We start from the raw sequence: 72089 nt of genomic DNA on the forward strand, positions 1-72089 counted from the left end.
TTTAACTGTCGTAGCTCAATAAACATCATGGCGTTTTAATGTTGAGTCATGTAAAGCTGTAGCTGTTCTGTAAGGTACACCCTAAGTGGGGTGTTGTACCCATGGATGTGTGTATAAGTCCGGTGTTCAGAGGTACAATGAGTGCCTATGTACCAGCTACACACCCAGTACAAACAAGTGTGGACACGTAGAAGGATATCTACGCCACAGTGGCAATGTGGTAATCACAGGAGTGTGTGAGACATACATGTGTAGTACAAACTTGTACAATGTGACATGTATGTAGGGGACTAACACCTATGTGGTAACCAGTCAGTGGATGGTGTACTGCAAAGGTGATGTTCATACCAAGTGTCATGCAGGTTGAGGCCATGATGCTCATATCAGGTATCCGTCACAGTGATGGATGGGGTCTGTATCAGCTGGTGGATCAACAATGGCGCTTTGTTGCAGTGGTCTGTAAAGCTAGGCAGGGAAGTCCCCTCAGTGGTAGCCTGTACCTCAGGGAAGCATATACCGAACATGAGGGCCCCATGACTGAGGACTGTGGTATGCCAAGTGTAACTGGAATGCAGTATGTGATATGGTATGCTACCCTCAGTGTGTGTGTCCTGTCCATTAGCCACTTTGCATAACATCCTGAGACATATGTTTTGATGTGCAGGTGGATATGTATGTTGTCAATACCAGAATGGAGAACGGTGCTGTAAGGCAGCGAGAGGACAATGTAGGCTGTGTGGACCCCCGTGTCGTCATCAACTACTCTGGTGACTGTATGAAAGGTGTTCAACAGGTGTAGGAGGCATGCTGTGGCCCCAACAGGACCAACCCAGCTGGCATCAAAGGACCGGAGCACAACAAAGACTCAGCGAATGTTGTCCATGATGATGTGCCCTATAGCCATGCAGAACAGTCCAGTGAGGTGTGTTGGACAATAGTCCCAGTCGTGCATTGTGGCGCCACCTGTGTGGAGTGTAACTGTCACTGTGTGCCAGTCAGGGGCCACAATGTCTGGTACAAGGCTATTACTGAATATAGTGTCCCAGTGGGGAGACATGTCATTCAGAGGTCTGTGGACATCACAGCCTGGGATTTTGTAGGGTGACAAGGGGGCAGTGTCCTAGGACATATAGAGTGCAGGTCAGTACTGTGTAGGTGTGACCGCAGGTACACCGCAATGTTCCTGCAAGGAATGTGGCCCCATAGGGAGTGAGAGGGTGTAATGTTAGCATTGAAGCCATCAGACAGCATGTTACCAACATCACCTGTTACTGTCATGTTCCAGAGTGACAGTTGTATGTGTGAGCAGATGTGGGTATTGCATACGACTACTGACATACCAACATAATGCCTTGTGGTACATCTCGGAATGTGTCGCAGTAATGTGTATGTAGCTAGTTATGGAGTATGTGATGAGGGATCCCGTGGCCCTACCAAGGCTGACCAGTGAGTTACCCCACCCATGGGAATGTACACCACTGTGCAACAGCTTCCACCTGTTGTAAAGTATGTCCATGGAACTGCACCCCCAGAGTGGCGTCTGTTATCTGGTGTGTACCATCTTGGCTCAGTGTGTAATAGCATGATCCATATTGTCGTGCACATGCTAATGAAGTGCACTGGGGTATGTCTCAGCATTTGTATGTGCATTGTCCACCTGCACGTGTGTCATGACGTCCAGTACCGCTGTCATACGACATCTGTAGTAGGTGTCGTAGTACTCATCTACTGTGTATACAGTGCAGTGTGTGATTCCGGTATGTGGCTAACAAGGGTGAGTAGCATATGTTCAGACCCCACCAATGAGGGGATAACCCAAGGTGTGGAACAGCAGTCACATGTTGGTAGTGTCCATGTCAAGGATGCTGTTGGTCTTGGAGGTGGTGTGTATGGGTCGAACCAGCCGAGCGGAGGTTATGACACACGGACAGCGTATGCCTAATGTGTTGGTACATGTCCGGCTATCACAGTTAAGTGTGGGTTACTGTCAGTCTCACATCAGTAGCATCAGTATGAGCCCAACTGTCCAGTACACCATGAAATGAGGTCTGGTAACCATGGGGTATGTTGAATCCGCAGCTGGTAATACTGTGAATAGAAGTTCTGGACACAGTTAGTTGCACATGGAGCACCTGTGATGCATTGTGCTAAGTAACTAGCTGGGATGTGTGTACAACATAGTGGAATATGGGAATACCTCAGACATGGGTGAGCCAGTCCAGGTATGTGCCTGAGAGGTACGGTCTGTCTATAACCAGTCATTGCAGGTGTGCTCTGCAGAGCCAAGAGGCAGGTCCCAGTCACTGCAGAGATATTGAAGTGTTGCAGTATCAGGTGTGCCTTGCCTGCATGTGTCACAGAGGATGATGTCAAGCATTGTGTTACATGACCACATGTTTCGCTAGCCAGTTCCCGTTCTGGTGGTGACTGTTATTGGACACTGTGCAAGACAGGTAGTATAAAAGCAGCAAGAGCCCAACATGTGATCTGTACTCCCAGGGCTGACAGGTGCAGGTCAACTGTGCCACAGCATCATGTTGTTTGACCAGGTCTGTCAAAGTGGACATATACCAGACACCGGTGGAATGACAGCAGAAGCATGGACAACTGTTGGGAGTGACACAGTCACTCGTTGTACAGTGGTAACAGGTCCAGATGACCGCAAAATGCTCCCCAGGGCTCGGATCACACCATCAGGACTACAACACTAGTGGGGTATTGCATGTCCCTGCACACGTAGTCTGTGCCCTGAGATACAACTTCAGTCACACAAACATGGAAAATGACAGTCAAATCGTACCTGCTGAGTTGTGGCATGTGTGCATAGGTTATGTTGCAGAACCAGTTACCTGACAGCAGGATGTAAGTGACTATCACCTTGTGTAGCCTGCTGAGTGGAACAGCAGTGTAACCGCCGACAGTCACCTATGGCAGGTGTGATGTGTATGCTATGACACCCTATTGGCTGTATGTGATGGGCACACGTGTCTGTGGGCTATAGGTTGGTGGGGTTGTGTTTGGCGATGTGGGCTGCCGTTGTTGCCCACACAGAGTATGGAGGGGTACTGTACAAGGTGTCTCCGTATATGTGGCCTGTGGTGGGGATCATGTGGGACTATGTGATGAGTGGGGTGTGTTGCGAATGTTGCATATCCCCACATGACTGTCAGGTGCAGTCAGGGTTGATGACAGTATAACTCCCAGCAGGGCTGCATATGTGCATCCCCCACAGGCTGTACTGTTGTATGTTGGGAGGTGTGCATTGACTGTGTACATGAGAATAGCTCTATTCCACAGGTACAACATAGTCATCATAGTGACAGGCAATAGCACTGGTATGTGCCAGTTGGACATGCCTGTATATAAGTGGTAAGTGCCAGGTGGACACGCCGTATAAACCACCATGTCTCATGAGATATGTGAGTGATGTGTGTACGACAGCTGCTGTACTGTAAGCAAGCTGGAAATGTATGGACAGACAGTGTACCTGTGAGGACTGGTGTGAAATGGGTGCTAAGCAGTAGTTCATAACGTGCCAAGAAGCTCTGAACAAGTGCCGAGCATGCCCATACAATACAGATAGGGTGTTGGATAATATCAACCCACACGTGTTGACGACAGTCATGATTGGTGGTACCGCATCAGAACACTGCCGGGTATGGTCTGCAAGTCCATGACCCATTATCAATGTAGATGTTAGCAGTACAGATGTACAAGACAGTATGGATGTTTGACTACAAATGCCTTTGTATGTCACAGGAGTGTTCTACTAGTGGCCTGTTGACAGATTCACAACTACTAAAGGTGCTACAGGAACATGTGCATATCACACGGTGTCAGTGACAGTAAACCAGGGTTAATGTGTTGTACCCCACCCGCATTGTAGCCCATACCACACAGACAAATGTCAGCCATCTGTGTATGTGAGGATGTGAATGGCCATGACCTATGGGCAATAGTTGTCACAGTGTTGTGAACAACATACAGAATGGGCTGTGTGTGTGAGGTGTGTGACACGTGCACATTCTGGTGGATGATATCAGCAATGACACCACTAGGGGAATACCCCAGTACCCATTAAGTAACACCTAGGCTGTGGTCAACATTATGGACACTGTGTTAGGGATGGTGTTGTGCAGTACTCCTCCATGAGCTGGAGACATCTCCCTGGCCCTTTAGGTAGTCATCTGAGGTACTCATGACATGACAGGGTGGTATCCATGAGCACGGAGATCATTGGACAGGCATACACAGCACCCGTGTGACCAATATTGGAACATATATCACCCTCGAGGGGTAGGGCCCATGCGTGGGTGGCCGATACCAGCCTCCACAATACTCACCTCTAGTATGCAGCATGCTATCCACCTTGCATACAGACATATGCCACACTATGCTGTTGGACATGCTACATGTCCATAGCCTGATCTGAAAGACATATGTCCACGACTAGGATGACCACATGCTGGGCAAATCCCTGTGCCATACCTGTGACATACTCCCACCATACCATGCAGCCCTGTCCACATAGCTGCACATATCATCCCTGTCATACATGGTGTGATGGCCGTATGGTAGATGTAGTATCAACTATCTGGATCAGTAATGTGTCACTGATGCCCCTTGCGGTGGCATAATGGGTGTCGGATACAGCTAGTAAACCCAGCCTGTACATGCTATAGCTGACAACCTTACCTGCGAATGACGTCCGACTAGCCATTGTCCCATGTCTACCACATGTGCAACACAGGCGATCCGTGGCAGGATGTTGAACAGCTGTACAGTGCAGTGTAGATGTCTATGGCAAAATGGATGCATGTACAGGTTTCCATGCATACTTGGTGCATTGTCACTGCCCAAGTCCATTAAGGCTGTGTCTGTGCTGATATTTGACATATACACAGCATCAAGGTCAACAGCATTACCGTGGATACATCCAGGCATGTGCAGATAGGTAGGAACCCCAGTGCAGGCAAACAGACATGCCCACATGAAGACAGACGTCACATGCAGTAGGAACACTAATGAGGTGACACACATATATGGGGATGATATCCAATGCATAATGGGTGTTACATGTGTGTGACACATACATGCCAGTTGTGTTAGTGTCATGTTGATTTGCAAAGATAACTGTGCAGATGTACTAGAAATGTATGTGCAGCAGTATCACTGTACATGTCTGTAAATTTGAGCTCTCACCTTCATCATGTCTTACGGACAATGCCTCATACACGCCTACCAGCATACAGCCGACAGGAGGATGATGTCCTAATCCCGTACCTCCATGAGAACTATGAGGTGTTATTTAGCCATGTGCCACAGCACGCACAGCAGCGGGATGACCTGTGGTAGGATCTACGCAGGAGGGTCAATGAAGTGGGTGGCCACAACCACACCTACCAGCAGGTGTGCAGACACTGCATGGACTTGATATGTCATGCAAAACAGCGTGCCACTGCAATCACCAGGGTGGGCTACCAACCCAGCCTCCACTCACACACACAGAGGAGCTACTGGCCAGTCTGGGGACACCCTCAGAACAGCTCCCACAAACACTAGCTGCCATCGTGGAGGTGGGTGTCTCTCAACCAATGAGCCTGGAGTTGCCTGGCAAGTCAGTACTGAACATATGGCCAGTATATCCCACGTACGTGCATGTGTCAGTGTACATCATGTAATGTAACAACACATGCAAGGTATGTGGACACACATGCTGCTTGCTACATTATGCTACCCTGTGTATGCACCATACCTCTGAACTGTACAGGTATTTGCAGGATGTCCAGATGTCTGCCTCATATTGTCGGTGTGTTTCCCTTAATATCTGTCCCTTTCTGGCAAATAGCTGAGGAATGGAGACATTAAATGATGACATACATTTGTGTTTACAACTGCACATTCCGTGTAAAAACCATATGCATGCAAACCTATTAGTCTAGCAAATTTCTAAGTTTGTAAGAGCAATATGTCACAGTTGTCCCTATTTGTCCCCCATCATAGTAGGCTTTGTCCACATTTATTGTTCTAAGAGGTTGAGAGGTATGGTATGCACACATGTGCTTACTATATGCTATTGTACAGGCGAATGTGTTAACTTGCACTGTGCACCTTGTGGCTGTCATGCAGTCATGGATAATGTTCATACTGCTGTGTCACCCTATACAGGTACCTCTGGCGTGCTGCACAGACAAGAGTCCGTTGCAGGTGAGACTGTCATCGGTATCAGGCATGTCAAAGCATAGATCTATTCACCATGTGGCCAGTTAATACATGGATATACAGGTCGCATCACCCATCATCCACACAGGCCACCCATGTGCAATATATACAGATGAAATGACACACAGACATGACACCACAGTATTTGTCATTGCTACATGTGTGTCCAGCTGTGCATACAATGGTGGAGGTGTTCTACAATGGAGGCATATGTACTATACAGTGGAACAAAACGTGTGGTACACAAAACAGTACCGCACAGTGAGCAGTGATATGGGCAGACCACAGATATCACCATTGTGTTATATGCCCCAGCAATGGGTTCACACATTGTGATGTTCCATCTGACATGTCTCAGACACGTAGCGTTTTGGTTGCAATATTGTCACACTTTCCCATAACCCATACCCCACATACCACACATACACCTATTGTCTGCATAGCCCTGTGGATGGTGACATATCCAACATCTATGGGTGTATGTCATATGGGACAACACAGACATGTGTGATAGACGGCCATCACATACATGACCAACACATGTGCACACATGGCCATGGGGGATGGCCAGAGACATGTAGCCACATAGTAGATGGGATGTGGATACACCCTGTCCCACTTTGTCCACACATGGTCCAATTACAGCTGTACTAGACTGATTGTACTGGTGATGTGGTACGCTGCACATCTTAAATGCCTGTGCACAGCTAGTGGAGGTGTCAGTGACGTCTACCTCATAAGATGTGTTGAACATGACATCTGTGTCATAGCATGACAGTAGTCACCTTTACAGATTCCACTGACAGTGACACCATGCCACCGATACTGTAATTTTCCCTTGCTGCCGTAGGACATCACTGTTAACTGTGCACCTTGTGTGCATGGTACTTCAATGTCATGTGCGAAATGGTGATGTGACAGGTCCGCTATGTGTGGACATGGTTGCCAGGCAGCTAACACTCTGTAGTCATCATGCAGGGGTGTCATCTGTATGTTCTCCAGTGACTTGTCACATGATACAGCATGGTTTGGTGTGGTGTGTATACACCTCAGCATCGTGGGTCACAATCCACAGGTATGTCATGGGTATGCATGCAGTTCTGGATATGTAATGCGTACATATCATGCACTGTTTAGCAATATAGAAGCCTCATGATGCCATGCAATGGCACAGTGTCTGTACTTCACACTGTCTCTCTGGCAATTTAGTGGCATATCATTAAAGACTGACGTTGGACAATAATGACAAGCATTTCAGGTTACGACTTCATACCCTTCAGAGAATCCATGCTAGTGACACACCTGTTATTCTATCCACTTTCTATGTTTGTTAGGGCAATATCTGGGGATTGTCCCTATTTGTACCAGTTTTTTTCATGGCTTTGTCTGGTTTCATACTTTACGGGGTTAACAGGTATGAGCCATGTATATATAACGTGGAGAAAACAGCATTCATTGGTTATGCTGTGAGCAGATTACACACACGCAGGCGCACTTGCATATCCTTATTGTGGGTTACATATGTTTAATAAATATTTGTGCTTACGTGGCCTTTCATAATTCTGACCGTAACAGTTACATATCTGTATTCCCGTTTACGGACTGATGCGAAACACACGTTCACCTTTACATATTTAAATGTGTGTACAGCACGAACGCATTCATTACACTTTAAAGTTATATGTGAAGTGGTCGTAGGTCAACCGGGACTGCATTCACATTGGCCTGATGCCGGAACCACTATTCTATTGGTGTTCTGCCTCATTGATATGCATACCCATAGTACTTAGCTACATCAACATACGCCTCACCGCTTCACTTACAACACAGGCATCCATTCTCCTGCTGGGAAAAACGCGGTACTACATATTACACATTCCCTATTGCCTACTGCTGTGGACCCCAGCTGCATTGATAATCACTCCAAGGATATGCAGAACACCAAGGCATATAGTCCTGGCACATACCGGTCTTTGATTGTCAGGGTGTTCATGTAGTGATCTGGGTTTAGGCTTGTCCGCCTGGTGAACAGAACTTCCCTGGCCGAGTTCAAATGTCAGACGAAGCATATGGATGGGGAGTTTCTCCCTATTATGAATTTTTACCTGTGTTTATAGATACAGGTGTTTGGGCACCTGTCAGCAGCTTATTCTGTTGGCAATTCATATTATGGGTGGTGTTGTTACAGTCCATACTCCACGGTGAGGGGTGTTCCCATTCACATTTGACTATTACCTGTATTCAGTCATACGGGGATTATTGGTTTGAACATGAAGTGACTACAGGTATGCAGTTGTACATTACACAAATGTGAAGGGTTGTTACTGTACATATGTACGGACTATACCTCTCAACCTCTTAGAGCAACAAATCTGCGCAAAACCTACCTGATGGGGGGACAAATAGGGACCACATTTTAACTATTGCTCTTACAAGCATAGAACATTGTTAGAATACTAGGTTTTGCATTAGCATGACTTTTTTGAAGGATGTGTAGTCTTAAACTCAAAATATTTCTCATTATTTAGTGACGTCAATCCACAGCTATTTACCAGACAGTTGCAGATTGTCGGAGGCACATAACAACAATATGAGGCAAAACTCTGGCCATTCTGCGAATATCTGGACAGTTGAGTGGTATGGTAATACTCTGTTGTGTTCTGGCACAGCACTAGCTCATCATTAAAGACTGAAGTCTGAACATGCTGACAGACAGTTGGGTTTCAGACTTCATACTCCGGACATTAATGCCAATGTTCAAACTGTTATTCTATCATATGTCTATGTTTCTAAGAGCTATCTTTACAAATTGTCGCTGCTTTTGGACCTTTGTCTCACTTGTATTCACGGCTCTGTCCAGATATCTTGCTCACACAGGTTGACAGGTTTGGTCGGTCACGCCTGCACACAGTAAGTGTCCCTCACACTTGATCAGGGTTATCCTGTTTACGTCAGTGTCTTCCTCACTTTTATGCCGTTTGCCACTATGCGAATGTGTGCAATATATTCTCCCGCCTATTCGTGTCGGGACACGTGCATCATGGGAAGGTGTTTTATCCTGGGTAGTAGGTTATGCATGACCACTTAGGGCTGGACAGTGTCATGGACCTCTACTGCATGTTCTGACTTTTGTCCAGATATCTACAGGATTGGACATCATGTCGTCATACCCATTCTACTATTTACACAGGTTAGTTATCCCATGAGGGATATCCCAAAAATTGGTCATGACCAAAACAAGGCAGATACCGAAGATTTTTGTGGCTTTACGAAAATGTGCAGGGGGTTTTACATGCAGGTGATACATGGTTTGCAATCCTGACACTGCCTAGGGTGACAATACCTACTACATATGCGTAGGGGTCACAATGTGTAGCTGTGTCTGCAACGAACCAGTACACTAAGTACGGCTGGATTTGGTGGATGTTCTAGTATGGGGGCAGGTTGTTTGATGTGGAGGGTATGCTGGGTAGGCCATTATGCATCCAGGTGTGTTGCATTTGTTATGGCCAGTTCCATCAGGACCAATCTGTGGGTATGTGACGGTGACATATCTATACATTTGTATCGCACTTTTCCATATTCATATGTTTGTGGGATTGTGTTCTACACTATGGCCTGTCTGCTTGTCTTGCAGCTGTTTCTACATGTGTTTCTTTCCACTTCACCCGCTGCCCCCTCGTACACCTCCGGTTCACCTTTTCTGCATACGACACAGTATCGCCTTTGAGGATTTCACCATTACCCATCCACCCCTCGCACGCGAATTCCTCACACCCCATAGATCACTACTTTGGTTGTTGGCCCATGACACGGCCAGAGTAACACATTGACTACCCTACATGTGTCAGGTACCTTTATGGTTGTGTGGACTACCCTGCCATGTTTGCTTTCCACATGCTATACCTCACGCACATAGGTACATGCCCATACTTCACTTTCATTACTTGGTTGGTATACCCGGGTACTACCCATTCGACTGTGTCACATACAGGTTCGGCTTATACCGCTGACTACCGGATTTTGCCAGCCTTTTGTACTCATTGGTAGGATGGCACCTTTTCCTATGTCCAAGCTATTCCTTACACATATCCGACTGTTGTGGACAATGCCTCCCCACAGTCGACGGTAGTGTTTCCACCTTTTCAATTGGCCACAATGTGACATTTGCGGTAAACACAGCACATTTTACAGCCCGACACATACCCACGGTCAGTTCGGCAGACAGAATGTACAATTCTTGCCTATATCTAAGCTTATTCTTGTAGCATTTCGGTGGCTTATTCTGTTTCTTATGACATTTATGTAATATACGTACAGAGAATAACTGTTTAATGCAACTGTTACATGATGTCTAAGGTATAATTATGTCCTATAATCTCTGGACATTTGCCATTTTTACAAGTTTGTGTCAGGACACATCTGCACACAGAGGGACTGTCGCTCACAAAATGGGAAAGGTGGTAATCTTAGTCGACGGTACGGATCATACTGTTCCTTTCAACCTACATGTGTCCTTATTGTTGTAGCTGTTTATATACTCCTTCTGTTTCGTTTACATGCGTATTCTATTTCCTATCACATTTGGTATGTGAAATACGGACATACCTTTTGTATGTGACTATTACATGCCTTGTGGGCTATGATTTTGGACATATGATCACTACATATATCTACATTTCTTCTTGTGTATTTGGTTATGGACACATCTGCCCAGCTATGTACCCTCCCTCACATTATGGGTCAGCTGGTGACCCTCTCCATTGGGCTGGACGTACCTACTGGTGGCGCGCTAACATATGATACGTTTCACTTCCACATGGTATAGCTATCAACACTACGTTGGACTATGGGCACATGGTTTTCATGTCATTTGTTGAAGGGTAGGGACCCGTTATTCCCTACCGTGCATTTCTGTTTGCTTCTTCATTTTCTGTTCGCAGGGACTATCTTGCATGCTTTGCATACGTTTCAGTATCCACGGACACTGATAGGTGCGATTACTATTGCAGGCTGAATATAATATTCAGCAGTTTAGGTTGCTCATCGACAGCCGACATTGACACGCCTCCGTGCGCAACTTCGATACGTACCATGCACTCGTGCACGTTTCCTATGCACGTGGCTGTGGCGGCTGAGTGCCTTCATTAATACGCATATGGCGCGACTACTCCCTGTATACGCCGCACGGCCGGCGCAAGCCTTACGCCGGCCTTGCGCCGAGCTTCATGAATCCCGGGGTATATTTTTAACATAGCGATAATTGGTGTTCTCATACTTAATAATGGTCTCTGATACAGAAATCACATATTCAAAAGATTTATGAATAACTGGGAATTCAAGCAGTTAATGCCTGGTCCACACAGTGCACAAACTAATGAAAAAGTAGAGAGAGTACTATCCATCTACTAATAAACCTAATGGGAATGTACTGCAGCAAAATCAGTGAGGACTCCCACCTCACAGTTCTGGACTATAGGAATACTCCATTGCAGGTTTTCAAGCACTGATTAGATCACCTCTTGATGGACAGAAAGCTGGAAAGGATATTGTCTACTTCAAACACATTACCAATTCCTGAGATTCAATATAAACTGAAAGAGGTGCTGGAAACAAATCAGCAGAGAAGGAAATAGTATGACTGAACCTGTAAAAGACTAACAGACTTACAGGATGGAGACAACATCAAAATCCAAAAGCCATGGAAAAGCCAAATTAGTTTGTAAAGCAGATGAATAAGATCCTTTACAGATCATGGGAAAGTCAGTTAGCTGTACAAATAACTCAAAGTTAAAATTACAGAAAGATGGGTAGCCAGAGGCATCATAACCAGTCCTGTTGCAAAAGAATGCAGACTTTAGGACTGTGACGGTCAAGAGTTGCAGAGAAATAGACATCTAATTTTGTGTGTGAATAAATGAAGCTGCTGCATACCAATAATTATCACCCGGAAAGTAATAACAGTATAAGTATTCATGCTAAGAAGTCTTCCTGCCCTCTTTAGTAATGGGTGTTAACCTAACCCTAATGCTGTCCCTTCCCTCAACCCTAACCTTACAGCTTACCTTCATAAAAACCTTCCCCTAACATTGCCACTATTCAGATGAATTTCAGGCTAGTTCAGACTAGTTCAGGCTAGTGTTATGAGGGTTATGGGAGGTTTATAAACACTGGGCCAGATTCAATAAAGCCTAGCCTAAGTGTACACGATATGTATTCAATAAAATTTGTATCACATTTTTTGTGCTTTTTAGTCACTCAGAAAGATTACATTAAGTGTACATGTAGTCTACACTTTGTGGTAACCTTTATGAATCCCTGTCAGTATTTAAAGCTGCAAGAATATCAGTATGAAAACTAAAATTAATAGGAAGAAGGTGTGTGTTATGTCTGTGTTGTCTGTTCACTCAGAACAGTGTATACTTAGTGCACACTTAGTGTAGGCTTTATTGAATCTGGCCCACTTTGTTTTTAAAACATAACTAAGAAAACTCTCTTTATGTGTCCTTGAATGTGGTTTCCTCACATCTGAAATGGTGTTACAGAAGAAAATAAAATAAAAAAAATCGAAAAAGAGAAAGGATTATTAATAATGTGACTTGATTCTCAAATTCAGCATGCAGTAGTACTTGTGTACCTAAACATTACAACTTAAGTACAATATATAACTGAATATCTAGATCTGTCTTCCAGACATTTGCTAGAAAATGTCAGGTCTTTTCAGAGCTATGGTCTATGCAAAAAAAGTTCTACCACTAGGTGTTATATGGCTATTAGAATAGGTCAAGCTGCCAAGTTTCATTAGATTTAATTTTCATCTGCTAAGGGTGGTAAAAGAAAGCCCACACCCAGAGTCTGCCTTCATTGTGAAGTCATTAGATCAGAAGTAACATTCATTTATATTTCCCAAAAGAAAAACTTCTGTTACTCTGACCTGCACTGAAACTCCTAAGGGTGGAATAACAGTGCTAGGTGCACTTTGTACCCAAGTATCTATCCTTGCTTAGTTTTGTAACACATTTTAAGCTCTAAACGTGGGACCCAATATGTAGCCTTTTATACATAGGTGTCAATATAGGGATTCACAGGGATTTCATTTTTCACATCTGACATTTTGCTTTATACTCAATTTTTATTATGGTTTATAGGATTTAGGTATGTTGCTCTGATCTAGAATATATGTATAGAATTATAATTGTATCAGTAATATACCTTGGTTCCAACAACATGGTCTCACACAAGCAAAGTTGTAAGGTAAAAATTAATACCAAGTTGTATTTAAGTTCTTGAGGGTATAACTGCATTCTTAAATACATTTTATATGACTTTTAAAGGGTATTTCCTTTCCTTGAAAATTTCCATACCTTAAAACACAAGGGAGAATAAGGTATAATCAGCTAGTCATTACAGAAATAAGTAAAGGTTATGATGCCCATGAATTAAATTTGAAACATATTTGTGTAAGAGCATTCACAAGCCTCCTTTGTTGCCTCTCAGCAAGAGGTTCTCCCGTTTGATTCTCGGCTGGAATTGTCACCTCACAGCAAGAGGTTCTCCGGTTCGATCCTCGGCTGGGGTGCCTTCTGTGTGGAGTTTGCATGTCCTCCCTGTGGTCGTGTGGGTTTCCTCCGGGTGCTCTGGTTTCCTCCCACATCCCAAAGACATGCTGCAGGTGGATTGGACACTCTAAATTGGCCCTAGGTGTGTGTGTGTGTGTGTGTGTGTGTGTGTGTGTGTGTGTGTGTGTGTGTGTGTGTGTGTGTGTGTGCGTGTGTGCCTTCTGTGGAAGGTTGGGCACTGGGCTGGCAACTCGACACTGTAAAACTCCACTGCCAATCATGAGCGGACAGGTGATCCACTGTGGATACCCCTAACCGGGAAAAGCCGAAAGAAGAAGAAGTGCAGGGAGTGCCTTCTGTGTGGAGTCTGCATGTCATCCCCACGGTTAGGTGGGCATTCAAAAGACATGCATAAATGGGCATGCCTTCGTTGAAGGTTGGACGTCAAGCTGGCACCTCAGCGTTCGTGAAAATCTACTGCCAATCATTAGCGGACCGGAGTTCCGCTGTGGCGACCCCTAACCGGGAAAAGCCGAAAGACAAACAACAACAAATGTACTAGCATGCTGAACCATATAAGTATGGGGGAACTGTTACATTCATTAAAGTGTACATGTTATTGGCTGTTGGTCATCGTCGTCTTTCTTTTGGCTTTTCCCGGTTAGGGGTCGCCATAGCGGAACTCCGGTCCGCTAATGATTGGCAGTAGAGTTTTACGTGCTGACTTGCCGGGCCTAACGCACAACCTTCAACGAAGGAACGCCCATTCACGCATGTTGCCACACAGAAGACGCTCTAACTGAGAATCGAACGGGCAACGTCTAACTGTGAGGCGACAACGCTACCGCAGCACCACCACCGCAGTTGGCTGTTGGTAATATAAAATAAAAAAAATGTAAGTGCCAGAATGAATTTTTGTGGTGTAAATATCGCTTCTGAGCAAACTAGGCCAGAAAATGTTTGTGTTATTTGAAATGTGGTGCTGCAGCTGTGTGTTGCAGGTTGGATATAGTGAGACAGCTTTGCTTTGTATGTTATGGTATATTGCTTAACTAGAAGAAAAAAGCTGAACTCTGTATGTAAAAAATTGCAGTATGAGCAAAAGACACTGTCAGAAAAGTGTAATAAGACAGTGCCATTGTCCTTGTAACCATGGATATACCAAGTACTGCATAATGGAAAGTTACTGCATATTAGATCATGAGAAACTTGCTCAGAGTTTGAGAACATTCCAAAATGTAGCAGTCTGAGCAGTCACTAAATGATAACTGCATAATGTTGCACTCAGCTTCTCAATTCATATGAGCTTTCAAGAATATGAAGATTTCTTTTTAGTGGTGGGCAGTGGCCTTAATTTAGGAGTTTGTAAATTATCACTCTTAAGGAGAAAGGTGGCTCTATGTGCTACTGCTAGCCATTTTGCATTATTAAGCACAGTGCAATGATGGAGTAACAGATCTGCCAGATGTATAAATTTGTGTCTCTGCTGTCTGTAGGTTCTTGGTATTGTATGCTGAATGTAGGGCTAGGAATGGGAATCCATATTTAAGTCTGAGTATTAGTACATTCTTAGCAATGACTAATCAAGCTTTTGGGAAGAGAAGGTGTTTGATTTTATAATAAAGTTTAACATAAGTTAACATATTGGGCAGAAAGTTTATGTGAGGAGTTAATGTTATTGCAGGGTGGAGGATAAGGCTTAGATATTTTGTTCAGTAGTATTAGGAATAGTGTTAGTGTTATTGTCAGTTATATACTCGGGGGAATATAAGGTAATTTCTTTGCTGAAGATAAGATCATTAAATGAGTTTTCTTATGGCTGATTTGTATTCTGTTGAAATCAGTCCAGTTGCAGAATTTAGTGAAGTCTTTTTGCAACTTATTTTGTAGGTCTTTATGGTTATTACTGGATTGTATAAGAAGTATGTCATCTGCATACATGATCAGTCTGAGATTCGAAATCTCATTTGGGAGGTCATTGATAAAGAGGGAGACTAGTACTGTTCCTAGAACAGAGACTTGTGGAACTCTTGTGTTAAGAAAGCCAGTGGAGAAAAGTGAGTTATTGTAGCATACTTGGAATGACCTATTCTGTAAATAACTCTGAAACAACTGCATAGTATGAATCATGAATTGGAAGAATATTCCGGAAGGTGCCACCTAAGCTGGCCAGTGTTTTGTTTCTTGTATATAAGTTAGTCTTTGTAGTCTCCCATGATTATACTTGTATTCTCTGCAGTCTTAGCAGTTGTCTTTCTAATTAGGAAAATAAAGCTTATTGCCACTATATGATGTTATGTCTCAGTGAACTTCTTGTGAGATATGTAGTTATTGATACATTTCACTTTGGGAAAATTGGGAAAATTTCTGTAGAGCAGCATTTTCCAACATATAGAATCATGATCCTCATTTATGTGTCACAGAGAGTAACAGAGTGTGCATTAGAATACAAATAATGCAATCGTGTTCTTTTCCATAATGAAAACAATGTTATATATCCATCAGTAGTGTGCTGTTTAATAAAAAAATATTGAAATTAGTCAGCAAAATCCAGCAGAGAAAGTTTCAGTGCTGAGACTGCCTGAAGTTCAAAATTTAGCATAAACTTGTGAATAATTCAAAATACAGTAAAGCATTTTCCAGTTCAGTGTCCAAATAGATGATGCTAGTGTTACAGATTATAGATGCTTGGCTTCACAAAACCTTGTTTATACAGCATAATGCATTCTAAGGGCACATCTGATAAGATTATTTCATCCTAGTTTCTTCTGTCTAATCAAAACTCCATTCATATAGAATGGAAGCAGTGAGAAATAATGTTAAGTCTAAGAATCCTTAGTAAAACCATCAGTGATTTGTTTGCAGTGATTCTTACATAACTGCTTCCTACATATATCCTATATATGATTAAAGACTCTTGGGCATTTCTGGGGAAATGTAAACAAAAATGCTATAGTTCTAACATTATTCTTGTGACAAATGATGTAATAGACTTGTTTTCAGTTATACCTCATTACGAAGGCTTGTTATAGTTTGAAGAAGTACTACGTCAATGTGAGTTTCCTAGTAATCAGGAAGTTTTCATAGTGACCACCCTGACAGAAATGGTCTTTAAAAGCAATTTAATCTTTTATGAAGGTGAATATTATTAGCAGATCACTGGTGTCGCCATGGGGTTGCCTGTACCCCCTTATTTACTAATCTTTTAATGTGGTACTTGGGAAAGAATAGATATTTAGCTCTCATTTTGCATCCAAGTTTGGGTAATACCAGAGTTACCTGGGTGATATTTTTATTACTAGGCAAGGCACCCTAGATAAACTGCGTTTGTATTCAGATTACACTCGAAATACTGTGCCATTTCTTTAAGTTTACCTATACTATTTCAACTACTAGCATTAATTACCATTGTTCATAGGTAAGTACTATGCCAGCTTTCCTTGTGGACCATTTTAAGTATAGCCAGTTTTCCTTGGTGAGAATCAAACCCTGTACCTTGTGTCTGTGAGGTAAACACCTCAACCATTATAACAACCCTAATACGTTGATGTGTTCCTGGAGAAATATTATGTGGGAAGGAAATGTAAGTTCAATATTTTTTGTAAGCATACCTTCTCCAATTCATATTTATAGCATAATAGTAATCTCTGCCCCATCAGAAGAAAAACGTAATTAATTACGTTTCAGTTTGTATGCTTTAGAAGATAAGTGTGAAAAGATGACACCTTGAATCATGAAATGGAAAAGGTTGTTTATGTTTACTGATTGAGGGTAACCCATATACTTAGTTAATGAGATCAAGATCAAGGAACAAGTTCTTAAAGACAGAGATACTAGGCATAGGCCCCTGTTGAGGAATGTGTTATCAAGAAATGGACCTTTAGAAGACTGTTCACATAACAGTAATTTAACAAGGCAAGGGTTTTACAATATAGTCCAGGGATTTTTAATGTTAGCTAATAGAACAGAATTGGAAAATATTTCCTGTTATGATATGATACCCCCGAGGATAGTGATAAACATACTTTTATTTGTAAAAGGGGCAGAAATGTAAAAGAGAAATTGGAGGTAGTGCAAAAATCTACCAGTACTATTAATTCTGGAACTATAAATGTGTTATGTGTTCACAATGCCCATTTTTACATGTTGAACAAGAATTAAAACTCAGGGGTTTAGAATATGATTTTAACCTGACACAGAAATTTAATTGTGACTCTGTAGGCATTGTATATTTCAGTGTTTTTATGTGGGCAAGATGGAGTATACTTTGTGAAAACATATATATGAGCATTGTTATGACGTAAAAAGCTATTGAGAACCATGTATTGTATAAACACACCACAGAGTGTAAGGAACACAAAAGGATCCTGTTTGTAGTGCTATGACTACTGTTGAACTCAGACGGGGCACATAGAAGCTTAAGTTAGAATACAATGAGCTTATTTTGCAAATTAGGATTAATGCTGGCAACTATCCAGGAATAAATGATCATATTGCCATCAGCAGCACATTCAAATTGCATGCTGCACAGTTATAGCTGTGTTTTTTTATACATTAATACATATTTTAATAATATATTTATTTAGCATATTTGTAGTTAGGTGTGAAAGAACTTTTAATGTATTGTTAAATTTTATTGGCTGTAACTTGGTCATGTGATGTAATGTTGGATGCCTATATTTGTGTCAGTGGAGTTATATGGTAGTTATGATGATGAAAGAGCTTAGCTACCTATTAAAGAGTTGTGTACTATTTCAGTTGTGTTACTGACTGATTTACTGGGGAAAGTTTTCAGCTTGCTGTGTGCAGCTCCTGGGGACAGCATATTCTCTGTGTAGTTCTTCTGGTTATAAATTTCTACAGTCACATCTACTGGGCTGGTGCTTATGTGCCTAAATCTGCTTGTCATTATACCCTTTGCTAACTTTTTCTTAGTTTGAACACATCCACTCTTCTTGAAAAATTTTTTTCGGGGGGGGGGGGTTGTCCAGACTATTCTTGTCATCTGATTTACCTGAACTAGGGCTGAACTACTGGCCATTGCTGTGTATAGGTACTTACTGAGCTATTGATCTGGGAGGATCTTAAGAAGCCTAGCCTTACATTCCCATGGTTGTTTTTAACCATTACATTTTGGATACAAATAACCCAGAGGCAGGTAGAAGAGTGATTAATTGCTGCCCCTATTCACGAGGGACGTGGGTAGTATACTGTGGGTGAATTTGTAGTTTCCTATCCATTCATCCAAATTACATTTGAAAAGACTAAAAGAAGCACTTCGCTTTGTGTGGAGTGGAAAATTATTCCATAGAAGTGGTATTCTCTGTGATACGTACCTATCCATCCAACAAGTTCGATTTATGTTGCAAAAGAGATTGAGATCCCCTGGTAAGGTGTTCATGCTACCATTGGATTTGCACATTTGTAATAGGTGTGATGGAATAGAGTCTGCTGAAGCTGTATAGAGGCTGTATATGTGAGGCTGAGGTAATCTGTTGGTAGCATGTATAATACGAAGAAGAGGAAGACTTGTATCTGGGAAATAGGATCTGTGTTATGGGTCTTTTCTTTCGATTTCACTTATCTTTAATTCTGTTCCATTATTTGCCTTTGCACTCACTGTCTGATTACCAAGGCAGGTTTGTTAGCCTTTCAGTTATATTCTGTCTCTTGGAAGGATTGCAGCAGATGCCTTAGAACTCATTTTGCTGCTTTCCCAGCAAAGCAAATAGCAAAGTGAAATCTTGCAACTAAATTAATGGCTCTGCTGTAACCATAATCGGTCAGTCTCTGCACTTTTACACCTACAATAAGGCAGGAGGTGGGTGACTAATCTTATTTAATACATGACATAAATAGGTCTTTAATTTTTAAATGGAGAACTAAAAATATAGCTCACCATGCAGATGTTCATGACTTTTTGAATTTTCAACATCTTTTACAGACCATTGCAAGTATGCAGATGGGAAGGGTTGAGACTAGCTGAGAATGTACTTAGGATGGAGTGCCAGTGACATCTGGGGATGCTGTTTTCTGTCTTAGAGTACCTTGGTTTTTATCTGTTAGGCACGTTCCGAAAACATTTCAGGCTCACCTTTTTCTTTTCTTTTCCTGCCTCCTTATGCAGACCCCCACAATGATGTGTACTTGAATGGGTGGCACTTTGCCTTATGTGCTCTACCCCAGTTATGTACTATCAGTGACACTCCACTTTGGCAGGGTGGGGGTGGGGTGTTTACCTTGCACTCAATTCCAGAAGAACCTTGTATGCCTTTTTTCTTTATTTAATATTCTAAGCTGAACCATCAAAATATTTTACTTGTTCTGCTTTCTTTTTTATGTCTTTATGTATCCCTTACAAATGTATGCAATGAGATGGAACCCTGCTTTACAAGCATGACAGAGTGGCCTCTGTTCTTCTGCTTGCTTTCCCCTGGCCTGCCTGATTTCCTCCATGAAGGAAGGAAAATGTCTCATATAAATACAACTGGGGCTTTTCAAAAACAAGAGAGATTTTTTTTGAGACTGTTTGCTGCAATTTGTTAGCTTTCTTCTTCTTTGTCATATTCAAGATTCATGAAGTAGATCAGACCAATACAAAACAGAAATGTAGCCAACAGCACATTTATTTCCTTTTCTAGGCTGCTATCTGGTATAGAAGTAGATATGCTTTCAATATGTTTACTGGAACTTCAACAAATAAGAAAACTGCACTTTGAAGATAAAATTTCCCAAGACCAGCCTTGTAGGAAGCAGGACCCCTAAACCCCCTACTTAATATAAAAATTCCAAAGTCACTGCACATGAATATAAGGGAAACTTTCTATTGAATCAATGTCTTTCAGTGAAAGTTCATTGCTCTAATACTCTCTGACCTTGGCCCTTGCCCTTTACTTTGCTCCCTATCATTGTCTGAATGCCTGCTTTCTGTAATGCTTATAGAAACATGCACTCAGCCATACCTCCATCTGCAGTTTGCTCTACTATTTCCTTATTTCTTTCCCTCCTTCTTACTTAACAGTATTAGTCAAACACAGCACTCCCCTATGCACAAAACAACACTCAAATATGCAGTATTTAAAAATAAAATAAAATATATGTAATTTGTTTCTTCAGGTATGATGCCCTATTCTTTTTTATAACTGTTCATTATCTTGCTCTGTTAATATATTTGCTCTCCCAGCAGACTTTCTCTGTTAGCAGGACAGCAAACAAAATGCTAATCAAATTCATTCTGTCAGGTGGTGGATTGAATCTGAACTTCCCCTTCTTTCAGGACAAATTGGTAACTCCATTACTTCGCTAATGGGAGTGCACAGTTTGAATATCCTTTTATATATCCTAATCAAAATTATTGTCTGTGTGAAGCACTGGAAGGCAATGAAGACTGACATTTTATCACTTGCATGCAGCATTTGTTCCAACTCTATTCTTGGACCCATCCATCCTGCCACGCCCTTCTTTTCCAGTTATGTGACATGGAATGCATGAAGTTACTGGGGCATGAGTTGTAGTACTCCAGCTGTACTTAATACAGCTGCTAAAGGTGCAAGTCTACACAGAATATTGTACCAGTAATGACATTAAGAGGTCATAAATTTAGTGAATATCCTCAGTTATGCCATTCAGTTTGTTTGTATTAGGGTTAATTTCTAAAGATCAAACCTTGCTTTAAAGTACTGGTTACTGGCAGTGTATGTATGGAACCTAGTTCTGTAACAGTAAGGCAGCAATTTTATTTGTAAATGATTTTTTGCATTTTTTTCCTCCTTTTTTTGAGAGAAAAAGCCAATTGTATAATTTGCAAGAGTACTGCTATTAAGCATGAAATCCACTGGGATGTCACTGTAAGTCTTTACTCCCAAAAATACATTTGTCATCTTTAGATACATTTAGCAGTAGTTCAGGAAACAACTACTCTGATTTTTAAGCTGGCTATAGAGGTATTTGCTTTCAATCAGAGCCCCACTGCCCTTGTTTTTTATATTTGTACGGAACTGTAATTCACATTAAACTGACTTTTATTTGTGCAGAAAACAGTTTCCCATGAAACTGACATTTATAAGGATCATGCATTACCTCTGAAAATGATAAATCTTTTGAGATTTGCTCATGAAATTATCTGTTACACTTTGTATTATATAGAACTTCAAAAATTAAACTTTTTACTAGCTCTGCTGCTTTGCATAAACAGTACATTTTATCATAACTTTTGCACCTGCATTTTCAAAGTGTTGGGAGATGAATAGCAATGAATGCATATGATTGTCTTATAGGGAATGACGCACTGAATTCTGAGTACATTTACCAAAACTGATGGCAAATCTAGCTGCTGAAAAAATGCCATGGCAAAGTGAGAGCTCTGTAGTACTTAAACTAAATTAATCAAACTATCACGTATCTCAAACTTTAAAAAAAGTAAGGTTAAGTTTAGTTGCTATGAGAACTATAAGTCTGACAGATGTCTGGCCTATCAAACAAATAAGTGACACAATATAAAAACTTGCTAGAGAACATCTAATAAATGGTAATAAAAGGCAGAGAATGCATTTAATTGTGCTTCGCTCAGTGTATTTGTCAGTTAGGAAACCATAGTATTTACATTAACTAGCCCCTCTGTCATACATCACTATGAAGGCCTGCAAGAATGAAATTAAAGAGAAAGCTATCACTCAGTGATTAACTTTGGCTAACCCTTTGCTTTCTGTTATGCTTACTGATAAACCTGATAAAGGAGACTGAAAGAGCATATGGTTAGAAAATATACAATTGAAATTAAAACATAGGACTGTTCTCACTGTGAAGGCAGCTAGCACTCACACGATTCTGGGAAATGTATCGGTCAAAGCTCTTCCCAAGGACCTAGCACTGATAGTAGGCCTCAAACTAAGACTGAATCGTTAAACCCTTCAAAGTGTGTCAATAATTTACTAATAAAAAAAAAAAAAAAAAAACAAAAGGAAATCTAGGTCTGGAATTATCATGTTTAATGTAGGAAAACAATAACAACAGTAAAGGCACAGGAAATACAGTTACAACCAGTCAAATGGAGATGACAGTCCGGGTGCTATAGTGGAGATTACAACGCTACAGTTACAACCAGTACAAAATGTTCTATATTTGCATATTGTACAGGTGAAACCAAAGCTTCTGGATTCCTCTTTCAATACAGGTAAGCCGAGTACAAGATATTAGCAAAAAATAAACAGTCAAATATACTAATTCAACTGCTATTTAAAGGTGATAACCTGGAAGATAGGTCAAGGAGGAACAATCTGCTGTCTATTCTGATAACTAGGATGTCAAAAAAAGAAATACAGGCATTTGCTAGCTGAAATACCCAAAGCAATGGCAAGGAAATTGCTCATTTTTGTCACTATAGAAAGAGTACAGAGAATATTTGTTCATCAAACAAATCATGACCAATGATATTTAACATTACAGTAAAGGAGAATAATCCAGATTAAGAATACCAGATACATAATAAGGGCTGAGAAACAAAGATGGACTCACTTTTGCTGCCTAAAAAGATTTTAAAACTATGGGGCCATACACAGAAAATCAGCAAACCTGAATGTAACACCTAAGAAGGGTCAAACAAGCAAAAATGGGAACTCTCACCCCTCTCTGCACAAAATAACTTAAATCAGGCAGAATATGGAATATAGGATATGAAATATAACTGCTAAAAGATAAATCTCTCCTTTTAAATTTGAGTAAGACTGCTGCCATACAAAAGTACAATCAATCTGAATCATTAAAGGATTTACTCTTTGCATATTTATCATACTGAAACTTTTGTAACCAGTGTAAAGCCACAATTAAGCCTAAACTGGTTAACTCTAACCTTGCTCTGAACTGTCACATAAGGAATAACTACAGGTGGTGGACTCATTATACAATTAAGTGTAGCAGCAGAAACAATGAAACATTGTCTTCATAACTCTCAACCAAATAGGGACAAATCTCAACAGAATCGGGGAGAAATCCAGAAATAATCACATTCATTCAGGAACACTTTTTTAAACATTAGTACTGTTAAACGGAGATGTTAACAGATAAGATAATGTGAATTAAAATACAGTTTCTGGAGTAAAAGAAACCTATAATTCTAATTATTGTCATTATTTATTAAGTGTAACACCACCATGTCTCCAAAAGTCATCAGTTTTAGGAGGGATTATGAGGGACAGAGGTAAAATTTGTGTACAAATCAGGGACAGTTGAGAGGTATGTTGTCTTCCACTGCACTACTTTCTTTATTCTTTCCAGCCTTGAAGAACAGAATATATGTTCCTGCTAAGCCAAGGGCAAAAAGGTGACCAAGAGCTTGAATGGAATGGACAATTCAATTTTGTTTAACAAACTATCAAAATTCACTTGAAGTGAATCAAGTACCTTTATCTGTAAAGATATCCTGGGCATCAGAAAAAATCCCCACTGACCACCGATGAGAACTACAATTCAGAGACATTTTAGCAGCAATGAGGAAAGACCTCATTATCAACAAATTTGCATGTCACTGAATTGCTCTTAAGTACTGTAAGTGCTAATCAGCTCTTTCCTGTAGTAGTCAGCAGTGGAGGCTTATGTATCATGTTGGTACAGGCACCGCCCCTCATTTACTCTCCCACACACATGCACACATTCCAACACATACACACGTGCACACACACACACATACACACACACACACACACACACACACACACACACACACACACGTACACATGTGCACACACACGCACACACAGGCACACACACAGGCACACGCACACATACACGCACATGCACACACAAGCACGCACACACGCATACACGCACACACACACACACGCACACACACACACACACACACACACACACACACACACACACACACACACTGACATACTTCTTACCTCTTCTTGATGTTTTGTCTCATCTTTTCCTTGCCCCTTGTACATCATGTATGATTACATTCAGTCAGTAATGTCAGACATTGGAGTTTCATTCTTCATACTGTTCACGAAGTGCATTGTAATGCCAGGACCTGTTGTCCTATTAATTTTTTACGTGACTCTAAGTAATACTTTAAAAATTTTGCCTGGTGTCATCTAGTGTTCCTCTTAGTTTGGTCCCAAAGGCACTGTCCACACAGAGATATTCCATCCCTCTCAGCAGTTACTGATTTTACACACCGCTCCCACTGTTGCCTATTATAGATGACCTGTCCCTTGAAACTCAGTAATCATTGCAAATTAACCAGTGAATATTGCCAGACATTAAAATTTCATTTTTTTATGTAAAAAAAAAAAATGGTTGCGCTAGCTGATCAATTAGTATAACCATTTAGGACAGTGGGTCAAGGACCCTGCTTCACAAACTGCTGTCTGTGGTATGGGTGTAATGTTTGAAACACCCCTCATTTTGTTTTGATTTTTTTTTTTTAAATATTAAGGTAATATTTTAAAAACATCCTTGATGTCTAATGGTGGTAGAGAGGGTTGTCATAATATGAAAGAGAGACGGTGGAGGTTTTAAATCTTTATACCTGTCTTTAGGGCATGCTGCATGGAATATTAAGGTGTCGCCCCAACTCCATGTCTTTCATGTTGCAAAACTATGTTTTATTACTTTCTAGGTGCTTTCAAAGCATACTATATAGAGCATTCCTGGTGTCTAGCATAAGTGTCTGTAAGGCAAAATATAAAAAGTTATTCTAAGTGTCTAGTGTTTTCTCCAATTTCGCAGGATTTGCTCATTAGTTTAGGAAGTGTGGATATACAACAGCTCTGCCTTGCACATTTGTACACTCACACACACACACACACACACACACACACACACACACACACACACACACACACACACACACACACACACACACACTTTATACCACTCATACATCTACATATACTCACACATGTACTAATTCCCCCCCACCCCAATATAACTTCTCAGCACTTACCTCTTATATGATTAGGTGAACAGAAGCTTTTAACTGTGTTCATTAATGTGGGTCACCAATGTAACTTATGCAGTTGAAGATTTTTCTGAATCACTCAACTGTGTAAATGCTTTACTGCAAGTATTTGTGAGGAGAGAGAACATGGCTTATTAGCATAGACCACTCCCCTGGAATGCTATATTTGTGGCAAGCTGTAGAGACAGCGGACTGCACAGCTCACCTCTTTGTGGTGCAGTACCATGGTAGGGCTGTCTCTGAATCAGGAATGGTTACTTCGAGGTATATACCAGGGTTACACATCATAGTAACATTTCTGAATTCAGCTCATGGTGTAATGATATAAGTCAGAAGTAATCTGCTTAACCTACTTACTGAAGTCTGTGGCCTAGTTTCAGACATATGGACTATTTCCAAACTTTTTATAGTACACATCCACTGCTATCTCAAATTCACTCTTTGTAAAGGGAGTTGCAAAAGCAACATGGTGCCTTTTTCAGCATCTGCCTGGAAATTCCCAAAGGTACATGTCCCTCACCTCAACATCTTTTGTTACACCAAATATAGTACACATTTTTGCACACCTACACAATGTTGTTGCTTTGCTTTGGTGAGCACACAAATGTACATGCTAAAGTTTTCACTTTCAGCAACATCAGGGTGAACAACATACAGTTCAATAAGTGTTTTTCTTAGGTTCCATGGAATAATGACTCCTGTTCCCCAAAGTACACAACTTTTTTCTACGGAAAGGTCAGATCTTCTCTTCTGATACATATTAAGCTCTAATTAACAGTGTGAGGCCAAACCTTTGATCACAAACCTCTGCTACTTTTAGCCACATCTGTGATCATTTTGGCTCTCATGCTATTTGTTTGGGGATGATCTGCTATAAAAGCACTTATGCATTCTGCAACATTTTCAGTCACTTCATCAGTGATTACTGGTAGTGGTTTTCTTAAGAGAACATCTGTATCACCATCTCCAAAGGAGCTTTCATATTTACTCTGGTAATCAAACAGTGATACATTTATTGTCCATCTCTGACTGTGTTGCTGTCATAGCAAGCCCTTTAGGCTGACAAGGCAATCTAAACAACTTTTTATTATCTCTCTTAAGAATTAATTTTTTTCTCAGAGGTACTGATGACATTTTGTCACTCCATAAATCAAAGCTGAAAACTCTTATTTGTGAATATTTTTTGCTGATGACAAAAGGGTTGTATAGCAGTATAAGCAATCATTCTTTCCTCATCTGAAGGCACTTTGTGTTGAATCAGTTTCAGTACTACAAACAGAGGTATTGCACCATAAACAGAGGTATTGCATATTAATGTAAGTGGTAGATGTCAGTTATGACACAGCAGAACTTTATCTTTTTAGTAACTTGCTACACATTTTAAATGCATTTAGCTACTGGTGCTTTCACTTGCACAAATCTGTTTCTTTACTGATTGTAAAAGGCAGCCAGCACTGTAATCTAATTAGGTGCAAACTTCCCAAAATGTGTCAGTAAGCCAAGAATAGTTGTAATATTTTCTCTGTGGGGAAGGGTGGTATATTGCTAATCACTTTTACCTTCCCAGCTAAAGGAAAAGTTCCATATTTATTCAGCATCTGACCCAAATAATACATATGAGACTTGCCAAACTTGCTTATGGATATTTTGTCAATGTCAGACCACATTTTGCAATTTTGTAATTTTTTCCTGCAACTCACTGAGATGCTATCTGTCTTAACAATGAATAGTAAATTATTCAGGTAAGTGATCATATTAAAATCTTAAAAGAAAAAAACAGATTTTCCATAATTCCTTGGAAAATGGATGGTGTAAAACTCACAACAAACAGCAATCATGTATATAGAAGCAAGCATTTGTACTTATTAATAGCTATATTATTTTTAGAAGCAACTGCTATGAGAGATCATAACTAGATCCCTTGCATTTCCTATCCTAAACATTAAGATGTGCAAAGCTGCCTCTCATATGTATAGTAACAGAGTAACTTGAAATAAATGTTTTATGCAGGGGATAAGCTCCCCTCACCCTCAAATGTGAGGTGATTCCCTTATACTCCCCCAACTTATATATACAAATTCTACTGTCTCACACTATAGAAAAGAGGATGCACTCCCCATGGAAACACACAGCAGCATCAAACAGCCACTTACTTTTTCTGTAAAACAAGTGAGCAAGTGATTACAGAAATATTGTGTCTCAACAATGTATGGGGAAGCCTTGTGCTGTTGAGAAACAAGAACACAAGGCCAACACATGGGGAAGCCTTTTTTAGAAGCATTATCAAGCAATATCTGCAAATAAGTAGATGCTAAACTAGTTTAAAATTCACCTCCATCTCTAAACATGGCCATCAGTATGTTCACACTTGCTAATCAGATGTATTTCTGTGTTAACAGCTCAGTTCGTGATTTTCACAGTTTGATATCTAGAGATCGACCTTTAGGTATTTGACTTCTTAAGGTTTTCGATCTCATGTTATAGACCTACATTAATAGGAATGAAAACAAACCATAGTGATTTTTTTCATCACTATTTGAATGCAGTTTACCAATATGTTTTCTTTATAACAATTTTCATTCACTCCAGTGTTATGTGAATTGTTCAGTTCCTACCTTTCCTTAAACCTCAGTTATTCTCCTGAAAATTGTTCTGCAAGTATTGTTCCCACAGATTCCATTTACATGTATGTAATTTGTTCCTTCCATCCTTCCATTTTATAAAGATCCCATCTCCATTTCTTTTACCTTCTTTACAGTACTCAGCACTTCAATTATAGTTAATATTAATTATAATTATAGTTCAAATTCTCTTTTCAAGTAATTACTTTATTGGCAGCCAATAGCATTAAACTCAGTAAAGGCCTTACTATGTCTAGGTAAATCGGAGTCTTTGTCCCATCTCAAAGGAATAATTTCTTGCTTACAACGACTGCACTCCTAACAGTACTGATAACCACTCCATAGAGAATTTTTAAAATGTGCCAACTCATTACATTCCCCAAAACACATTCCTAGTTACCTCTCTCTTTCTCATCACTCCTCCAGCATTTGCTATCTACCTGAGGAAAACTTCTCTCAAGTATGTTTTGGGTATAAAAAATATCTATGCAAACACTTCCAAGCAAAACCCTAAACCTTCTGGACTCTGTTGCATGCTTGGGAGCCATGCAGATGTTTTTCCATTGTTCCTTCAGAAATTTGCCATTCCAGTCTCTCTTACAAACATTTTGTACTCTCCTCTCATTCATTTTTGTAATTATCATGTGATACTTTATACACCTGATTAACTCCCTTTTTTAAAAGCAGATTTTTTTTAAGCTTTATGTTTTATTTTCTGTGGATAAATTTGCTTTCAAGTAGAATATATCTGGAAGCACCCATCCATCTGAGTAGTGTCACCATGTGCTTATTTCTGGAATTCTGTCTCATGAGAAACTAGTTATCTCAATATATGCTCCACTGTCAGATTAAATTTATAATTTCTTCCTAAATGCATCATCTTGCAGTTCAATGGGTATGTCAATTAACTCCATCACCACTTTTTGATAGTCTGCATTGAGAAGGAATGTATGAAGAGGCCATGGATACTCTTTAGAGACATTGTTCTTGATGCCATGATCATACACAGCCATAGTTTATACTTCTAATGGGCTCCTTTTTACAGATGTCTGATTCTATAACAATAATGTGTAAGCTCACTATACCAAGTCTAGGATGTTTTAAGGACTACACAAAAATAAAATCAGTAATTAATAGTTTGGTGAAGAGCGTACAATTACCCAATCTACAGAGAAGCTTTAAAAACAAGTATTAAAGCAAAAGAGTGTTTATAACCATATCAAAACAATATGCCAGGCAACTGAAAATATTACATGATGACTTATAGACTCTAACCAAATTATATAAACGTGGACTTAGGGTCAAGTTTGGCTGTGGGGTATGCAATACATCAGAGACAAGACTGATATACAAACTCTGAGATTGTCCTCCATTCTATACCATGTTGAAGGAATTAATCAAAAATAGAGAACATACCCGGGGCAGCCCAAACTGGTTTAGATCTGAACATTTTGGGAATACACTGTCATCCAATGTACATCAAATATAAGATGATTTAACCATATTACACCCCATCAAAGTAAACAAATGTATGAGTAAAAAGTGGTTCAACCCACAAACATTGATTGACATGCTAGTTAATGTTGAATTATGTATGGAAAAATGCAGTTTAGCAATCAGATATACAACATCATTGGAACTCGCAAACAATTTTCTTTAATTTGGATGCCCCAGTTTTCAGATACATACATTTCTCTTTCCATTAAGTCAAAAAGAAAGTGTTCAGCTCATAGGATTTTGTAATGGTATCAGGGCATCTTTGGTCCATCTTCTCTCTCTCTTTATTGTTAGTAGGCCTTGTTACATTTGTTATTTACTGTATCTGCTGTTAAAATAAAAAAACAAGTATGTATAGTAATGGACACTGTGGTGCAGCAGTGCAGTGGTGTAGTGGTACAGAGGTTAACGTTGTTGCCTCACAGCAAGAGGTTATCTGGTTCAATTCTTGGGTGGGGTGTCTTCTGTGTGGACTCTGTATGTCCTCCCTGTGTTCATGTGAGTTTCCTCCCACATTCCAAAGACATCTGTCTGGAGCATTTCTCCCTGGGCCTCCACTGAAAATGGGCTCTGTCCCAGTTGGACTTTTCCAGTAAATAAATGTTAAATAAAATAATTTTTGTTAATAAAGGCAGCTGATGGTTTAATACTGGCCTTTATTTTACTGTTAAGACAAAGGCAAAGTCACAGTAACCCATTTATTTTTTTATTGTCAGAATTACTTTTTAATGCAGTAATTTATAACATAGCATATCTGTTGCATTCTTGCTTTGAAGAATTAACTGCAGCATGTCATTAATATTGTGATTATAAACCTGATGTCAGTAAAGACTAATTTTTTGAAAAAAAAAATCATTCATGTTAAACATATTGAGTAACTGCAGTGAAGCCTATGTTATTTGGCATCACATGTTTTTAATAAACTGGCTTTCACTTCTGTTTTGGCCTAGCACAGATAATAATTTAGTCACCTAAGGATGGTGTACAGTGGTGCATTTTTCTTGGCTAGCATAATTTCCTATGATTTTCATAAAAGAAGTCCCTAGTGCCAGTGGCATCTCCTTCCTTTATTTAATAACTGACCTAGCAGCAGTGACAGGAACTGTGACTGTGTTAGATGATATGAAATGTCTGCAGACAGGATATGTGTTTTCAGACGACTCTGTGACCTACGCTGATTTATTACCTCGGTAAGTATGTTGATGCCTGTAAATGACTTATGCTAAGAAAAGTGTCCTTTGTGTAATTCATTCCTTCAAGGGCACGGTGCTAATTCTTATGACTAGTATTGCAGCAAATATAGGAAACTAAAGTTAAAAAGATGCAGTCTTAACATATTTCCTGTCACCTCAAGCTGCCATATCTGAAGAGTGAAGTCATATTTTTATTATAAAGAGTAAGGTGATGAGAAATCAAACTTCTCTGTTCAGTATGTGCTATACTGAAAGTTTCATGATGTTAGAAAAGGTGATAACAGGACAAGTGTGATAAGTTACAGAATGGTACCAGCCATCTTAGCAGTGTTACAGAATGCTGTCAGCCATCTTAGGAATGTAAGTGCATAAATGTCTACATATATGTATTGTATCTCTGACCTAGAAACAGGATTTTCAAAAAAATCCTGTAACATATACTGGAGAATTCATACATTGCCACTCTAGTGTCACCATCAGGATTACAGCAGTAGGACAGACACATCTGATGAGATTTGGGTTATTCTGTCTCATCAGTTTCAAAGTGCTTTAAATGCATTAAGTTTCTTTCTCACAGTAAACAGCAGTGAGCAAAATTAGATATAGGCTGTTTATATTGATGTGATTCAAGGCTACTTTGTTGTACTGCTGTAATTTTGACAAGTCTGTAATTTTTTTTGCTTGCAGCTTGATCAGTTTGAAGTCTTTCAGTATGCAGATGGTGTAATAATTTTTACAAGATTTTCTAATAAAGAAAATTTTAAGTGTTATTGTATTACTTTGAATCTGTTAGAAATGTTATCCATTATTATTCTGGTACTCACCTGTAAGAAAATGAGTACCTTAGTATGTCTCTTAACAGCAGCATACAGCAGTTAGAGAATCCTTTCACTTGGGCAGCTATAATGCTATATGTGCTAGACTGAAAACAGATTGCTTTAAATATAACGATTTCCAAACTAAAAACAGTCGTGGCAGGGAAAGGAAGTTAATCATATTGCATTAGTCATGTATATTACTTATATTATGTGTGCTGCCTAGGTTTCTTTACTGCTTTGAATAATTCAGGTTCTGCCTTTAAGATGTCCATTCCTTGCTACCAAACCCATTTACAGTTAAGATGTACCTTAACTTCTGGCTTGGAAGCAGACTGGTTCTGGCTTGGAAGCAGACTGGTTAATTATAATGGTGCTAAGATGTACAGTTATATACTGTATATAAAATTATATTTTATTATTTATTGTCCATTGCCTTAACATGCACAGTGCTGCATGTAGGGGTTAAACTCAAAATGCAGAACAAACAGAAAATCTAAGAAAAGGGAATCTACAGTCGGTGGACATTTTAAAATTAACAAGTAGCATCCTCTGTATGAAGGCAGTCAGATTTTGCACCCTTCTTTAAATTACCCCAGATACAAGAGAAATGAAGTCCCAGCACAATCAGGTTTGTAGAACACATCACACTATGTAGTCTCATTAGATTTTCTAAGGTTTAAGGAAGTAATTAATTAAATAATTAATATATTATATACTGTTTATAATATAATATAATTATATAATATAAACTGTTAGCGTAAGCATAGTGTTTTCTAGCTTAAGGTGCTTAATTCATGTGCCCAATTTGACTGTAGCTTATTTAAAAGGAGGCATTAACAGTGACTAGGTATAATGACAGTGTTTTACTACAGTTTGCTAAATGAGAGTGTTTGTCAGTGTAACCATCGTGTTTTCCAACTATTTGTTGTCAATTTAGAATAAGCGTACTTAGTGTTATTAACATAGTATTTTGTATGCAACCTGACCAAACGGATTGCTTGTATTAGATATTTATGTGCTAACTTACAAACTTGTGTAACTATTTGATCAAGTGTCTCGTGTAGCAGGTCTGTAGAACGTCGCAATTGTTCCTACTTCTGGAAGTGCGACACAATTAAGCTTTATCAGTACATGATTTGAACAAAAGGGCTATCGCCTGGTGCTGAGCTATGCGTTTTGCTTAGAATTGAATTGCCTTACCATTTAATATATGTTGGCGCCTAATATTCTTTGTATGAACAGTACACATATTGTTATATTAAAGTTTACGGTGGTTTTATGCATGTATTATAGCACTGTGCCAAGCTATTCATCTTATCTTATTGCTAATCTAGCGACAAGTTTGTTTTATTGCTAACTGCCTGAATCAGTCTGTAGTGCTTATAGGCTTTAAAAGTCTTGGGCAATATATTTTCTTCTTCAAGAATTCACCCTCTGTTCTTTTTATTCTCACCTTAGGTAGCCCCCTCCAAACAATTACCGCGTGGCTCCCAGACAGCAGGCGGTGATATTGAAGATCTGCTACCACGGTGCGAACGCACAAGCTGGTCCTACAATAAATAACACTATAACTATCCCCAAGGAATTAGGGTAATAAAATACCCTTGTTACAATTTAACTTGTATTGGAAAGCATCTTGCAGGCAGGCAACAAAACAGTATCGTGTTTCTTAACCTGGCAGCCCTTCTCTACACAGCCCTAGTAACTTGTATATCCCAAGTCCTTTTGCAGTGTTTAATCAAGCCATAGTATATATTGCAGCTGTTCAAAGCCTTCACCTAACTTGCCAACTATTCCCCAACAACTAGGTCTTAGAAGAAAGAATACACTTCAGTTTAAAAACGCAATCTCTATACTTACATGCAGCAGGTCTTAAGACCCTGCTAACTCCTGACTGGTGTATTCCCGCTCCGCTTCGCCCGGGCTCACTCCGCTCCCCACCCTGCCCCCTTATCCCACCCGCCCCCGCTATCTCTATATTTATCAAGCAAGAAACCCATCCCACTTAATCCTGAACCAATCATAGCCTCCCTCTAATTTAAACCATCTCCTCCTACAATCCCAACTATCTACCAATATCTCAGCAGGTCTACCTAACCCTCCCCACTCCTTTAGCTATCTCCTCCTTCAGAAAAATGGGTAAACTAATAAATTCTATTATCCCAACTATACCTCTACTTTTATTCATTCTTTATTTCTCATCCAGATATGAAAACCAAACTCTCCAGGGCATTCACTTCCCCAATGGTCTCACCTGCTACTACTCAAACCTTCCCACTAACCTGTTTTCTCCTTCTAACTACACCACTACAACATCCTACTTTAAAGGTGTGTATCTAACGCTAAGTCACCCTAAAGTCACCACTACAAAATATAGTCTAAAGATAATATGTAAACTACTTAGACTGATAGACCACCTGAAAAAATGCATTGCTAAGGATGGAGATATTCACCCCAACTCAGGCCCAACCACAAACCCAGACTATATTACCCCTAACCCAGCTCTAAGAACCTCTAGCTCTCTTCTCATCTTCCATCTAAATGTAAGAAGTATAAATAACAAGGTTCATAATCTACATGCTATACTAGCCACACATCTCCCAGACATCATGTGTCTAACTGAAACTTGGCTCAAACCTTCCACAAAGGATGAAGAGATTCTCCCACCTGGGTATAATATACTTAGGGTAGATCGAATAAAAAAAAAAAGAGGGGGAATAGCTGTAATGTTTAGAAACCCATTGAATATCATATTGAATCCTTTACAACCTCCTAAGATCTCCAATATGGAACTAATTTCCCTAAAAATATGCCTAAACAACCATAAAAGCATCAACCTTATTGTAGTTTATATCCCACCAGGGAATAACCAAGATACCTGGAGCTAACCCTAAGTTGGCTAACCATGAACTACCCTCAGGAAACCATTATACTGGGCGACTTTAACATTGACTGGTCCAAGTTCTCTGACCAGAAGAATCCTCTGCCCATTAACTTACATGGCTTCTCCCAAAACATCACATCTCCAACATGATTTGGAAACGCTAATCAAAAAGATAGCACCATTGATTGGATTCTTACCAATAAAGATACACTAAACTATACCAGTGGGACCCTCCCCAATGACCTCAGTGACCACCTTGTCACTTTTATCATGAAACATAAAATGACCTGTACAAATCCTCCCATATATAGACTTGTTAGAAATAAGAAGAAATTTCTCCCAGGACTATTCTTGGCCGAACTCAAATCCTGTAACTGGTCCATGTTAAAAACACTTCCCCTTGATGAGAGTGTGACATTCTTCAATGACACGTTTCTAAATATACTGGATTCTCATGCCCCTAATCGACTGATCAGATCAAAGGTCTGGATTGCACCTTGGCTTACCAAGGAAACCAAATTAAAAATTAAGCTTAGAAACCAAGCATGGGACAAGTGGAGAACCACAAAAGCACCCCTAGACCGCATTAAATTTCAGCAGCTCAGAAATTCTACTAAATCAGACATAACCCGGGATAAAAAGAACTATTTTTGTCACCTCCAGGATAGACACCAGAATAACCCAAAGAAGTTCTGGGCAGGTTTCAATAACCTCCTTCATCCTGGGAAATCCTCTACCCCCACCCCAGAGAAACTTATTGGTAAAGATCCTGTAGAAGTAGCTAACACTTTCAACTCTTTTTTCACCGAGACCATTCAGTCACTAGCCAGTCAGTTACCTTCTTCTTCCTCCTCTATTACCACTGCTATTGGCACATTTCCACCCGCCTTTAACCTTCAGCCAATATCCACCTCCTATATCAGAACCCTATTGAAGAAACTTAAACCATCCACTCTATCGGCCGATCGACTCCCAGCCGAATACCTACAAATAGCATCAGATGTTGTAGCCTACCCCATTTCTATCTTAATTAGCAGAACTATAACAGAGGGCACAATCCCCTCTCTTTGGAAAATATCCTACGTCATCCCTCTTCATAAGGGTGGTTCCTCCACGGAAACTTCTAACTATCGACCGATAGCAATACTGTCACCTATAACAAAAGTAATGGAAAGATGTGCTCACAAACAACTCCTACACTATCTCACTCTAAATAATCTTTTGTCCAAAACTCAACATGGCTTTCGCCCCCATCATAGTACTACCACTGCCCTCCTTTCCTTTGTTGACTCAATCAACAGCAACCGTAACAACAAACTAATTACTTCTGCTCTATTTCTTGATCTGTCAAAAGCCTTTGACATGGTCAATCATCAACTGTTACTACAAACCCTTGAAAACCTTCACCTTGATAAACTGGCCCTAAACTGGTTTAATGCTTACCTCTCTGGTAGACAACAAGCAGTTCAGTGGCAAAGCAAGCTATCTCACTTACTACCTAACACAATAGGAGTTCCCCAAGGCTCCATACTTGGTCCCCTTCTTTTCTCTGTATTCATAAACGACCTCCATTCAGTCATCCCTAAAGCCACCTGCATTCAATATGCAGATGACTCTACGCTGATTTGCTCTGATCTCTCTCTTCATAACCTCCAGAAAGCCACCCAACACTGCTTTACTGCAGTGGAAAAATGGTTCACTGAACGGAAACTTATCCTAAACCCTAAAAAAACTAACCTACTACTATTTCTCCCCACCTTAGCCACTTCTTTAGGGCTACACCCTCCACTCTCTAATAATATGGCCTTCCACGTTCAGTCCACTAATGGGACCATCATTGAGCCTGTCACCAATACCAAACTACTAGGTGTCACTATTGACCACAAGCTCAAATTTGATATTCACATTAGTCAAACTATAAAGACAGTAAACAAGAAACTTGGTTCCATGTATAGAATTAAGAACTTTCTTACTCCCAATACTAAACTAACCATCGCACGCACTCATCTTCTCTCCACCCTACTTTACGCCTCTCCGGTACTTTCCTTCCTCAAAAAAACTGAGCTCAATAAACTCTCTGTAGCTTATAACCATATTGCCAAATTTGTAACAGGTGAGCCTTACCGTACTCACCACTGCCTCAATCTAAGAAAACTAGGCTGGTTAGAACTCCCCAATCTTCTCAAGTTTAACCAACTTAGTGAAGCATTTAAAATTATCAAAGAACCAGAAAAAACCCCCTAATTGTACAAACGTTTAACCCCCTATTCCAATCTAAATAGCCTTCGTTCTTCAAATAGTGTCCTGGTACAAACAACGAAATCCAACAATTCAGGTGGCGATGCTCTTTTTGCCAATTCCATTGGAAAACTATGGAATTCCCTTCCAAATAACCTAAGACTAGCTACATCTCTCAGCCAATTCAAAACTAATCTCAAATTATTCTTTAATTCTCATTGGCTATGTCCTTGCACTAAACCAGACTAAATCTTTAATTCCCTGCTTTCCTTCATGTCCTTCCTAATGGTCTCTCTTTTCTCTTATATCTCAAGATCCTACATTTTCTATCTCCTCTTGTACATTGTCCTTAATTAATCTATATTTTCTATAACTTGCATTTCCTCTAATTAGTTAATTTATTTGTATGTCTAATTTGTTTTCCCTGTTTATGTTTCTTTCTACAAAAATGTATTTCAGTATGTAAATCAATGTCTGTATGCTTATTGTGGAGCTTTTCTCCCCGGGCCTCTGCTGAAAACGGATATGTATCCAGTTGGACTAGCCCGGTAAACAAATGTAAAATAAAATAAATAAATAAAATAAATAAATATATTTATTTACCCTTTGTTGACTGGATTAGTCCCACTAGGCTAGTGTCATCTTCTTTTCAGGGGAGATCCAAGATAGTATTTTTTACTACTGGGGGAAATTTGGCCAGATCATCCATCAGGGAACTTTCTATACTTTTTTTATAGGTGTTGTGGGATGTTTTACATCCACCTGAGCTACCACCAACTCAGGCAGACGGGGCCTAGGTTTAATGTCTCATCCGAAGAACAGCACACTCAGGTGTACAGCACCCTCTTTACAATGCACTGTAGTGCTAGTACTAGGAATTAATTCATGTACTTTGGATGGGAAAAGAACCCACAGCCTTCTGATCTTCCCACACCAAAGGTGACTGTGCTACCTGTTGCACCACTGACACTATACAGCAAGAAACTAGGTTAAATCTTCTTTAGCAAAACTAGACTGTATTATTATCTAAGCTTATCAAAACTTCCTAATCTCTTAAACAATTCTGAAATTGGAGAAACTTCTTTATTATGGAAAACTGAGTTACCTCAGTCCTCCTCCCCAACAAGCCTACACGGCATTTCATATACATCTTATTCCTTTTTTTAATGCATTTATGCCACTTAATGTTGTTGCCCCTAGAATTTTCTGATGTTCCTTCATCTACTTATTACTGGCTCCAGTTTGAATTGTGACATGTCAGCTGCAAAGAGATATGCCTATTCCCATCAGACCATGCTCCCTTGTTGCATGTAAGACCCCCTCCCCAAAACACACATATGCATACACCTTTCCCTACAATTAATTGGCCCTACCGTTTGCAGGTGAAATATGCCTGTAGAAAGAAAACACTATAGTCCTCCTACTCAATGGAGACAGGTCCACTGAACCTACTAACTATATGAACATTGCTTCATGTTGCCATCTGTCTAAAAAGATTATCCATTCGCAGAAAAATTCCTACACTAACCTGCATCACCTGCTTGTTAATTTTCAAAATGCGTTAGATCCAACACATGGAAATACAGTATTTTGCTATTTGTTACATGTACTTTTGCTTCCACCTGTAAATGTTTTCTTGAATAATTAGAAGCATTCAGTGCACTGAATCATCCCACTGCAGGCCTATCTGAAACAGACAAAGCAGTCCCCTGGGCTTACTCCCAGTTATCTGAAATATCTGCATCCTGAGGAGTCTCTCGGGGATCTGTATTGCAATCACTTTTATTTTCAGAGTTTCTCAATGAGATAAATCACAAATTCAATATCACTTCACTCATCCAAAATACATAGATGATTCAGTAAATTTATATCTTCTCAGTTCTGCTTTCATGCCTCAGACATCTCCAACCTATCACTGCAAGAGTTGAAAACTAGATAACTGAGGAAGATTTCTCTTTCTTAGCACCAGTTAAACCCAATGCATGAGTTCATCTGAAACTACTCAAATATCAACAAGATGGAAGTCATTACTGAATCTTTCAGTAGTTCCCCTATTGAAGTGCTTGACTCTACAAAGACTTTTGGAGTTGTTAACATAAATTTTATTTGTATGCCTAACCTTACTGTACAGTCAATCAAATACAGCTTAGTGCGCCATATGGTGTTTCAAACTGAATCTGTTTACTCAAGAATCAAAGCCACTTAAACAATGGCATCCCATCAGGTGAGCCACTTAAGCATTGGTGTTCCATCTGGTGAGCCACTTAAACAATGGTGTTTCATCCGGTCAGCCACTTAAACAATGGCATTCCATCCGGTGAGCCACATAAACAATGGCATTCCATCCGGTGAGCCATATAAACAATGGCATTCCATCCGGTGAGCCACTTAAACAATGGTGTTCCTTCCTTCCTATGCACTGGCAACATTTTCTTCAAGCTGTCTGTATTGAATGAGACTACCTGACTCATATCACCACAAGTTCATTCTACACATCCTAGCCCTGTACATTTCTGTTGCTATCCCTAGCAAACATTATGAAATTATCTTTTCTATATCTAACCTAAATGTGCTCATCATTTACTCCTAAATATCTGTCTGCAAACAGCATGCTTACATTTTGCATCCTTTATAGGTCCACTGTGGCTTTATGTTTATTAGACTCCATTAATCACCATGGAGATTATATGTTCTTTAACTAACTTGTCTGAAATTGAAAAAAGCTTCATCTAGTCACTAGGCAACAGTCCCCCTTCCATTTTTACTCATTTGATCTTTTAAATGATGTATTGTCTTCTTCATGACACGTTTGATGGATGTGTTACATGAAACCCTTTTGACTGATAGTTTTAGGTACTACCCCAGGACTGGACATCTTATCTGTTGTCCCTTTGCTGTTTTAAAAATCTTTATGTAGTTAAGACCACTGGACTGCTTGGATTCTGTTTTCCTACCTTGCTACATCCTACTTCCAACCTATCTCACCTATTCACCTATTTTACCTTGGTTCACTCTTAACTTTTCTCTTTCCTTTGCTACTTTTGAGCAGTGCAGTTACCTTCTGCCTCTCTTTCTCTACCTTTCCTTCTGAGGTTTTCTTCTTCTTCTTCTTTCCTCTGCTGCTTTCTCCTTTGTTCACTTTAGTCAGATATATATCAGGCCTCCAACAGCTTTCAAATATCTTCATTGTTGTTCCTCACTGCATAATTTCACCATCTGTCTTGCCAACCACACCCCAACTCCCCTCTTTCTCATTATCCTTCTCCTACTACCTGTCTATCTCTCTTGCTGTTATCAGCATAAACATATCTGTAAATCACATTTACCTGTCTGTTTCTTTAACCTCTTCTTTGTTTGGTCTGCTGTGACTATATATTCTTTCAAGTTGTATTATCTCTTTTTTTCCCTTATCCTACTAATTTTCTCAGTTCCTAACCCACACCTTCTCTTACTTCCAGGGAACTAACTAAATACTAGTTCCATAAGGTTCAGTCTTGAAGACTTAGCTTGTAGTTGCAATGGCTGTTAGATACGACCATTTTTACATATGCAGAAATGTGGGTAGTTGTAAAGAGGAACAAAAATGTACTCACTTGCGCTATCTTCTCTTACAACAAATTGAAGAGGAAACGCTGTGTGTACGACAAAAGACTTAAAATTTAATGAAAAACAGCTCACAAATACACACTCCACATAACATAACTGACTTAACTTAATTCAACGTTAAAAGTTTAGCGCTTTCACCTATTCATATAGGCTTCATCAGAACTGACAGCTTTTTGAAAAAATCCATTTAAATAACCTTAGTGGTGCGAAAGCCTGTACCAATATTTAAAGCTATATTCACTTATTCACAAACTGTGTTTTTTTTCCCCATTTTTTAAAAAACCATCAATACGTACACCTGTTTAACTGTGGATTTAAAATCCATATTCCATATAAATAACAATATTAAGAATTAATATGCATAATTCATAGACTGTAAAAATATATCTCAATTTTAAGTAGACCAAAATAGTTGCCTATAAATGTGTTTGTATTATATAGACTTGATGTATGTGTATGAATGAATATCTAATAGTTAAAAAGTGATAAAATACTAATATCTAATAATATGATGTGCTATAATAATAAATGTATTGTTCAAGACGAATGGAAATATTAAAATTGAAAAATTAAAAAAACTTGTGAATGAATATATAAGCATTATAATAAATATTTTAAAAAGCAAATATACTATAATATACTAAATTAATTATATGAAAATAATCTGTATAAAAATTTTTTTATATATAATATTGATTGTTTGAAAACTATACCAGACAGAATGCAAAGGGAAATCTTCAGGAAGAAATTTCGCAAAAAGGAAATTTTACATAAAAAAGAAAATTTTGCATAAAAAAGAAAGGAAGAAAATGTTCCATAAAAAATGTTACATAAAAAGTGTTACATAAAAAATGTGGCTATCAGGCTAACCTTTGTTGAATACACCTATATAATAGTGTGTCCCAATAGGTCTTGTTTCTATATTCTTAGTAGTGGTTTGACGGCTATAGATTCATTTAAACCAGGTTCAGTGGCAGCATCAGTAAACAATTGCCACCATATTTCCTTGTAACTTAACAACTCCTTTCGATTGTCCCCTCCCAAACCTGGTTGAATATGTTCTAAAATACCAAAGGAGAAAGTGTGATCTGCTCCCTCATTTTCTACATGCCTATATAATGCATTATTTTTATCCTTTTTCCTAATACAATAGGTGTGATCATAAATTCTCCTTTTAAATGCCCTCTCTGTTTTTCCCACATAATATGCTGGGCATATTAGACATTTAGCCAGATAGATCACATAAGATGTGTTACAATTACCCCTTGCATATTTAATGACTGTCTTGTTTATATTATTTAAAATAATTCCAGGTACTCTTGTAATGTTCCGACATTGATTACAATTTTCACATCTTTTGGTAGTTATGACATTATCTATGTCACCTCTTCTAAAATTAGTCTCTTTACCAGATTCAAGAATTTTCTTTAAATTGTCTGACATTTTATATACTATAAGGGGTTTGTTGCCCAATAACTTGGAGATCTGTGGATCGATTTGGAAAATTTTCCAGTGTTTCTCCAGAATTTCCTTAATTTTGCTTACATATGGTGTATATGGGAGGATACATGCTTTCTGATATTTTATGAGACATATTTCTTCATTTTCCTTGTATTGTATGTATCCCCAATATTGGAAGGAGAAAACATGGACAAAGAAAGGGAATTACAACAGAGGTTACAATCAACGACAAAGAAAATACCAAGAAGAGAAATGGATAGATTAGTAGAAGAAAGGGAAAGGAATTTAAATGGCGAAGGAAATTGCATACAGAAAGAAGGTGTAGTACACAGTTTTGACAATTTTAAAATATACAATTATACAAATTTTCAGGTGGAGGACACACACTTTAGACTTCTATCTAAAGGAATGAAATTCATTCCAACACCAAAATTTCATTTGGTTGATCATTTAGTCGAAACTAAGTTGTACACACGCAAATTGAATTTGTCCATAATGTTCCAGAACAAGAACGAAACAAATTATGTAGAACTGACCAAAGGTGACACATTGTTAAAAAACAAAAGTACATTTGTACCTTTAATGAATCCTTTGGTCGATCTTTTTGAGAAACAGGTACATAGAGATTTATATAGTTTTACCAATACAGCTAGGAAATTCCAAATTAAAGACAATTTGACAAAGGGAGAAAGAGAAGAATTAAGGAACCTTAGAAACAATCACAACAACATTCGTATCATGAAACCCGACAAGGGAGGGGGGATTGTCATTTATGACAGAATGGAATATAATGCAAAATTAAATGCACTCCTTACAGAAACTGGCAATTATGAAACAGTCTCTCTCAATGAGATTAATATAGCTTACCAGAGGATCAATTCATATTTGGAAGAGTTTTGGATTGATAATCGAATAAATAATGATGTTTACACTTTTTTAAAAGTACAACATCCCACATTGGCTGTTCTGGTGGGGATTCCAAAGATTCACAAAAACAGTGAGGACCCCCCTTTTAGGCCAATTGTGTCAGGAAGTAAGGCAAAGACATTTCCTTTGGGAAAAGCTATAGACGTTTGGTTAAAAGACATTTATTTATGCATCCCTCATTTGGTTAAAGATTCTTGGGATTTTCTTAGGAAATATCCTACCCGCCTCGACACCAATGACCTTCTATATGTGACAATAGATGTCATTGACTTATTCTCATGTATCCCTAGCAGGGAAGGCTTGGAAATGTTTTGTGAAAGCATTAGGAAGCACACAAACTTTGAATGGGATAAAATATGTCTCATTATGGAATGCATGACATTAGTATTGGAACATAACTATATACTATTTGAGGGTTAATATTTTAAGCAATGTAGGGGTGTGGCTATGGGTTCAGCCAGTGCCCCTATATTTGTGAATTTGGTGATGTTGAATTGGGAGGAAGAAACTTTATTCAATAGTAGGTATTTCGCTCATGTCGTCCATTATACAAGATTTTTAGATGATATTTACATTTTATGGAAAGGAGATATTGATGAGTTAAATGAATTCATCACTTACATCAACAAGAGTAGTGAATTTCTTAAATTCACCCATTCAGTCAGCAATAATGGGATAGCATATTTGGACACATTTGTATCACATGACGAAAAAGGGTTCAAATCCAATATATACAGGAAAAACACCTTTTCAAATGACTATTTACATTTTAATAGTCACCATCCCAGGAAAATGATGCGTAATATTTTTAAAGGCCAATGCATCAGGGCAGTTAGGATGACGTCTAGAAAAGATGAGATGCTAAAGGAGGTTGAATTCATTACAGGAATGTTTAAGGAGAGAATGTACAATAGTAAAATGTTGACAGAAGTAGGACAATATGTAACATCAAGATGGGGAACCAACTATTTACCTCTTTTAGGGGTTATCGACACAGAAGACAAGGAAAATGAAGAAATATGTCTCAAACAGAAAGCATGTATCCTCCCATATACACCATATGTAAGCAAAATTAAGGAAATTCTGGAGAAACACTGGAAAATTTTCCAAATCGATCCACAGATCTCCAAGTTATTGGGCAACAAACCCCTTATAGTATATAAAATGTCAGACAATTTAAAGAAAATTCTTGAATCTGGTAAAGAGACTAATTTTAGAAGAGGTGACATAGATAATGTCATAACTACCAAAAGATGTGAAAATTGTAATCAATGTCGGAACATTACAAGAGTACCTGGAATTATTTTAAATAATATAAACAAGACAGTCATTAAATATGCAAGGGGCAATTGTAACACATCTTATGTGATCTATCTGGCTAAATGTCTAATATGCCCAGCATATTGTGTGGGAAAAGCAGAGAGGGCATTTAAAAGGAGAATTTATGATCACACCTATTGTATTAGGAAAAAGGATAAAAATAATGCATTATATAGGCATGTAGAAAATGAGGGAGTGGATCACACTTTCTCCTTTGGTATTTTAGAACATATTCAACCAGGTTTGGGAGGGGACAATCGAAAGGAGTTGTTAAGTTACAAGGAAATATGGTGGCAATTGTTTACTGATGCTGCCACTGAACCTGGTTTAAATGAATCTATAGCCGTCAAACCACTACTAAGAATATAGAAACAAGACCTATTGGGACACACTATTATATAGGTGTATTCAACAAAGGTTAGCCTGATAGCCACATTTTTTATGTAACATTTTTTATGTAACATTTTTTATGGAACATTTTCTTCCTTTCTTTTTTATGCAAAATTTTCTTTTTTATGTAAAATTTCCTTTTTGCGAAATTTCTTCCTGAAGATTTCCCTTTGCATTCTGTCTGGTATAGTTTTCAAACAATCAATTTTATATAAAAAAAATTTTTATACAGATTATTTTCATATAATTAATTTAGTATATTATAGTATATTTGCTTTTTTAAATATTTATTATAATGATTATATATTCATTCACAAGTTTTTTTAATTTTTCAATTTTAATATTTCCATTCGTCTTGAACAATACATTTATTATTATAGCACATCATATTATTAGATATTAGTATTTTATCACTTTTTAACTATTAGATATTCATTCATACACATACATCAAGTCTATATAATACAAACACATTTATAGGCAACTATTCTGGTCTACTTAAAATTGAGATATATTTTTACAGTCTATGAATTATGCATATTAATTCTTAATATTGTTATTTATATGGAATATGGATTTTAAATCCACAGTTAAACAGGTGTACGTATTGATGGTTTTTAAAAAAATGGGGAAAAAAAACACAGTTTGTGAATAAGTGAATATAGCTTTAAATATTGGTACAGGCTTTCGCGCCACTAAGGTTATTTAAATGGATTTTTTCAAAAAGCTGTCAGTTCTGATGAAGCCTATATGAATAGGTGAAAGCGCTAAACTTTTAACGTTGAATTAAGTTAAGTCAGTTATGTTATGTGGAGTGTGTATTTGTGAGCTGTTTTTCATTAAATTTTAAGTCTTTTGTCGTACACACAGCGTTTCCTCTTCAATTTGTTGTAAGAGAAGATAGCGCAAGTGAGTACATTTTTACATATGTTACACCATTAATTTACATGTTTGCAGTTATATCTTCTTAAGCATTTCCCTATTGTGTTTGTGCTGTACTGCACACACAATCTGTATTTTGGAGCATTCTTTAAAATGCTATGTTGTTGATTTGTTTACTTGCACGTCTAATACTTAAGATATTATATTTTCATTTAACTCTTGTTATGTATTTTGCCACAATGTTTATATGGTGCTTTTTATCCTGGGTGTCTAGTGAAAAAGGAGATATTGTCCAAGAGGCTTTCCTGATCATCAAGCAAACAAACAAAGAAACAATAACTTATGTCGCTCTTCTCTTCTTATGTGCATTAAGAAGACACTGAGGCTTGGGTGTTCATTTAAGTAGTTTATTGTATACAAATACATCAGGATGGATGGCAGGAACATTAAACTTAAACAAACTATCTAACTGACTGACTACATACTTGCATGCTCACACTCTAGCCGCTCACTCAAAATGACACTCTTGCTTGTACGTCCTCAGTAATTATATGAATGTGCTGACTCATTGGAAAGCTTTTTAAAGGTTTATCATGCACTCTGATTTACATCTTCCTTCTTTACTGAGCTGCCTCATGTAAACAATGACATTCCAGTAGGCATGCGAGTATACATACACTAATAAAGAAAAGCAAGGTTGTCATGTATCTGGAACTAGGTTTTGAGATGTGACCTGATCTTGTGACATAGTAATCAGGAGTGGGTTTAGCAATAGAGACAGTCACTGGGGAATGTTCTGCTTGAGGTGCTTCAGGGATCTTCTCAGGAACAGGGATTGCTGACGGAATGTTCTCTGGAACAGGAACATTGGACAAATCACACTGAGAACTAGAGCCTTTGTCACAGGCAAGATGGTGTAACACTGGTTCAGACACTGGTAACAAATATTTCCAATATCATCTGAATTCCATTCCTTGTGATTTCATAATATATAATCTCAGCTCTTGACACAAATGTTTCACAAATCTAACGAGATCAAAATTTTTTGATGTCTGCACCCTCATTATCTCCCCTTTCATCAATGAAAGGAGCAGTTTGCTGGTTTTATCATAGTAAGACTTGTGGGACAAACACCTTTTCAACAGTTGGGATTTTACTGCGTTGTTGTTGTTAGCACATGGACCCAATAAATTACTGCTGATTGGTAGTGTGGTTCTGGTTTGTCTTGCCATAAGTCTCTGTCCAGGTAAACCAAGATGATTATCATGAGGAATGCTTCTAAGATTTAATAAGTTGAGAAAAACATTGGTATTGTCATGTTTGGATTTATCTTACAGCTGTTTTGCACTTTGAACTGCACGTTCAGCCAAGCTGTTTGACTGAAGGTATTCAGGACTACTAGTAATATGAGCAAAGTCCCACTTTTCTGCAAATCTCTTGAACTGCTGACTTGTAAACTGTGCACCATTGTCAGAAATAACTCTGTCAGACTACTATGGACAGAAAAATGCCACTTCAGCTTAGTAATGACAATACTGGAAGTTAGGTTGGGAAGCAGGTCAATCTTGAACCAATTTGAATAAGAGTCTACTAACACCAAGTAATGCTGACCCTTCCACTCAAAGATATCTGTGGCTACTGTTGACCAAGGTAGTTTAGGAATCTGGCTTAACTGAAGTGTTTCTTTATGTTGATGCGGCTTTGTACTATTACATACTGAACAAGATGAAAGTACTTTCTAAATATCTCTTGATATAGAAGATCAAAATACTAGACCTCTCACCTTTCATTTGTTAGAATCAGTTCCTGTGTGACCACGATGCAAGATCTTGATATACTCTTGCTGCAAGGACTTTGGAACAATCACTGTAGGATCTTTCATAATGATACCATTGTTAGACAAAATCTCATCTCTGTATGGAAAATATGGTTGCACTTCTACTGGTAAGCAAGATTGCTTGGAAGGCCATCCTTCACTGATAAAGAGGTTTAGTTGCTGGAGAATTGAATCTAAAGCTGTGTGAGTTTTAAGCTAATTAACACGAAAGATTTCTCACTTCCATGACCTCAGAATCAAGTTGTTCATTGTTATGCTGTTCTGTGTTTTTTTCTGTGTGATTTGGATTAGGTATCAGCAAGATAAAGAAGTTTGCCTGTTGTGTAAACAAGATTGAAATTGTACTTTTGCAATTTGAGCATCATACGTTGCAGTCTAGCTGGAGCTGTATGCATAGGCTTTCTCAAAACAGTAACTAGAAGATGATGATCAGTTTCAATCTGGATAGGCTGACCATAAATATAATCATGAAACTTCGAACATGCAAACACAATTGCTAGGTGCTCTTTCTCAACCTAAGCATATTGCATCTCAGTTTGGTTAAGAGTTCTCAAAGCATAGCCTACTGGTCTAATCTCTTGAAGAATGACTGCACCTAGACCAAACTTAGAAGCATCACAGGAAAGAGTAACTGGTTTGTGAACATCATAGTAGCTGAGAGTTGGTGGGTTAGCAATATTCAGTTTCAGGACATCAAATGCTGTTTGGTGCTGTTCTGACCATGATCAAATTACATCTTTGCATATCAGCTCTCTGAGCAGCACTGAAAGTTGGCTTAAATCTGGAATGAACCTGCCTAGATAGTTGACTGTGCCAAGAAAACATTATTGGGCTTGAACATTATCTGGAGCTGGCATCTCAAGAATTGCTGTTTGCTTGGAAGGGTCTGGTCATAAGCCCGAACTGGTAAACAAGTGACCAACATAAGTAACTTCTCATAGCCTGAATTTGCACATCTGAGGATTCAGCTTAAGATTCACCTCATGTGTTCTTTCCAGAACTTTCTTGAGGTTTCTGTCATGTTTGGCTTCTCCATTGCCTCCTACTAGGATATCATCCACTATAATAGCACACAGATAGCCCAAAAAATTGCTTCATCGCATGATGAAAGACTTCACTGGCAGAATTTATTCCAAATGGCATTCTCAGAAATCTGTATCTTCCAAATGGTGTACCAGATGTGGCCAACAATGAAGAATTTTGCTTAAGCAAAATTTGCCAAAAGGAACTCTTTGCATCCAAGCAGAAAAACAATGGCATTTGGCATGACAGAAGCAACCTCTTTGACTGTGCACAGTGGACGATGTGGGCTTTTCAATGCTTTGTTCAGATCTCTTGGATCAATACATATTCTGATATCATCTGAGCTTTTCTTATGAGCTCCCATGGAGGATGCCCATTCAGTAGGTTTTTCCACTGGACAAATTACTCCTAGCTACACCATTTTGCCTAACTCGGCTTTGACTCTGCTCAGTGCTCGTCTGACAACTGAGCTGACCTCTGGGTCTAACTTCATGGAGTACATAACTGGTAGTTTGCCTAGTTTGTCTACAAAAATAGCATACTCAGAAAAATAGTTTGGATGAAACTTGAGCTGTTGTCTTGCAGGCTTACATGATTAACTTATTTATTAAGTGAAAGTAGTCCCATTTTCAAACTGTCTCTGAGGCCTAATAATGACTGTACATGTCTCTTGACTACAAAAAATTGCAAGTCATGGGTGTTCCCAACAAAATAACATGAAAGCACTACTGAGCCTTCGGTTTGAATCTCTTCAACACCATAAGCAACAGGCTTCACACACACTTTGTCAATTCAAGTTCTTTTCTAGCTTTTACTCTAGCAAATGTTTCTGCTGACATAACATTGCACTTTGAGCCTACTCTGAGCTCTACAGGACTCACATTAATCCAAACAGTACAAAAGACCTAATTCTTTGCCCACAAATCTACTACATTGACTGTTTCACCAAGCGCAAATACACCATCAACATAAAAGTAGCATTGCAGCTTTCTAATTGATCAACTTGCCTCTTGGAATGTCCTTTTTTAATAAAAAAATATGCCTTATTTGATATATAAAACCTTTTGAAATGATTCCACTTATTGCAAGAATGAAAATGTTGATCAAAAGCTAAGCACTTTTCTCTTTTGGGTTTGTGATTTCCACCACAATTATGATAGTTGACTATAAAGATAGGTGGAGGCACAAGTTTTGCTGACTCACCCTTATGCTACACTGAGGATGCTTGGGAATTTGCTGGAAAGACTCTAGGTTTCCCAGGGACTGTTACAGGACCTGCAATAACTTCCTTGTGCTTGGGCCTGTTTCTTTTAACTACATGTGCCTTCCACCACTATTCCCATTTGTAAGCATACTTGTGTGCATTTCTGTAAGCTCATATATCTGACAAATCTCGATGGACTTATTCAACATTAAATCACTGTCTCGAAGCAAAACCTTTCTCATTGTGTCATTATTAATACTACACACAAGCCTGTCTTTTATCAACTCATCTCTCAAATCACCACATCTGCACATTTTAGCCTTATTTCTCAAGTCAGTTATACAGTATATACTGCAAATGTTTCACCAGGCTTTTGGTCCCTTGTGTAAGATAAATGCCTTTCCATTGTAATATTCATTTGGGGGTTACACATTTCTCTAAATTTACATTTTAAGCACTCTGAGTCTTCCCTTGTTTTGGCCGGTACCACTATATGGCAATTTTTCCCCTCCTCTGAAAACACAGCAAGTGCATAGACAAATGAACGCTCACTTTCAATCAAGCTAAATGAAGCAGAATAAATGCCTTTGTATGCCGGTCTTTGTCAGAAAAAGCAGCCTGTATAAAAATATCATATTCCTGTTCAAGCACTCTAATTTTCTGAAATATTGTTATCAAACACAAGCCGTGTGGGCCTATGAAATCCATCTGCCATGCCAACTGATTATAGTAAAACTCAATGCAAAATGACCCTTGTAATTATACATGAACATTCACACACACCAGGTACTTGTAATGATATTCAAATGTACAATAAACTCCTCAAAAGACTGTACTCTTAGAAATATCCTTTGAAATAACTGTACTCTGCAAAATAAGAATAGCATCACATTTTCCTATATTTATTTGATACTTTTCTGTCATTTAATATAAGATCATATATATTTGCATAAATAATTGCTGTAAAATAAACAATCAACATTCTACTGCCATTACTACTCATTTTAGAAGTGCATTATTGCTTTCCTCTGTGGGCACCACATATGGGTGTTAAATTTAGGTTTTCTGTTGTTATTGTGATTTAATGGATAAAGCCGGGAGTATTTGAAAAAGGAGCAAGTAAGAAAAAGTATTTTTAAGGAGACAGAGCGTGTGTGTGTGTGTGTGTGTGTGTGTGTGTGTGTGTGTGTGTGTGTGTGTGTGTGTGTGTGTGTGTGTGTGTGTGCATGTGCATGCACTGGCACACTCACATGTGAGAAAATTCTTTTTTCCCAGTGAGTAAGCTTTATGTTTGTTCTTTTTTTCTACATAGTGAGCTTTCCATATTTTTATACTAAAGTGTTTATATTTTTCTACGTGAAAGTACTACTGTATTACAGATATAGGTATACATTTATCATTTTCCTGGTTTGCCACATGTATTAATTTGTTGAACTACTATGAAATATTATAATCTGTGTTTGAAATGTTTTTATTTTGAAAAGAATGCTACATAATATAAATCTGGGTGTTGTAGGGCTGTTATTTTTTTCACTTTGTTTATGTTTTGTGACATTGTCTGACTTTGTCTTTTGTTTTTTTGTTGCTGTTTACCGAAATACAACATGTTACTTTCGTTGGCCATTTTTCAGTCCAGAGGACTTGTAAGAAATTTTATTACAGTGAAACACAGCTGTGATCTATTGTATATTAGTGAATGGGCACCCTGATCGAAAAACGTTCTCCAGCAGGGTGTTATTTAGAGGTAATCCGATTGAAAAATGAGCCCACTGCTTCACAGCAGCATATTAAGCATCCATGGATCTCAGACTAAAAGAAAGTTAATGCCTGCCATTATTTTACACTTGCTAAGCAGCTCTTTCTGTTGTGATTAACTGTATCAGTGAAGCTGAGCAGAGCGGTGGTTATACCGTACTTAAGCCAGAAACTCTGCAGAGTCGGCTAGACAAAGTTGTTTGCTGTAATATGGCTAATGTGTTGCAAATATATGCATCTTTCAAGGATTTTGGAACAAGGAGAGAATATTTTATAGGTTTTTATAACTGGTAAGGTCTGTCGATGACCCTTTCCCCCAACACACACACTTTATGTGGGGATATGATGAAGGATTTTTTCGAGAATAATGAGACATACTTTACTTTGACATAGTCATTTATCAAGACAGAAACGGAATATACTAAGGCATCAGCAGCAAGTTTCATATATTCTGTAGGCAACTGGTCAAGAACTGTGATAGCAGGTTTGAGTTTATATAAGTATTTATGATGGTATACATAGGAATGGTAGTAGAAGCAAATTATTTTATTGGTTGTTTATTTGGAATGTAGTTTGGAGGTTGGTGGTATATTTATTTCTGAGTGTATTTGTGCAATGTAGGTTAAATTGAGAGTCAGTGATTGCAGATTGGTGAAGAGTGTTTGGGATAAGTTGTGATTTCCCAGATTTAGAAGTTTGTTTATGGAGGCCAAAAATAGTTTGGGATTGGAGTGGAGTGTGCCATGAAACTTGGTGCAATAGATTTTCTTATCCTGCATTATGCTCTGTTTAATTTGATTTCTTAAGTATCTAAACTATTGTTTAGATGCCTTTTTAAACATGATTTCCAGGCTTGGTCTCTAGCATTCCGGAGTTATTTATCTGTCCTAGCTAGCTGTGGTGCTGGGGTGGCCTTAACTCTTGTAGTTGTTAAGAGAGGCATGTTCATTTAGAATGCTTAAACTTGCTTTATTAAAAAAAGTGTGTAATATCATCAAGCGGTGGTGCTTTAAGTACATTAAAGTTATAGAATTTTAAGGTTCTGATAAAAGCTTCTGTCTGGAAATTAATGATATTCCTCATTGCTTTGTAGTGTTTAAGTTTATCATACAAATTTTGATATGAGATTGCAAAAGTATGGAGATGGTCACACAGCATTTTTGCCACAGTTCCATATGATGCTATTTTCTTGGATAGTGATGCGAGAATCAGGGATAGTGCAGATTCTCTAGTAATAGGTTTATGGTATCTATTTGGGGCATCAAGTAGTTGTGTAAAGTTGCAGAGCTGTATTAGAAGGGCCCTCTCAGTTTATAGAATGTTAGTCAATGTTCATGCCACTCAGTATAATGGTTTCTTGCTGTATTTTGCTAAAGATCCAGCAGATGATCTCTTCTAGGATAGGGATGTTTTTACCTGGAGGTATGTATATGGATATATTTTTTGTTTTAGTTTTAGTTGTGAGGTAAATAATTCTGGATGTTTAATTTTGGGGTGGTATGAGGAAAAGGGGAGGTCAGAGTATTTTTGTTGAGTATTGCTATGCCACCCACTTTTTATTTTGCCCATCTAGCTTCAATAAATATTTTATCCATGGAGTGAGATTTCTTCATGTTTTGTTCCTTCTTGAGCCATGTTTCTGTGGTCATCAGGATATCAGGGAGTTATGGCTGATCTCAGCATGAAGTTCAAGTAATTTTTTACTAATGTTTCTTAGCCTGATGATAAAGAGACATTGTCCTCTATGATTTCTGAGATTTCACAAAGGAGATTGACTGTATCCATTGGAAATATTGGTTAGGACTGATGGTGCTAGACTTAGGTCAGGTTTTAAGGACAAGGATGAGTGGTGATAATGACTGAGCTGTTTATACTTGATTTTGTATTGTATATGTATTTTATTGATCCATGGGTTATAATTTGAATAACTGATTTTAAGGAGATCAATAGAGGTGAGTTGCTATAGCAATGAAGAGATGGAAAAGTGATGGTTTATATTGTTACAGGTGGGTTCTAGTGTTCTAGTGGAGGGCTAATTATTGAGTGAACACTGGTAATGTGTTGTGAGGCATGTTAAAGTATGGAATAAAAGCAGTAGGAGTTGTGGAAGTGGCATTATGATTAAATTATGAGTTATTGAATTGTATGAGAGTCGGAGGTTGAGGGGGATAAAATAATATAAAGTTGATACATCTGAGGAGGGGTTGAATAGTACTACAATGATGTGAAGCTAATTAGATATAGTGACTTTTATCTTTTGAAATTGGATGTAATTACATTTGGATTATGAGTCAAGTGATTTAAGTGGGAGTGCTTTAGCTGGTTAATTTTGTTGCAGTGGTGTTTAGAATAATAGTCCTTTATGGCTGGCTGACTAGGATCTTTGGGTGGAGCTGTGAATCCTTTAATGTAGAATAATTGGGGTGAGTGGAAAGTGGAGATAGGGTAGGGTAAGGGAGAGTAGTGAGCCCAAGCATAGGGCGGATGAAAAGAGTGGTGCTTTAGCCTGTAAAGTAGTGGGAAGTTCCTGAAACAATCTATTGCAATGAAATTGTCCATCGACAAAGAATTCTACTCTACTTATTATAGTTCACAGCTGGGTGTTATACCACAATATTGTGTCCTAAGGATTCTGTTTTGAAAAATGGTACTTTTGCAAGAAAAGTATTAAATGGGTAGGGGGGGGGGGGCAAGGACACTAGAAATTAGGTAGGAAATCTGAACTCAATCAAAAACCTTGCAGGGTAACTTTTCTTTAAAGAAATGATTTGTTTGGCTCAAAAACACAGGTAAGTGAATTTATATTGTGTGAGATGGAATAATAAGAGGTGCTGCTGACTTAAAACTTGTGGCACAGGAAAATAAAAAAAATAGAAGCTACTGTGTACTGTGTATAAGACAGAAAAAGAAGAATACAAGTGAGAGATGTTGAAACTTGCCACGGAGAAAGAAATAAGCTGTGGAAACTATTCTATGAGAGAGAACACAGACAAGGGGAATGTCAATATTTGTTGATGAAATTGCTACATAAAAGACAGCTATGAGGCCCAGACAGTCTAATTAGAAAGGCAGAGTGTATTTTTTTACTCTGATACAGGTTAGAGTAATTAGAAAGGTAGAGTGCAATCTCACAATGGCACAGAATATTGGGCTGACCACTATTGGGCAACTGTGTATGCTACACTAAAATATTTTACAGTGTTATTAAATAGTCAACAGTACTGGATTACAATGCATGAAACTGTAGCTGTTGCTAACTGCATTTGATGACAGTTTCTATTTTGATGAGATGATAGCCTGCGTTCACAGTTATTTATTTTTTATTTTATTTTATTTTATAATTTTATAGTTGCTTTGAGACTTGAATAGCAAACAGAAAAGTTATTGCTGCAGTGCAGCTGAAACTACGAAAAGTAGAATAAAAGGTGTTAAAAATGTATAAAAGAAACATTGGGAAGTAATGCATTCAAGCAGAAGACAGAAGCAACTGAGATTCCCTTAGCTCTCCAATTTGCCTTTGGTGATTCAGAGAAAACAGCACCAGCAGTACAAATCTAGGGCCACAGGATAAAATAATGAGAAAAAAAGAAATAAGAAAAATACACAAAGGCTCAACAACATATAATCAGTCATTAACAGTTTATGCAGCAATGACAAAGCACTACAACACAGAGAGCAGTACTGCCTTGCATCAGTTTTATGAAATTGAGATATTCAGGTAACTGACCAGTCTTCATGGGAAACTAGTTACACATTCCAATGTTTGCAACAAATAGCTATTTCAGTCTACTAAACACACAGCTCACAGCTCACAAATCAACTGAGTACATCACAGGCAACTAAGCAGTTGTTAACATACAGAAATAGCAAGTCACAAAACAAATAAAAGCAGTGTCAAAAATCGCAGACTTCTAGAGATATTATCCACTTTAAAGACCTTCAGTCAAGTTAATTATAATAACACCAAGCAAGCCTGAAATTTGATGCCAGTAAGATAGTAAACAAAGCAGCAAGAACTGAGAGCCAAAAGTATAGTCTATACAAACACACACACACACACACACACACACACACACACACACACACACACACACACACACGTGTGTAAGTGTGTAGAAAGAGCTATTTAAGGGGGCATATACAAAGAGGCAAAGAGACTGTAGCTATTACACTGTGATACCAGTGTTATCTGGTGATACAGACTAAACTGCAGCATATACAAAAGTTGAGGACAGGCAAGTCCTTACAACTGTTTCACTCTGTTTATATAAAATCCCGGGACAATATCATATGCAGTGTTGCATTATACCAAACTTTGTATTTCCTTATGTTATGGAATGTTAAGGACTATGGCTTATGCTGAAATGCCTGCATGGTAATCTATTTGCAGTCAAATGATGTACTTAGCTATAGCCTTCTGGTAATCCCCTCAGAGTTCCTAGTAACTGAGTTATATAACTATATTCTTATGTGGCAGTCCTCAGAATTCACTCAAGATATTCTTGCTTCACTTTCAGACATATCTCCTTCTTAGATAATACTATCATCTTCTCACTGCAGTCTCTCATCTCTGTATAAAAATTCCACTATTCTCCCAATCGCATTTATATGTGTAAACCTACTAATGCGTTCTCTGAGGTTATGGACTTACACTACAATTTGTAAATTGATATTGTGATGATCTTATCTAATAACTGCATATTAACTGATATGAATATAGAAGAGTATATAAGATTACTATGTGCACACTTTCCAATGTAATGTATTCCTGTAAATATCCAAGTTTTCTCTGCAAATAAGCAATTTCTCTCTGCAGTAATATCATATAATATTATCTATTTTATTTCTGGCACGAAACCCTAACACAATAATCCAGTATATGTCAGAATTAAATTAAATATCAGTCCAATTTTTACTTCACTGTTGTGTTGCTAAGAAATATTTTAAATAACAAATACCACTGAAACATTCCATGTCAGAAATGATTAAGTATGAGCAATTAAACAGAACCATACATTGTACCTAATACAAAACAAAATGCAGATCAATTACCTACAATTACACTAAGCTTGTTTGAGAAGCAGAGCATGTAATGAACTTTTAAATTGGCTCAGGTTATGCACAGCACAAAGAATATTAAGTAGTCCATTCACCTACTTGACTGCCCTTACGGAAATGAAGTGCTGACCATGGTCTGTTCTGTAAAAGTTTCACTGACTTACTTACAGTCTTAGTAATTGTATTCATTTTCTTGTTAAATGAGTAGATGGGCTAATACGTGAACATCTCTTTTTCAACAACAATCCAGGTCATAGGCAACAGAAATATGTCTAAGTAACTTAACAATATACTCAGACAGTAGAATATTTACATACCTTTATGTGAATACTGTATACACAGAAGCTGGCTAACATTTTCATAGGGTGGTAGTGCAGGTAATACAACTGTCAACTTTTCAAGAACACAGAGCAGTGACAGCCATATCAGGAAATGCAGGAGTATTAAAATAAATTAGGTAACATCCAGCTTCAGTATGAAAGCAGGCACAATATAATGAATTCAGGAACTCATAAACTTCGGAATCAAAGTAACCAGAGTAAGAAGAATGGATACCAAACTGCTAAAAATTCATTGTCAAGAATTTGTCTGTAAAAGCTGTAATCAGACAGTACTCATTCAAGACTGACAGTAAGGATAAACTAAACGAACTGCATTATTTTAATTAAGGCATTTACAGTTTGCTTCAGATAAACTGTGTTATGAAATGCTTGTGAAAATCAAGATGAGATAAGTAGTCAATTTAGTTAAACGTGGAAGAGTTTTCCAGACATGGTTCTTCAGTGATCAAACAGTATGAAGTTTGAGGGGTAAGAACTGAAGGGTCTTTTACTGTCTTGTGTGAGACTAAGGCATAATTCTTCTGCTTATGGACAACTATCTGTAATATATATAGGTCACAGCTATGCACACATCTCAAATTGATCACTTGTTTGCACTTAATGTTGTCCCTTTACATTGTAGCAAATGATACCCAGGTAAAGTATGAATTGTTTAGGAACTGCAATAAAATCAAATTCTATCACACTGAATATTATCATACAAGCAATAATGCCCAACTGTATGTGTGTGTGTGTGTGTGTGTGTGTGTGTGTGTGTGTGTGTGTGTGTGTGTGTGTGTTAATGTGCAAATAAAGGGTGCCTAGGGGTGTTATGAGGTCAGATGCCAGAGGCGCAGGTCCTCTACACCCCTGAAAGGGCATTATTTACATAGTAACACACCTCCTGGAGGGCATTATTGAGCTTAGAGATTGGGCTGTATGTAAAGTTATTGTGTTTTACTTACTTATTCATTTTTATTACTATATTAATGAAACAAGAAAGTGTTTGTGTCCTATCGTGGTGTGCACCCAGTTTCTTTTTATCTGACAATGGTGCAATATACAGATGACCCAGCTCTCATCTGTGTAGCCAAGACCCTATCAATACTATAAGAAGTCACCCAGTTATCATTCTCTTCTGCAGAATGCTGGCTGGAGAACTACCAACTTCTCCTGCACCCAAAAATACTAAATGAATTCTATATACTCCCAAACAACTACAAAAATTATTCACTGTAACTTCAGCCAACAACATAAAAACAGAAATGATTACATATTCAAAACTGCTCGACATGGCCATAGATAACTAGATGAAATTCAATCACCATATAGTTCAAGCAATAATAAAATCCCAGAAACTAAGCTCCCTATATACGGTAAATCCATTCCTCAGTGATATGTCCAAGAAAACAATAGCTACAGTTTGACTGCTTCTAACTTTCTTTATACCACCCCAGTCATTACAAACCTAAACTCATCCCTATCTAATAAACACTGGTTTGTTAAAATAAAGTGCAAAATTTGCAATAAATCACCACCATAGAACTCACCACTGCCTTATTGTAAAACAGCTAAACTTGCAAGAACTGACTCATACATTGGCTAACTTGCAGTTATTGATAAATACAAGCTACTTCACAGGCCTGAAAAATACCTGCTGTTAAATACTCTCATACAGCCATACCTTCCAAATAGAAACCTACACTTCCCCAAAAAATTCTTGTTCCAAATAACTGTCATACCCCCCCCCCCCGACTGTGGATGATTCATATAGTCAAACTGCATATCAAATACATGGAATTGTTTTCCCAGCGCAACATAATAAAGTCTACATCTCATGGTTACTTGGTTATGCACCTCAGCATCCTCAGGCTAAACTCAAAAGTGTTCAATGAATATATGCCATGGATCCCCAAGCTAGGCTAAATTAAGAATCTAGTGCTTGAACTCAACCTAATTCCCTATGGGAATGTCTTCAATATCTTTCCCTATATCTTGCTACTTCAATTCTCATCCTTCAAACTTCCCCTTCTAAAAAAACTTCTATCCATCTGCTCTTTTCGTTTAATGCATCCTGGTAGGAGAGCTCAGTGCTAGGTGCATAAAACTCCACTCCCTACAAACCCTTCTCACCTTGGAGTATGTAGACTTCTGGGAAGTGACTGAGACATGGTTTAAATCTGTAGAGTACTTTGGCTGTTCATGGCTATAATGCCTTCCATACATTTAGACTGACTACTATGCAGGAGGGGAAGAAAAGGTGGAGGTGCCTTACAGGTAGTCTGGATACACCACTAACATGTACCAGCATGTCAACAACTGCACAGAAGCAGCTGCACCCTGTAAGAAAAAGCATTGTGGAACCCCAAAAACAAACCTTCCTGGTGGAACCACAACATTAACAAGCTATATAATAGATGGAGGATAATGATAACCAAACATCAGAATAGTAGCTCACAGCTGGCTAGATCCACCATCACTAAAATCAGGAGTTAAATTTAAATTGCCAAAGCCAAGTCTGAGGCAAAAATAGCTACCCAAGCAAAGCACAACCATAAAAACTTCTTTAGCTCTATGCAGAAATGTGTTTAGCTGACTTTAAACAACGCAACTTATGCTGAAGCTGAAGCTTTAGCAAACCTGCTAGTTGATAAATTCAACTCTAACTTCACCCCTGTGTCACTCCCTATTATTTCACATGAAATTCCAGTAACATATACTCCAGCACTAGGCTACCTAGGCAGTCACTCAGGGCTCCCCGGCCATGGGGATGCCACAACATTTAATTTCTAATAAAAAAATAAATTACATATCATGTCTTCTTGGCATTCTTCTTTAAGAATGCCCTCTCTAAATCTGTGCGTACAACTCAGATTTACATTCCTGCATGTGTCCATTCTTCTTTAAGAACACCTTCTGCATCTCACATTCCTGCCTACGTCTGTTCTTCTTTATAAACACCCTCTGCATCTCACATTCCTGCATACGTCTGTTCTTCTTTATAAACACCTTCTGTGTCTTACATTCCTACACGTGTCACACACATTTAAACATCCATTCCCCACATGTGAAATTTAAACTCACTTGTGCATCAGTCCTGCGTCTTCTGTCCAAAGCTGTCAAGGCAAACACAAAATGAACATTCCTGTTCCCTCAGTAGGATAAGGTGTGAGTGTGTGTGTGTGTGTGTGTGTGTGTGTGTGTGTGTGTGTGTGTGTGTGTGTGTGTGTGTGTGTGTGTGTGTGTACTGCCCTAGTTAGGAATGGCAGCTTAGTTAATTTGCTTAGGCTCAAACCATGTACTTTGATACAGGAGACAAGAACCTGAATCCTCTACACCGACTACCAGGCTTTCAAAGAATATGATGTTCAGTGTATTTTCAAGGAACTGTGAGCTTCAGTGCATTTTCAAGGAATTGTGAACTTCAAGGGAAGAGAAGTTTGCTGCTATTCATGCTACGTCTATTTTCAATGTGTAACTGTTTTGTTTAGCAAATGGCTGCCACTGTTTGTGTTATTGAAAGCAGTGTTGGTAGCACAACAGGTAGCATACTTGTCTTAGGTGCAGAAGGCTGTGAGTTTTACTCCCATACCATGTAGATGGATTGCTGATAATGTAGTGGACTTTAAGGGGGAGTGGGGGTGCTGCAATCCTGAGTGTGTCCTCCTTGGCATAAGATGCCTAGTAACTATGAACCTGTTGTTGGTTGGCCATCCTTTCCCTAATGCAATATTACCAGCTTACCATTTTTTTATATAACTGGCATTATTTTTCCTTTAAGGGCATCATGCAGTGAATTTGTAGGTGAAATATCGATCAATTTGTTTTGAAATTATGCACATCGATATAAATGGCATTTCATCAATTTAATTCTAAATATATATATATATATATATATATATATATATATATATATATATATATATATATATATATATGGTTACCTATCAGAAGCCTGAAACACTATAAGCCTGAAAATCAAAATCCTGAAAACTATAGACTGAAAGCCCAAAATCCTGAAAGTCCAAAATCCTGAAACTCAAAATCCTGAAAACACAAAATGGACATACTGACGTCATTGTGGCTTTGCTATTGTTAGCCCTGTGGTGTTGGGTCATGCGTTGGGTTCAGGTAAGTGTGCGGTTGGTTTTATGTTAGGGTTAGGGGCGGTTTAAGTGAGTTAGGGTTAGGGTGCAGGTTAGGCATGTATGCAATAGTGACAAATATTGGGGTTAGGGGCGGTTTAAGTGAGTTAGGGTTAGGGCGTGGGTCAGGTGAGTGTGCAATAGTGACGGACCTTAGGGTTAGGGTTAGGGTCAGGGTCAGTTGGTAGATATTAGTGTCTTTATAGTGACATATTAGCATTATTTGTGTTTTCAGGATTTTGAGTTTCAGGATTTTGGGCTTTCAGGATTTTGAACTTTCAGTCTATAGTTTTCAGGATTTTGATTTTCAGGCTTATAGTGTTTCAGGCTTCTGATAGGGAACCATATATATATATATATATATATATATATATATATATATATATATATATACGTGTGTGTGTGTGTTTGTGTGTGTGTGTATAGATATATGCATATCGCTCTCTCTTTCTGTATATATATATATATATATATATATATATATATATATATATATAGATATATATAGATATATATATATATATATATAGATAGATATATAGATATAGATATATAGATATGCATATATCTACATGGATTCACTTCAGAACTTTGAAAGACCAAAATCCTGACTTTCAAAAGACTGAGACCAAGATCTTGAAAGTTCAAAAGACTGAAAACTCAAAATACTGAATCTCAGAATGCTGAATCTCAGAATACTGAAAACACACAGGATACCAACACTTACTATATTCCAGCAGAAGTACATACAGAAACAAATACAAGACAAACCATTACTTTTCTCCAAGTATAAGCAGGGGGACAAGCACCCCTGCACCTCCATATCCTCTGCTATTTAAATATATCAACTCTGAGATTGCGCTTCACTACACTAACATGAGTTATGTTGTAGTATAGCAAGTTAGAAGGGAACATGACTAAAGTTACAACATTCAGTCATAAAACACGTAATGGTATGTTTGCCATTTTGTTCTGTGGATTGCAATCTCGGAGTTGATATATTTAAGTAGCAGGAGGTGTGCCCCCCACATTGGGGGTGCTCGGGTGCTTGCCCCCTCTGCTTATACTTGAAAAAGTGGTAAATGGTTTATCTTTTATTTGTTTCTCTATTTAGTTGTACTGGAATATAGTAAGTGTTGGTATCCAGTGTGTTTTCAGTATTCTGAGATTCAGTATTTTGAGTTTTCAGTCTTTTGAATTTTCAAGATTTTGGTCTCAGTCTTTTGAAATTCAAGATTTTGGGCTTTCAAGCTTCTACAGTGAATCCATCTACACACACACACACACACACACACACACACACACACACACACACACACACACACACACACACACTCACATAGATATATGTTTATGTGTGTGAGTGTGTGTGTGTGTGTGTGTGTGTGTGTGTGTGTGTGTGTGTGTGTGTGTGTGTGTGTGTGTGTGTGTATGTGTGTGTGTGTGTGTGTGTGTGTGTGTGTGTGTGTGTGTGGGTGGGGGAGTGGGGTCTGTTGTATGAAGTACTAAATAGCCTGGACTGCAAACACCGTAGTTGTAGGGAATGAGCTTCTTGATGACTGGAGAAGCCCTAAGTAAAGAATTGATCTCCCTAATCCTACAGTACAAGATATTTGATGTATGACTCAAACCAGTCCCACATTTATCTATTTTTCTTCTATTTTTTAGATTACTACAGTGTTTCCCATTGTCTTCATTGGACTGTGTTAATTGCTTGAATTTCTACTAATTAGGGTTATAGGTAGGTCATATATTTTTTTCTGTATGGAGTGCTAATGGGTGACTTTGAAGTCTAGTTCAGAGGAAATTAATATTTATTTTTTATTTGCAATGCAAGTCCATTATTGGTGTACTTTTATTTTTACTTTAGTGAGTGGTATGTTGTGATAAGTTAGGTTTATAGTTTAGTTATGTTTTTTTTTCAAGATTCATTGTAATACATAGAACCCTGGTTACATGAACTGCAGATACACGAAAAAGGAACAACAAAACCAGGTAACAATGAACATGGAAATCAATAACACCCATATAAGATCACCAGACTAGTACAACAAAAGTGTGATGCAAAATACCCTCAAAAAAAAAAAACAGAACTTTAACACTAAAACACAACAAGCAAAACAGATACAACACACCTAAGACATCCCCAAACACAGTTTTGAACACTATATTAAACAAGCATTTTCTGTAGGTGGCACCTTCCATGCCTCTCATGTGGACTTTGCTCCCCACCCACATCCCAGCACTGTAGTTTTTTTTTTAAGAATTCTGATTCAACAAATGGAATTTTCAATGAAGGGAGTTTTCAGTTAATTTTCTAATGAGATGCCTTTTAATGAAACAAAAGGATTTTGATTGCTTGATATAGGCAACATTTTCTTTGATATCACTTTCTTCTCCTGGCAATAAAGATTTGCCTGTGTTGTGCTGATAGTTCTATATCCTTCAATAAACACACAAAAAAAAATAATAGAACACACTCAATGGAGGTTCCCTTGGTTTAAAATCCACTCTATTCTAATGAAGTCCTCAGTTTGTCAAGGAAAAGGCGCTTAATAATTATTTCATTATATAGTGGATTTTAAACCAAGGGACCCTCAGTTGGGTGCATTCTATTATTTTTTTGTGTTTAGTGTTCCGCTACTTGGACTGCACCTTTGTTGCAGCTTTGGTATTAGTTCTGTATCCTTCTCCAGTGGATAGTGTTACAATTGAGAAGAATCCCTTATTTGTGGATTAACTCACTTTGCATCACTGTAGACAGTATGTACTATTTGGCTAGGTTGGTAGATCACTTTAATAAGCTTCTCTGCAGTAAGCAGCCCAGTGAAGGTATTTGTATTGCAGATGGTGAATCATAACTTTGGGTGAAGACGTATCAAAGTGTGGTGGCAGTGACACCAGCCATGATAGCTAGTCACAAGTCCACTCCTTTTCTGCCACCGACTGTCAGAATCAGGTAGGTGATCTTTGTATTACCAGACAAGAAGCTAGTACTCTTCCACTTAACTGCTAGATGGTTTGTAAGAAGCTATATGTCCAACTTTGATAACTTTTCTGCAGTCAGTTGTGTTGCTGATTTTCCACTTTTAAATGATATTTCAGTAAAAGATTCAAAATCAGGTTCTGGTGCCTGCCTGGCATGCTTACTGCTTCCTCAGCCTGTGCCTGCCTGTCTAGCTCATTGATGATGACCAATAACCTGAAAAAAAACCCTTCAAAATGTTCTGATTCTAGAAAAGACAGTCACAATATGATGACAATTTGAAGCATAACATGTGACTGCAGCAAAGACAATGGTATCAGGAAAACCTTAGTCTTTCAATGATGGCTGATTCTTCTTTAAGAAAGTAAATTTAGAAGTTTGTGAGGCATCAGAAATATGTGAAATTTCTCAGACATCATTTATTGCCCATAACCTAATCCCTGCTACAGGACAGCCATTATTGATACTTGTCTAAAGGTAGAAGAGAAAGAATATAAACAAATAAGAGGTCTTTTAAGCATATTTTTTCTTCTTGCTAAGAATGTGTATCGTTATACACCAGAAAGATTACAATAACTTACTGAGAACTATTGGGTTGTCACTGACTGACATCTTCTGTGATGGCAAACAAGGTTCATAGGTTCATAGGTTCATAGGCAGGTACTAGGCTATCTGCCCAAAGGCATTTATAAGCCTAGCCAGAATGTGTTGGCTTTCGCCACCCCTTTAGATTAGTTCCCTGTGTCTCTGTCCAGCAGAGCCATTGAAGTGATCCCCGGGGTAAACTTTCTGTTTCCCATCCACTCGTCAAGGTTTCTCTTGAAAGGTGTTAGTGAGGAGCTCTGCCTAATGTAGATTGGAATCTTGTTCCAAAGCATGGGAAGTCTCTGGGACAGGAATCTATCCAGCCAGGACGTCCTATTTATTGTTGTGGTGAGGTTTAGACCCCTAGAGCACGTGACTCGAGGGGATATGGTTTTCTTCAGGTGGAGCATGTCCATCAATTTTGGGTTGAACATGGCCTTGTATGTCAGGCAGAGATCACCTCTGACTAGGCAGTATGCAACTGAGTACAGCTGAAGTTTCTTCAGTTGAGCTGCATAGGGCATCTGTTTGAAGCCAGTGATCCTCTTGGTGAGGTACTTCAGTGGTCTTTCCAGCTGTTGCATGTGTCTTGTAAGGTACATCCCAAATGGGGCATTGTACTCTATGATGGGTCTGATGAGTGATGAGTAGAGGGACGCAATGACCTCTTTTGATCTGGATGCGAACCCTTTTGTGATTAGGTGGGCCACATAGAAGGATTTTCTAACCACTTTGGCAATGTGATTATCAAAGGAGAGATTACTATTTACATGGTTCCCCAGATCCCTTATTACGTCTTCCGTATTTCTTCCGTATTTAGGGGACTACCACCTATGTGGTAGTTTGTGGGTACTTTGTTTTTTCCAAAGGGGATGACTATGCACTTTTTGGCATTTAGCTTGAGGCCATAATTTTGACACCAGGCATCCGTCTCAGTGAGACCCTTTTGGAGGATGTCTGTGTCAGCCGGAGAGTCAATTATAGCCCCTAGATTACAGTCGTCTGTGAACTTGGTCAGCCATAGTCCTCCTGTGCTTTCCTGCACCTCTGAGAAGTATATGCTGAACAGGAGGGGTCTTAGGACTGAGCCCTGGGGAACGCCACTTGTTACCGGTTTAGAGTCGGACCTAGCTCCTGCAACTCTCACCATGTAGGTTCTGTACATGAGCCAGTTGGCAACCCATCTTGTGACGTAGGGGTTTATGTTCAGGCTGTTGAGCTTGTCTATAATACCAGAATGAGGAATGGTGTCAAAGGCCTTTCCGAGGTCTAGGTAGTCTGTGTGTACCACCTTTCCCTCATCTTTAACCTTGGTAACTGTCTCAAAAAAGTCTGCCAGGTTTAGGAGGCATGATCTGTCCTTAACAAAGCCGAACTGGGTAGTGTCCAGTGTTTGGAGGTTCCCAATGTCTCTGTTAATAAATTCCATGATGATGCATTCCATAGCCTTGCAGACCAAGTTAGTCAGGCTTACAGGGCGATAGTTCCTGGGGTCTGTTGTGGCTCCACCTTTGTGGAGCAGATTAACCGTTGCTGTGCACCACTCTATGGGTACAGAGCCTGTGGAGAGGCTGTTTGAACAGTGGGTTTAGGTGAGGGTTTAGTTCATCTTTGAGCTCATGTAGGACACAGCCTGGGACACTGCTTGGTCCCATTAATGCTGTGTTTTTGGCTTTAGAGAGGGCTGTTTTAACCTTGAGTGTTATTACAGGGGCTCTACATTCTTCTGGTATGGTTATAAGTTAAACAAGAATCTTCACAAAATTTCCTTATGGTGATATAAGTTAAAAAAAATTGTTTCTATAAATAAATCATAAGAATTATTTGGTATTTTGCTAGATAGATCAAGGGACAAACATACTACTGAACAAGAAACAGTTTATGCCCATATTTCAGAAAATGGCGTGCATAGAGCAAAATTTGTGTCACTTAAATCCCTTGTTATAGAAGGTGGCAGAAAATATTTTGTTAACAGTAATAAATGCAGGGAAGACTTTTTGTAGATCCAAGACTTGAAATATAAAATTAGTTATGTCTGCCTTGCTAGAACCTCACTGACAGAAAAAAAGGCAGGCATTTTAAAACTGTTATGTCATTACATATTTACACACAGTAAACTGATGAAGACACTATGTCTGTGATTAGGGGAAAACAATGCACTCCACGGCAGATGGCAGCAATTTACTTTCTGCTCTGTGTGTTAAGTCTGAGGACTATCTACTTTTTTAGCTGTACAAGTGATCTTATCCAACGTTGTAGAGACTGTAGGGCCATGATTCTGTATCATTACATATTTATCTGATCAAGATATGTGACGTAAAATGTTAATATATGTTCTGATTTTATCCCCCCCCCCATAGTTTGTAACTGTGCATACATGCACACACATGCACATGCCCACACACACACACACACACACACACACACACACACACATATATATATATATATATATATATATATATATATATATATAGATATATGTATTCACTTTATAATCTTGAAATACTGAAATGTCGAATTTCAGTACATTGAGACCATAAAGTTGATTCCTCAAAATACCCACAGCCCAAAACCGAGAAACTTAAAATCATGAAAGTACACCATACACCACACTACACATACACCACAATACCCAGACTACAAAAAAAACCCCATAACAACACACATGCACAAACCTACACTACAAATAAACAGGGGGCAAACCCCCCTGCCCCCCATGTGGGGGACTGTGCCCCCAACACGCCCACTACTTATATATTCTAACTCCGAAATCGCACCAAACAGTAAAAGACAGAAAACTCACAACCAGACATTCTACAGTCCCTCGCACAGACACATCACATACATACAAACACCACCACAGTCAACAGTTAAACACTCACACTTTTACCTGCCTACCCTAACCCACAAGTACAACTTCCAAACACACTCACATACGCTCAAATACTTACCCAAAACCCTTACAAACTAGTTGCTTACCTTAAATTCTACCTAAAACTACATACAAAATCGCACACCATCCACACATACACTCCACGTCACATACCATTAAACCATAACAGTGAATTTGACATATCCGGATTCATAGTTATCCACTTTCGCTATTCTGCATATTTGATTTTATGGTCTTGATATACTGAAATTCGACATTTCAGTATTTCAAGATTATAAAGTGAATCTATATATATATATATATATATATATATAGCAGGAAATCCAAATCCCTTAGAGCTACACACTCCAGGGACTTGAACCTCAGTACAGAAATAAATAGGACATGCTGAAGGGACAGATTCATATCCCAGAGGCTCCCGTCACTCTGGAACAAAATCCCAATCCATGTTAGGCAGAGCCCCTCACTGACCCTCTTCAAGAGAAATCTTGACGAGTGGATGGGAGATCGTAAGTTTACCCCTGGGATCTCTTCTGTGTCCCTGCTTGACAGAGGTACAGTAAACTAACCTTAAAAGGGCTACCTTCTGTGACCTACTATACAGAGGCACAGTCAACTAATCTAAAAGGGTGGCAAAAGCCAAACACACCCTGGCTAGGCTTATAAATGCCCTAGGGCAGATAGCCTAGTATCAACCTATGAACGCTTTTATTATTTGATGAGGTTATGATATGACAGGCTGAATTTTTGTTTAGTTCGTTAACATACAGTGAGTTGTAATTAGGTGAGGGGTAATTATTTCCTATGAGTCACTTATGCAACTACTCTGCTTTAAACTGCTGTGATCTGCAGGCTGAAGGGTGCTCTTGGGACTAAGGTATGATGTCTTATAAAAACAGGAAGAATAAGGCAATAGTGCACAATGAAAACACTTCTTCCAGACCATACTGCCACTGATAGATATCAGAGGGATGCATCAGCAAAATGTGCAGGGGACAAAAGAAGCAAAGCAACTGCAGTTCTGGGACAGTTAAAATAACCAAACGTAGTATACTTTTTTTTAATCTATATTGAAGTTATGCCCAGGTTGACACTGACATCTCAGCAAGATAATTTAACAGCAGACCCATTATTGGCTAAAGCTACCTCTCTTATGGCAAGACTGAAGTCTGGGTCTTATTCAGATATTGCTGCTTGTATTGATACAAGAACTGATGTGGTAGATATTACACTGTGCTATAGAGGTAATTAGTTCACTTTGCCAGGGTTTGTAATTAATCTGCATTACATCAGATTTTGAAGCATAACCAAGAGCAACATATTAAAGGTACTCAAAAAGTACTGCATTCCAAAAATCAGCAGGGACATTTCTCTGAATGTATGAAAGACTGCGTAATCACGGAACTGTATCTTTTCAGTATAACACGCCTTGTGACTAACTCCATAATAGATCATGTGAAGCAAAAGTGAGATCATTATTTTCCTACTGCATTAATTCACTGGTACATAAAAGGTATACTTCCACTTCAGTACTGTTACTATGGACAGAGGGTGGGGCATGCGACGACCCCCTGCTTAAACCCAGGGAAACAACTAAGGAGCCTCAGTCCTCACCACTGTAAGGGAGCTTCACTGAAAGCAGGGATAGAACACACAATTTTCCCTAGGAGTACACATGGAACAGGCTCCAAACCTGGGACTGGACTATATACTTCACTCTAGATCCCCAAAGGAGTCTTCACACTACCCACTGCAGAGCACTGTGTTCCAGTTCTAGGTATTTGACAAACTCACTCTTAAATATTTGATAATCAAACATACAAACACTCTTGGGAAAGACTGGTACAGATTTATTTGCTATGTCCTCTTTCCCAAATTACACGGTAATGCTGCCACCAGTCAAAATACCATGATACCCTTCAAAAGGGGTGTTCAATTATATTGGGTAAAAATAAATCTTGATATGTAAGGTAGCATGTAATCTGAGCAGTAAGGCTTTTTATAGTGGCCTTGGGGTTATCACAATAAGCATAAACACTCTCAGGTTACTAAAAGTACTTTCTAAATAACCAGTCATAATAGAAGATAGTAAAATATTTAATAAATACAAATTATTTAAAACATATATACACTGAATAACTGATTTCAATAAACCACAGAATTTCACACACAGGAATTAGGAAAATAACACTGAAGGATAGGCCTCACACTGATTGATGACAAACTCTATCTAACTGTAGCTTCTTAACTGTCTAAAGATCAACTGCCCCTATCTAATCTAATTGAGTCAGCAAGGCAAGATGATGCTCTTACTTTTGCAAGCAAAAGAAGAATATATGTCCACTCTTCAGGCTGTTGTCCAGTCCCCAGCAAGCGGAATAGCAAATCCTATTATTTCTGCTGAACAGCTCTGAAAAACTCTGAGTGATAAATACTGATCTGGAAAACACCCACTGACTATTACAAGAACTGCTGCAAATCAGCTGCAACTGCCACTCAACTCAACTCAACTGACTCAGAACCTGTTTTTTTACAGCAGAACCTTTTAAAAGTCACAGAAAGCTGTTATGAGAATTCTAGTCTCTCAGTTCAGACTTGAAAAGTAAACAAAAACAGCTGTTGTGGAGATTCCGGATCCTGGCCAAGGCTCTTGCCTCCTTCATTGTGCCTTTTTAAGCTATGTCCCAAAGACAAATCTTCCAACATAAAAGATCTGTCAAAAAAGTAAATGGAAGGTCATGCTGCTTAACGCAAGTAGCTTTAACCTGAAAATACATTCACTGGAGGCTCTCCTCACACTGGACGATGCTGATGTCTGTGCTGTCATAGAAACTTGGTTCAGGGCTGGGGAGAGCACACCTGCCTTAGCAGGCTATACCTCATTCCACACATTCTGAACCCAAAATGAGGTCAGGAAGACTAAGGGTGGTGGATTCTCTATCTTCATTAAAGACAGCCACACCTCCAGACTGGTTTGCCAGCATGATGCACTGGAATTACTCCAGGTGCATCTGACAGTTAGCAAGACACCCATCCAAGTTATAGCCAGTTATAAACCCCCCCTCCATGACTCAGGACAACCACTTCTCCCACCTGGACCTACCTGACTCCATCAAGGTACCCCCTAACACCCTGATCCTTGGTGACTTCAACTACCCCACCATAGACTGGGTGAACTATTCCTCCACTAATGCACTCACCCAATGATTTCTTGACATCATCAGTTCTAATGCACTAGGCCAGATCATCTCATCCCCCACAAGGGGAAATAACATTCTGGACTTGGTTCTCCCCAACATGGGTGACTGCTGCACCACTCCCATAGTATGTTCTTCACTGGTGAGATCAGATCATCGGACTGCCTGATTCAAAGTTTTTATTCCACCCAACCCCCCCCCCAGCCATAACGAGGCTAACAAACTTCTCAAAAGATGATGCAACCTCCTAAGGGATGGTATCAGTAGCTTCACACCACTACCCCCCTCAGAGGATGCAGACAACAATGCTGAACAGTACACCAATGCAGTATACAAGCACGTGTACCATTGCATGGACTCAGCCATATCAAACAGAACTAAAACCTGCTCCTCAAGGAAATGCAAACCTGTCTGGTGGACATCCTCTATCAATGGGCTTTACAACAAAAGGAAGAAAGTGTTGTCCAAGGATAAAAAGGAACAAATTCCAAATTCGAAATACTCCCTCCTCAGCCTCAACAAGCAAATTAGATCACTAGTGAAGACCTCCAAAGCCAATTATGAATTGAAACTAACCTCTAAAACAAAGAGAAACCACAAAGCCTTCTTCAGTTATGTCAGGAACCTCTATGGCAAAGCCCAGTTTTGTTACAAATTAGTACTTAATGGTACCACTTACACTGATCCTGTTGACTTAGCCAATCTTCTAGCAGATAGGTTCAGTGCAAACTTTACCCCCTACCCTCAAAGGCCCATTACACATCCTGATACTTGTCCCGCACCTCACATCTTCATAGATCAAGTGTTAAAGGCCCTATCCAAGGCAAATAACACAGCTTCTATGGGACCTGAAAGTATCCCAGGCTGTATTTTGCACCATCTCCAGCAAGAACTAGCTTTGCCATTGTGCACCCTATTCAACCACAGCCTAAGTACAGGCATTATTTCAGCAGAGTGGAGAACTGCCATTGTCATCCCCTTGTACAAAGGTGGTGCCACTACTGACCCTGAAAACTATCACCCCATTAGCTTGACAAGTTTGACCTGTAAAGCCATGGAGGGTATTATTATGGATGTCATAAACAAAGACATAGGCAATCTGTAAGCACTTGAACCCACCCAGTTCAGATTCATCAGGGGCAAATCTTGCCTGATGAACCTGTTTGACTTCTTTTAAACTGCCACCAAGGCCATGGATGAGGGAAGGTCAGTACATACAGCTTTCCTTGACTTGGCCAAAGCCTTTGACACAATCCCTCACTCAGGCATCATCAAAAAGCTAACACAACTTGGCACAAATCCCTATCTTATCAGGTGGGTGTCCAACTGGCTCATCGATAGGCCCCACAAGGTCAAAATAGGCACTTCCACCTCAGATATCAGACCTGTCACTAATGCTGCTCGCCAGTGATCTGTCCTGGGACCACTACTGTTAGATATCTACTTCTCAGAGGTCCAGACAAAGACAAAAGGCCTGCGGCTGACCAAGTTTGCAGATGA

Source organism: Protopterus annectens, chromosome 2.part0 (genome assembly GCF_019279795.1).
Source record: "Protopterus annectens isolate FY-2018-M chromosome 2.part0, PAN1.0, whole genome shotgun sequence".
Lineage (NCBI taxonomy): Eukaryota > Metazoa > Chordata > Ceratodontiformes > Protopteridae > Protopterus > Protopterus annectens.